This window comes from Panthera uncia, assembly GCF_023721935.1.
Source record: "Panthera uncia isolate 11264 chromosome E2 unlocalized genomic scaffold, Puncia_PCG_1.0 HiC_scaffold_20, whole genome shotgun sequence".
In the NCBI taxonomy this organism is placed as follows: domain Eukaryota; kingdom Metazoa; phylum Chordata; class Mammalia; order Carnivora; family Felidae; genus Panthera; species Panthera uncia.
In genome coordinates, this window is record NW_026057589.1 from 10,551,736 (window position 1) to 10,623,824 (window position 72,089).

The following is a 72,089-nucleotide window of genomic DNA, read 5'->3' on the forward strand; positions in this document are numbered from 1 at the left end:
TTCCTTCCCTCCTCATTAATGAATTTCCAGTCTTTCATCAAAAAACAAAAACAAAAAAACAAACACAAAAAAGGACCTGACAGAGGACATGGTTAAGTGGCTGGCGCGCATGGCGATGCCGGCTTTAAAGAGAGTAGACGGCCATTTACTGATCGCAAGGAGGGGTTGACATCTTTGGTTAGTATGCTAATTTCGTCTCCTGCATTTAACATTCAGATCAGGTCTGTACAGGCCCTCCAGAGCAGCAGAGTCCGGGGATGGGTGGCTGTCTGCCTTGCAGCATTGAGCATTCTCGGCATGAATTGCATAAATGCCCAAACACTGTCTGCTCCGACTTTATTCTCTTTTCCTCCCTCTCCGAGAGAGACACAGACACAGAGCCACACACATGCAAGCACACACTACATGTAATGCCATCCCACTCACACACACACACACAGTATAGACACAGGTCTCTATGAATGCTGAAGAAATGCAACGCAAGGTGCCCAAGTCATCCACGACTGGCTTAATTCCTCCTCCTCTGGGTTTCCAAGGCACACTTCTGCAGGATATATTTCTCCTACTCAAGAAACTTGCAATGTATGGGGGAGTCCGAATTTAGAAAGCAACATGGAGAATAAAATCCCAGTCAGAAGGGGGACATCTTATCTATTGACCTTCCAGTCTCAGAAATCCTTTCAATAAAAAAAAAGCCCCAATTCCATTCAGGTGAAAGAGAACCAGATAGCTCAGTTAAATGAACACCCAGAAATAAAAGAAGATCCAGCTCATTTTATTCCTCGGGGTCTCCACTTTGTCATTTGTGTTTGGAACCCTGTATTAAGAAAAGTCCTATTCATGACTGGTTTTGGACTCACCATGCCACAGCTGGGTGACAACAGAAGAGGAACCCCAAACTAGCTCCCGCATGGTGGTTCAAATGGCAAAAGACAATCACCTGGCACCATCGCCAGAAGCCCAGTCTACGGAAAACCAAATCTCCTCAACCTCCTTTTTCCAGGATATTTTTGTAACATTGCAGCAGCTTCCTGGAGACAAACAGAGAATCGGCAGCTCCTATTATCAGAAGGCACATTTAGGGGTTGCTTTTAATAAACCGAAGCAATTTTGAGCATGCAGGAGCTCCAATTAAAAGGAAAGGACAGGTTGGTTTTTACTGTTTTGTTTTCTTAAAGTATGACATAACTGTGTAACCTGGAATGCTGTGGTTCCTTCCTCTGGACACCCTGGTGGTCCCTGGTCCTGTCCCCTGGTGCCCACACAGGATTTCACGTTGGCTGAGGAACACCAGGCAATTCCTGTCCGAGCCTCCGACAGGAGCAAGGGGTGTTTCCTCTGAGCTGCAGACTTGATTTGCCTCGATTTTTTTTTTTTTTTTTTTTTGGCTCTGGTCCAAGATGTTTTCCTGTCATCATTTCACTGTCTTTTCCAGTAATCCCTTTTTTAAACATTGCCAACAATTAGTCGATTTATCTCCTCCACCACCACCACCACCACCACCACCATCACCACCACCCCCACCTCCATATCCAGGCAAACACACACTCCACTAAGCCCCATCACTGTCTTGTTTCGCCTTCAAGTATAAGAAATTACAGCTTCTCATTAGCTGGAGAGCACGTTTGGAACGGCTTTGTGTTTACTCACTTAGCAAGTGATGCTGGCCTTTTTAATTATTCTCCCTCCGCGTGCCATCAGAGAGCGGCAAGCTGTTCCAGTCGAACCAAGCGACTGCATATCCTCCACAAGGCAGTTGGAAGTAATCGTGTTTTACCTCGCTGCTGCTGCTTTCTTCCTGTCCTTGTCAGCAAGCCAAGGAATCCCCCCAAAGCTCTTACGTAGGAGATACCAAAACTGTGAGTCACTTCTCACTCCCAGAGCCGAGGGAGTCCGCTGCACGGTGCACGGAGCAGCAGACCACGATGGGGGCTTCCTCCAAGCCACCGAGATCCCTGGAACCAGGTGCCCATCATCACTTGGTTTTTCTTGCTGTTGCTCCCTCTTTCTCTTCCACCCTTGTCCACTCCTTCATTTCCCAGTGCCTTCCTCGTTTCCTCTTCCTTTCTGTGTCGCCGACAGCCGCAGACCCAGCAAGAGCTGGGTCCCTCTCGCCTTCTGTTTTTTTTTTTTTTTTTCCCCTGCAGCAGGCTTTGGCTGCTACCTCTGCGAGCCGGATCACCAAAGACACACGACTCACTCACAATGAATAATCAATACAGATATTGATCTGCGGAAAATGTTTGTAAATTCCTGAAAGGGAATCAGGAGCAGGGGGCAGGGAGGCTCGTGGGGGACGACGCTGGAGGGCTCGTGGCGGTAGGCAGCAGAACTTCATTTGGATCCCAAGTCTTGCCGGCTCCGAGGTGACGGTACCGGAATGCGTGCGGTCGAGGGTGTGCGCGTGTGAGTGCGCGTGTGACGAGGGTGTTGTGCATTCTCCTTTCTCTACAGCTGCTTTCCCCAAAGAATCAAGAGCCAAATGGTCGGGAGCCCCCGTCAGTGCCATGTCTTGGCTGCGGGCCAGCACTGTTTTGTTTTCATTATCACACGCTACTTTGCAATTTGCATAAATACAGGGTTATTTTTTATCGTGTCGCCCAAAAGATAGGGAAAAAAAATAGAAGTCTTTGTTGTGTGCAAGAGGGGCTTGCCGCCTACTCATCATGGCTAAGGATTTAGTGTATGTAGAGGGCTCCAGAAGAAATGCGGCCAAAGAAGTGGAAATCACAGAAAAGAAGGCAGGAGAGACAAAAAGAGGACTTTAAAGAGAGAACTGCAGGCCACTCAGCTTGGTGGAACCAAATATTAGGGATACGTTTTCCTCTGTGGAGAAGGGCTAGAGCCTTAGACAAGCAAAGAAGAGAAAAAGATCACCAAGGTCTAACCGGTGCCCTGGAGTCGGGAGGTTTCCCTCTGTCAGCTGCAACCAGCTATTTATTCTCGGTGGGAATGGTAAGAAGGACATTGAACACAAACTTGCCTTTTCCTGCCCTCATGCAAAACCTAGAAAGAGTGGGGGCAGAGGAAGCGTCCCCTCCCTCCCTCCGCTCTGCGCCATTGGGTTTTCAGCAGGCGAGCAGTTCTGGACCCTGGGCTTTTATCCGCCCCTTCCCCTTTGACTCCATCCTTCCGTCCTTCACCTGAGCTTCCTGAATTGCACTTGTCCTAGTACGGAATGGAATTTGCACCCTCCCCTTGGCTTTCTCACCTTCAGGAAAGTGAGCCCAGGGGCATCTTACTCTAGACAATATGCTTTGGGTGACTTTCTCCTGCCTGCGCCCAGTCCTGGCTGTTGAGATGAGGCCTCCTGAAGTGATGCCCCCACGTGGAAGCCAGGCACGCTCACGTGTCCCAGGGAGTGACACCTCATTGCTGAAAAAGCTTCGAGCTTTCTCAGGCCATTGGATGTCCCCCTTTGATGTCCTCTTTCATCTGTCCCCCCACTCACTCTGGTGGTGGTTTTTTTTTGGTTTTTTTGTTTGTTTGTTTGTTTGTGTTTTTTTGATTCAGTAGTAAAATCTCTTTGGGGTCGTTCTCCTCTTTTCTCCCATTGCTCCGTCTTCTGCTGGCCTGGTGACAGAAGGGATGCGTCACCTTTGAGATAGCCATCTACAGTGAGACCTCCGAAGAGGATTCAATTCCAGCACCCCCTGTCCAGAAAGGAGCTGTGCGCTTTATCAGCCAGCAGCAGCAGCAGGAGAAGGAATACGGATTTTTTTTTTTTATCCCCTTTCTGGCTTCTGATTAGCTCCAGCAATCCAATTAGCAGAGGAATTTATATCACTCGGGCTGAGGTGCCCCTACTCATCACGGCAGCTCAAGCCCACTCATAAATTCTGCGGATACTACATCCTCCTATGACATGGATTAATTACAACATCAGACCTTCCTGAGTAGGTCGACCAGTGAAGGTATATGTGAATATCAGAAGTGAAAAAGAGGCAAAAAGGCAGGACTTTTTGTGCATCACCAAGGATGCATGAAGGCTGTCCTGTGCACCCACCACTCTGTGCATCCCTCACTGTTCTAGTGTGTGTCAAAGAGGCTGAGTGGGCCAGAATCAAGCATTACGCAGGAGTGGCTACATCATGGCACACCCATGTGTTTTCTCCTTATAACTAAGACATTTATTGTGAAACTTTGGGACTCCTAGAGACTGACTCACTTCCTCCTTCTAGCCTATACTTCCCCCAACACAGTTAAATTATTTAAAATAGCTCCATGAAGAGAAATGTCATTATCTTCATTGGTATTCCATTCCAGTTGGGTGCAATTGTGATATTGTTGTACCCTTCTATCTATCTACAACTTCATTCCAAATTTATCTTTACGTTCATCAATCTCAAGCATCTACCTCTCCATTCACCTAACTATATTCATTTATATATCAACTCTTTATTCTGCTTCCCAGCATTCTGTTCATCCATGTGCATCTAGCTATCCATTTTCTAACCAGGTATTGATCTATGAATATCTTTCTATTATCTGTCATCTACTTGCCTATCCTTTGTGTTTCTATTAATTCATTCATCTGTATTATCCATCTGTTTTTCCATCTATTCATTAATCTATTCGTGTATCTATCCATTCAATCATCTATCATTTGCTTATCAGTTGCCTTTTACTTTGTGCCTTTTGTTGCCTATGATCTTAACAGAATCCCAGACTCACATTCTCAATCATTTTTCAGGTAAATAATGCCCAATTTCCTAATGAAGTCTATAAATGCCATACACTTGGTTATCTGTTCTCTGGTTTAAAAGTCCTATAAACTAAAGAAGTTCATAAAATGGCATGATTTTAAATGAGTTAAAAACTGCCAAGAAAATATTTTTTCCTGGATTCCTGGGGTATTTTCTTTGCTTAATACAAGTATGCATTTCTCCTCCCTTTTAAACCATGGCTTTAAAAGAGGGAAATTTCAGATAATGTGTTACACATAAATCTTATTCAGGATGTTGTGTCTAACACTGAGAGAACTCCTTGCAAAGGATCTAATTCAACCAAAGCTAACTTGAGATTATTTTTATCATAAAGCAAAACATATACTAAACCCTAACATGGTAATGTGGTCATACATATGTGGATTTATCTTATATCCAGGTCGGTGGTCGAGTAGCAATTTGGGAACTAAAAATAGATATTTTTTTTCCTCATTACTTTTATTCAGAATACATTCAGGTTTTGGCCAAAACTTGAGATTCAACATCATCTCAGAATGACCCTTCATTTATTAGCATCCAAAATAATGGGTCATGTGAAGCATTATTGGGTTGGGGAGAAACATTAATGGATGAATCTCATTTCTCTTTGGGACAGAAACTACAGTTTGTTGCTGTGAGTGAGGACTGAGGCATTTGATGGGCTTTTCTCTGTATTTCCAGGGAATCCCTTCCCAAAAACCAGCCCAGGTCAGAATCCTAAGGGCAATGTCTCTGACCCTAGACATCTATAATAATCTGTTAGTTTGCTGCCAGTATTATCAGTTAAGTATCCAAGTTTTGCTTTTTTTTAACTAAATTGAACTGTATTAATGTAGATAAAGCTAATAAAGACCTCAACAGTTCTGGAGTTGCACTCCTCAAGGAGCAGGCAAGGCCCCAAGCCATGTGTCCTCCAAAAAAACGAGGGGGATGAAAACCCCTTCATTCTTCTTCTCATGTTATTTCCATTTATTCCATTGCCATAGCTTTCTGGATCCTGTCATAATCAGCAATGAGGTTACATGATATCACGTTCGAGTCATGGCTTTTTTGTCATGCTAACCAGGCCCGACTTCTCCATTAGTCTCAGTAGACAGGCTACAACACTTTCAGGGGCCCACAGTGTTTTAATTTCTTTTAAAATCATTAAAATGGTAAAAATTTTGGTTAAGGAAAATGTGGGGGTGGGGGGTTAGGTATTTTTTATTTTTAAGTAATCTCTACAGCCAACCTGGGGCTTTAACTCACAACCCTGAGATCAAGAGTTGCATGCTTTCCTGACTGAGCCAGCCAGGTGCCCCAGTCAAAGAAAATGCTTTAAAATCTAATGTTAATGTATTTATATTAATGTCAGTGCAGTCATAAAACATAAGTTTGAATAATTTTTTAGGGAGGAAGGAGTCCAGGAAGGCAAAAGCACCATAGCTAATGAAAGCTACACATGATGTGGCTTTGACATTTACCAGACTTCTTATAACAGTTGTGCTCAAACTAGTGTGGTGGTTAAGGACCTGCTCAGGAGCCAGACTGCCTGGGTTCAAATCCTGGTGGTATCACTTTCTCTAAAGTCATGCACTTCTTTGAGTCTCTCCTTAGCTGTGAAATGGAGACAACGGTATCACCTAGTGCATAGGAATGCTGTGAAAATTAAATGAGATTGTGCATGGAGCCTGCACGTAATAAGGGCTCAATAAAATTTGTTATGTTAACTGTTATTATTGTTTTGGTTTTGATGTCTGTGCTTTAATTATCCGCCTCTCTGTAATCCAGCAACTCTGACTAAATCAGTTCCTTTTATTTAAAAAAAAAAAAATTGTATTATCTTCTAGTCCCCATGGACAGAAGAAAAAGATGATAAATGAAGTTTTCTTCCTACTCCAGAAATTGGGAAATTTTCTCTCTTGGAAGTAGTAAATTCCGTACTGTCTACCTGGAGCCAGGTCTTTATTCTGTATTATAAAACTCTTCTAATAAATCAGCGTCATCTCTCTTGATCGGAGATTTGATTCTTTCCTAACCTAAAACAATTCCTGCAAAAATCTTATTAAGAACCACAGGTTAAAAAGAATATTGTCAAAACTTTCTCTCTCCTTTTTTTCTCTTTACTTTATTATCCCCTCATTTTTTTTGTCATTTAACTCCAATTATGAGATGCTAAGTGCTTTTGGAAATTTCATTGTTAATATCTTCTTACAGTGCTATTAACGTAAATCAAGTTTAATAGTGTCCCAGAAAGTGTAAAAGCAATCAAAAATTCAGTACTCACGAATCATTCTGTAATTTCAGCATAAAATGTTAATAGAAATAATATCCAATACCATAAAATATCGGTAAATTCAACTTTAAATATATGTGATGAATTACTTCTCCATTCTATAGCATTCGTGGAATATTCTAGTATGAAGTACTTAATTGGCCAAGCCATACCTCAGTCATGTTAAGGCTGCCAGAAGTCCCCTCCTCTCCTTTTCCTCTTACTAGCCAATCCTGGCAGAATGGACAGCTCAGTGACAGGCATTTCTTTATCCCAGACATGCTGAGTTATTTGGCTATCAGGAAAAATGACTCAGGATCAGGGTGGAAAGTACAGTCAGCTTGAAGGAAGTCAAATTAATGAGAACAAGATATTTCGGTTCAGTTCTAAGAATATTGATCAGCAGCTGCAAGGCCTTAGCTCCATGTAATCAGCAAAGATGGTTAAGATAGAAGCCCTGTCCTTGGGGAGCTCACATCTTATGAGCTAGGCCAAGGCCAAGACACATACAACATACAACATTTCTGGCCCAGCTGTGAAAACAATTATCATGTAGGAAGGTTCTGATGGACCAGCAGTTTGTTGGTAAATTGTAAAAGTGGGCTATATATATATAATATATATATATATATATATATATATCATATATATATACCACATATATATATGATATATATATATGGTATACTTTAAGAACTTTAAATTTAAAATGCCCTACATCTTTTTGCATGAACCACCACCATATTCCTTTTCTACATTTTCTAGTCTTTGAAGTGAAGGGAGAATATAAGGCACCCAAGAGGCCATCAGAGTGCAGAATCCATCAGTTATACCTGTCCTACATACACGGCAATTTTTAGCAACTCACCTGTGTGTTTTCACAGAGTTAGTTTAGCTGTCATAGAAACAACTCTTTTCACCCATATACCTCTTGCTTATATTTTATTTAATTAAATTATGAATTTCATAAGCAAGAATGACTTCCATGAAGAGGCTGGGGGCAAACACAATTGACTCTTAGGAAGGATACAATTCAGCTGGTGGGGCTAGGACTGCTCAGATGCTCCAGGTAATAGATTATTATCTGGGACCACATGGAGTGCTGTGGGCATCTGTCAGTGGGGCTTCCAAAGGGAATGGAGAGTGACTGTCAGTTCAGTTAGTTAGTGAAGTGGATATTGCTTCAGGAGTTTCTACTCCTGAAACAGAAAGGTGAGCCCAGAGACAAAGAATGCAATGCTGGGTCAGAACAAAGACCCATGTTGAGCCAGCATTCAATCTGTGCTAGGATTATATGATGTATAACACAGGGTTAATGGGTCCATCTGACATCAGGGAGTCAAGTTAGGATTTTAAATACTTATAATTGAATAGTTTGCTGTGTCTCCGACCTCCAGACATGTATTCAAATCTCCTTAAATTTATAGCTTCATTTATAGCCTGTAAGAATATTCCAAAAAAACAAGTCTCATATATTTATTCTCTATTGTAAACAGTCATATTTCTCTATTTGTCCTAAAGGAAGCTTTCCTTAAATCAATGCTTCCTTCAAATGTGGAATGCATATCCACAGTGATGTAAAAGACCGTGTTTGGAAGTACACTAACAATTTTAGCATTTATGCATATATAAAAATATAACCACATAATCTCATGTTTTCATGGATATTGTCTCAGGATAAGGCTAAATCCACATAAGTAAAATTGTAAGTCTCTGAAAGAAAAATATGAAGTCACAATGAAGGTGGTACAGGAATAGGACAGAATCATGAAGGTGACAAGGCCAATAATTGAAGTTTAGGAAAGCCATCTTAATCTTTAAGAAAGATCTCTAAGTTCAAGTATTCTACAATTCAGCCCCTCACATTTGGGCTTCCATGCACAGGCTTGCATTTTAAAGATGCCTGAGAGACCTCTTTGCAGTGAAAAGTTCTCGGTGGCTGTTGTAGCATGGAGTCCTTTTCCTTACAAATAAGACTGTTGGCTGCAGTTCTACAAAAGCTCTTCTTTCTTCACAAGCCACACCTAGAGATAAAATACAACACACTTAGAAACAACACTTGAGGACTACTGCTTGTTTGAGTTGACTTGTCTTGCTTAGGTGAGGTCGACCTGCTCTCCACAAGTCTGTCCTTGGAAATTTCCATGTCAAGAAAATTGATACAACCACAGAGAAGCGCCCTCGAAACTCAATATGTGGCTGATTTGAACAAGACAAATGTCTGAGTATTTCATATACATGTTGTGCTGCTAAATCTACTTTTTATTTTGCATTTTCTTACATGGTAAGGGAAAGCAATACTTTAAAGCCATGTATTTTCAACATGCTTTTTTACATTGTCAATCTTAGTGTATGACATTCATATGAGAAGAGATTATTCTAACACCTGGGAAATATCTGTTCATCTTTAGAAAATAATTATAACCATCAGTGATGACTTCAGGGTTAGAGAAGTATAAGAAAAAGATGTGAGAGGCTTCTGGGAAACAATGAGACATGTAGGGGAGAAAAAGGTTTATCACTGAGTTTTGTACAATAAAGAAAATTTTTTAAAAACCTGAAAATCCAATGATAAGGGTTATATTAAATAAAATATAGTCTATCCATACAATGATACACTGCATAGCCGTGTTGTGAAGAAATATTTAAAGACATAGAACATATATACAAGACATTAATACGTGATTTTTAAGTTAAAAAATAGCATAGATAGGATATCCCAATTTTATTTTTCAATCTATTAAAAGATGCAACTTAAGATGAAAATGTAGAAAATGTATATTCATATGTGAGCAATCTATAAAAAGAAAATAAATACTTATATATAAAGGTGTATAAAATATAGACTTCAAGATTGTAACTATGAAAAGAAGTATTATATTTTTTTGTATTTTTTCGTATTTTTTGTATTTTATATATTTTTTTGTATTTTCCAAATTTTCTATGATGGCCACATATCTTTTATGTGAAAAAATCATAGATAGAGATATAGATATATAAATAAAAATATATATTACTAGGCAAGACCAGATAGCAACCTGATATACAGAATTACTTTTATTTATGAGGCATTTGGCCTTAATGCCACAAATTTTGTAATCCTAGAAGCATGTTTATCTAGTAAACCCTGTTTTCCATTATGATCATGGCCATGGGTTGGGATGTTGTGATTAGTCAAATCTTCTTAGAAGTATCCCACATGGAGTACCAGTTTTCAGAGAATTCAAATATAAATACGGCAAAACTAGGCAATATAAAAAATAATTTAATCATTCTGAGTTGATTCAGAAGGAATCTCATAATCCCTTAGTGCTCCAATATTCTTTTCATTTGAAACATCAATGACCTCTGAGCAGTGGAAGCACAGAGGTGAGAGTTAATAGATGTGTCCAGTTCAGTGCCCCACTCAGCATCTCCCTGAAGACTTTTCTGGCTTGTCCATCACGCTGATGGCTCTCTCTCTCTCTGAGTTCTTGGGTTTTTATTGTATACCTCATCCTGTGGTATTCTGTCAGTTCCTTGCCTGCTTCTGGTCTCCCAAATCCTCATCCTTGACTCCCCAAGGCCCCATATCCTGACCAAGAAGTAAAGCATAGCCTCAAGCTCACTCTTCTAGGGAGGTCAGAATTAAGTCAAGTCCAAGACCTCTGACACAGTGGCTCAGTTACAACAATGGTGTTCTTCTATGCTTCCTTGTCCCTAACAAATTCCAAGGTGCAGTGGCCGTGGGGATCAACCCTTGAGTTCCTGTATTAGTTCATTTGGGTGGCTATAACAAAAATACCATAGACTGAGTGGCTTGTTTTTCACAGTTCTGGAGACTGGGAAGTCTAAGATCAAAGTACTAGCAGATTCAGTGTCTGCTTGGGGCCTACTTCCTGGTTCATAGGTGGCCCTCTTCTCACTGTGTCCTCACTCTGAGATCTCTTTTATAAAGGCACTAATGCCACTCATGAGGGTTCTACCCTCATGACCTAACACCTTCCCAAAGCTCAGTAACCAACACACTGGGGATTAAGTTTCAGCATATAAATTTGGGGAAGACACAAACATTTAGTCTATAGCAATTACCTTGCTGTTGGAACAGTGCTCCTTCCTAGGGCTAAAGCCTTGCTCCATATAGGATATGCTCATCAATTCCCTGGGACAGTCTTGTTCCATACACACACCCTCCTTCACATACACAAGCACATCCATTCACAGTGTTCCACCAAAAAGGGTACAGGGACTTTGCTATCTACAGAGCATCCTTTCAAAAATTAGAAGATAAAGACAATTCTTAGAAGACAGACAAATAAAACTAAGAATGAAACCCCTCTGGGGAAACACAGGTGCACAGTCCCTTTATTTGGCAAGCAAAGCGCAGGGCACATACATTTCAGCTCCCAGTCGCTCCCTTGGGTAGGTGCCTTTGTGTAGCACAAACACTGCACCATAAACAGCAGCATTGAGGGATTCCACAATCAAAACATTTCGGAAAATACTATATAGTGTGTCTGACCTCTTGGAGGTTCAGGATGCACATGGTTATATTTAAAGGCTCTTCAAAGATCTGTATACCAAGACCCATTTAACTTCTTTTAACCTAACCTTTGGCTGCATTTCTCAGACTTGTCAGTGAAGTCCACTCTTTTTTTAAATGGTTTACAGTTCACCTAGCTTTCCCCCAAATATATTTTCCAAAGAAAATCTTAACCCATTTTCCTGAGACTTTACTGACCAGAGAAAGCAGCCTTCAGTCTCTCACCAACGTGGACTCCTGGATAGGACCAGTCCAGAAGCAGCCATCACAGTACTTCCTACTCTGTCTTGTGGGACACTCCCTTTATTTCAGGCTCCCTTATCACTAACCATTTGTCAAAACAGTGATAGAAAATTGTAATATCTCTCAGACAAATGATCTCACAGGTCCAGCAGGGCCTTAGCTGTCAACTGGATATGTCTTGGGTTCCTGTTCTGTCCCAGTCAGCAGATTTCACCCAGGCTTAACTCGTTCTTGGTTCCACAGTATGACCCATTCAGAGACCGCCTACATTATCCCCTAATTATATCATATAACTCTTTCATCATTTCCGGTGTACTCAACCAGAACTCTTGGAGGCAAGGACATGAACTTATCAAGCAATATTGATTTAGTGCCACAAGTACAGTACATGTTGACAGACTACTAAGAGTAAAATATGTTAATAACATGACTTGTTAAAAACTACAGCAACAATAACTTTAGAGCTGCGTGTTGTTTATATGAATTTCTGTCATCATGAAAAGAAACTAAAATCAGATCCGAGAATCCAAATGTCCATCAACAGATGAATGCAAAAACAAAATCGGTATATCCATGCAATGGAATCGTATTCAACTATAAAAAGGTATGAAATACTGATACATGCTACAACAAGGATGAAACTTGAAGATATTATTATGTTAAGTAGAAGAAGCCAGACACAAATCACACAGAATGTGTGATTCTGTTTTTTATTAAATAACCAGAAAAGGGAAATCCATACGTACAGAATGTGGATTTGTGGTTGCTAGGGGGATGAGGAAAAGGGAAGTGACTGCTAATAGGTTCAGGGCTTCCATTTGGGGATGAGGGATGATGAAAAAGTTCTGAAACTAGATGGTGGAGATGGTGGCACAACCTTGTGCATATGACCTAATGCTGCTCTGTTGTCCAATTTAGAATGGTTAAGATGATAGATTTTATGTTATGTGTTTTACCCACAGTAAAATACTGTGAAGATGCTTAAAGGAATTAGTTGGGTCATTCCCTGGAGCCAATTCATTACTATTCTCCATAATCCTCACCCTTAAAGTTTCATTGGATAGGTTAATCACTGCATCTCTATTGTAAGATTTTAAGATTGCAATTCTTTTGAATCGTGCAAGGCCAAAGCATACAGAGTAGTTTCCTTTTTCTTATTTATGGTAATGACATGGTTATGACACATTACAGAATTTTCTAGTGTGCTATCTCTAGCTTCCTAATGTGCATAAAGATTTTTTGGGGGAGAGAGAGAGCATGAATGGGGGAGAGGGGCAGAGGGAGAGGGGGAGAGAGAGAGAGAGAGAGAGAGAGAGAGAGAATCTCAAGCAGGCTCCAAGCCCAGCATGGAACCCCACACAGGGCTTGATCCCATGACCCTGGGATCATGACCTAAGCCAAATCACAAGTTAGATGCTCAAGTGACTGAGGCACCAAGGTGCCCTGCTAATGTGTATAAATCTAGATCAGACCACACTGTATTATACTCCATTCTGGATACCCCATTGTGCAAAGTGAGTGATTCCAAAACTGCACTAAATATGGCATAACAGGAGGGTTAGAGTTGGGGTGTGGGGGGAAAGATGGAGTGACATAAATGCTCTCCATCTCAGAATATAACTGGAGGAAACCATCACTCCTGTATGCTGGAAAAGGCTCATGGACAATATAAACCCCATAATAAAAATATAAATCACCAATTAATCTTTTTTTTTAATCTTGGCATCTATAGATTAAAAGAAATTGAATTTTTTAAGGTTAACTGCAAAGCCACCAGCAGGGGGAAGTATACAAAGGGATGTCAGGACTGCCTTGGGGCCCCAAAATGTCCTGGGCTCCTCTGTAAACAGGGGGGTTTCTTTTGTGCCTTCAGTAGAAAAAATAGCCCTATTGTGAGGCTGTGAGAGAAACAACCTTTAATCCTTGCAAAGCCCAATAATATTATGTATATTGACTAAAACCCTGTAGAGTGGGCCTGACGGGGGTTTTTTCATTACCACGGTACATTGTAACCTAGCTACCTTTGAAAAGTAACCAACATCGAGAGGCACTTGACATTTGCAAAGTATTATGGGTGTCCTCTCTATGTCCTCTCAAGTTCCCAAATTTACAATGGTCTTAATTTAAAAGTTAAGCCAGGGGATCAATTGCTTAGTGTAGGGCCAGGCTGCCCTTTTTAAAACAAAACAAAAAATACCAAACCCCTGTGGGCCAGTGTGACCTGACTTCCTCATGTGGTTCAGATTTTGGTGGGTTGCACGTTGTCTTGTATTTAATTTTGAAGGAAGATGTCTGAAACCCAACCGGACGGTCATGTTCCACTCCTCCAGGTGTTGCTGAGACGTATGAAAGCAGCAGCAGCTGGTAATGAGTTGGTGAAAATGAAAAAGGAACATAAGTAGCTTCTTTAGCAAATCCCCTGGAAATGACACAGAGCCTTGAGGATCGATAGCATCGATCTATCCCAGGACTACAGCCCTGCTCCATCTGACTCGTCTGCAACAGTCAGTCCAGGGAAAACAGCAACATTATTATGGTCAAAACTGTGACCAAATCAACTGGGAAAATCAAACCCCAGCCTGCTTTCAGCTCCCTCTATTTGGGCAATGGCTATGGGTCAACATTAGAGCAAGGATCAGGCTGAAATCCCAAGGGAGAACTTAAGTGGGCCATGGCCTTGCTTTCAGAACATATCTTTATGACCTTCAGTGATATTTGCACCATTGTCTGTCTCCTACTGAAACCCAGATCATTGTGTAAACCTAGACTCCTGAACTAGGAGTCTAAGTTACTTTCTTAAAAATGTTCAGACAACAGCTGAGTCTATTGTAAACAAATGGTCTATTGATGTTTCCTATCAAAACCAGGCAGGTTGTAATCATTACTAAGTAAATTCAATTTGTTTACCAGAAGCTATTGCTGGCACTACAAAGATGAATGGGATGACTCTTGACTCTGGAGTTCAGTTTTCCCAGGGAAATAGATATAATACGACTGACATCCAGTAGAACAAGTGCTATTGTAGCAGACAATGGACGTGCTCTAGAAGCCCAAAGGAGGGGAGCCAATCAGTTCAGGAAGGTTTTGCAGAGAGACTGACCGTCAGGGTTCAGCTGGATTGGGAGAGGCCTTGAGGGGCATGGTAAAGAATTTGGACTTGCCCTATAAGCATCAAGGAGCCATGAAGCAAAAGGCTCAGGTGGCAATTGTAGGAGTCAGCTATTGCCACAACACTGCTGTGTAACAAACCTTCCCAAAACAGGGCATCTTAAAACAGCAAATTTATATTTTTCCCTTGTGTAGGCTGGCTTTGGCTCTGCTGTGCTTGTCTGGGGTCAGCTGAGTTTGGCTCCAGAGTGTGAGATGGGTTCATGTCAGCTCCAAGTGTTTTGTTATTCTTCTCCAACCACTTCCTATCCAGGGCACTTTATTCCCAGGCAGATTAACAGAGCTAAGAGCAGGAGCAGAAAGACAGGTGCAGTGTCTCTTGAGGTCTCAATCCAGAGCTAGCATGCTCCCACGCACATACACACACACACTCCAGTAGCCAAATCAAATCACATCGTTGAGCCTCACAGCAATTCAGTGAGGAAACATACTCCACTTTTAGCGCGAGGAACTGCAAAGTCACAAGGCAAAGGGTGTAGATGTACTGTTCTCATACACAGAGGTCAGGAAGACTTGCAAACAGTGATTCCTTCCACCATACCAGGAAGAGGACAAGCTAGGGGTGGAGAACCATAGGCAGCTTATGATATGTTGAATATGGTCCATGTAAAACAGAAGGAAACAATTCACTGAGTGACACAGAGAACTTTTCTGAAACTACAGAGTCCAACCAAGTTGGCCTCACCCATATATTTAGAACAGGGAGAAAACTCTAGCTAGAACATTATTAAATGGTTGGTTGAAACATTTAGAAATTCCCGGTTGAATTATAGTCTTGGCAGCAGCTGCCTTCCAGATCCATCTGGTTTGAATTGGCAAAACTGCAGCTGTGCTTGTTGGTAAGGGTGAGCCTTTCTTTTGAGGAATGGGCCTGCATGGAAGGGGTGGAGAAAGGGAAGAGAAGGATGAAGCTGTTGTCATGAAAAATGGGTAGAGAGAACAGAACAGCTACTACTGTTTTGCTTTGCAGGATGGAAGTGGCCTGTGGTTCTGGACTGGAGGACAGATTCTTGCAGGATTACTGGGTCCCCTCTGCTCCTCTTGAGCTGTCATACCCAGGAGATGCTGTCACATCACATACTTGGGTTATGAATTGATTGTTTTGCTTTTATGGGGCTGGTATAATTAGTTTCACATTTTTAATTTATAGCATCAGCTAAGCTTTTTAATCCGTTATTTATGGCAAAGAACTAAGAACTAAATTGCCTCCTGCCCCCCTTGCAGAAACCATTTCAGTCCCACAGTTTGGTATCAGTTGTTTGGCTAAGACATGCAGCCTCCTTAAAGGAAAACTTTTCTCACAGAGAAGTTGTTGTGGCTTCTTTGCATTTCTTCATATTTGAGTCCTGGAAACCCTGAAATTTAAAAAAAAGTCTCAAATGTTTAAATGGAGTAATGTTTCGCTAAAGCTCTGCTTTAGGAGAAAGTAAAGCTGGCAGGGTTGAGAAACTCATGCCAGAAAAGTTCTATTGAAAGAAAAGCTCTTGTGTTGGGTCTCATTTTCTGTCTTTGGCGGGCCCTATGCAGTACTCAGGTATATCGTTACTTTTCTGAAACAAGGAAGGAACCTTGAGCCTATGAGAAGTGAACTCAAAGAGCTGGGGTCTGTGAGAAGAAATCTGTGCTGTGAACCGAGGGTCTCGGAGATTAGGTGAGTGAGGGACAGAGCAGCCTGGTAGACTCAGAAAGCATCCTGATCTACTAGGAGTTCATTAAATAGTGCTCCCAGGACATCTGATCTGGTTTGGGAGAGTACCTGGGAGGTTTGAGTTGTGTTGGTGGCCACATCATCAGTCGCTTAAAAAAAATCACAGTCACACTATGGATCTGGAAATACCAGATACCCCATAGCTCACACTTTGCATGGTTGCTTGAGATGGCACTGGGGAGCATGGACCATATCCAGAATGGTAGCCCCCGTAGTAGCTTGAGCTATAAGCTACAGTTTAGGCTTCGATCCCGACTTTGATCCTTTGCCCAAGCCCATTTGGGCTACAGTGTTGAAGGGTTAAAGATGAAGGAGGAGACACGCACCAGGAGCAGCTCCTACAGGACAAAGGAGGCATTGATGCTGAGCTGGGGTCCTCCCCCTGCCTGTGCTCCCATCTAGGCCGCGGGGTCTCAGTGTTTACTGAATGTTAAATAAATACCAATTGAATCGTATGTTTAATGAGGTGTATCAAACATGTAATAAGATACATATCTATTAAACAGTTGTGAAATCTCAGTAAATATGTTCTTAATAATAAAGGGTGCAGATGGCTTGCAGATTGGACCGAAGAACAAAGACTAAAGGAGCTTATGGAAGGAATAGGGGAGCCACCTTCTGAAAACTGAGAAGACAGCTGATTTTCAGCCAGAATTTGATACATGTATCTGTGCTCAACTAGAGCAAAAATGGGACCCAGGCCCATTAAGGAGGAGACTATCAACTTTGAAACCCAAAGACTAGGAGAAATAGCAACTAAAATTAAAGACAGAGAAATTCTTTCTCACAAAAATGTCACCAATGTTTGAAATATACCTTCAGGTTTTAACGATACAAGATTCTCAGTGTCACACATTTACCCTTTGGACATCCCCAGACTTCAGGGCCTAGCCACATATTAGAAAGCAAAAGAGTCACATGATATGTAGGTAAAGGATTATTAACTTGTTTTTCTTTCCCTAAAGTGTGGTAATTATCATATTATATTGCAATATGCTAGTGAAGTTACATCAGCAAACTCCTTTGAAAACCGATCTCTTTCTCCTTGCACACACAGGTCAGGCTAAGAGCCTGGGTAAGCATGATTGTTTGCCAAATAGTTGGTGCCTCAAGCAGAGGGGAGAGCCGGGGAAGGCAAACTTTGCAGCAGTGGGGTATCCTAGAGAGAATTCTGAATGAAACACAAAGCTCATGACCACGCTTTCCAACCTTTCTCAAGTCCTTGCTCACCACTCAGCAGACTAGACTAATCGAAGGCTGGTTCCTATCAGCCCAGGAGCTCTGATCCCTCGGTCCTTTGCCATACCATCCTGAGGGCAAAATGAATCACTTTCTCAACACAGTGTAGAAAATTATGCCCCACACCAAACAGAGACACTAGAGCTTCCAAGTGTAGCATTCTGTCCTTCAGATCAGAAGCCACCCCGGATCTGAAAAAGTCAGAAAGTGTGCTGATGTATATACCAGGATAACAATAATTAACATTTTTATTGCTTCCCATGGATTTGGCATTGTTCTAAGTGCTTACATTTACTAACTTAAATGGCACATTAACTATGAGCTAGATATTATCATCACCTCCACATAAGAAATGAAGAAATTGAAGGACACGAAAGGAAAGTCACTTCCCTAAGGTCCCCTAGCTGGTGAGTAGTGGTACTGAGGCAGCTACTTTGGCTGGAGAGGGCATATTTGTAACTCCCACACTGTATCAGCACTTTCCAAGACTTTTTGAGTCATGGATCACATAGAAAAGACCTTTGATGGATATATTGAGGTAAATACTGGAGACCACTCACAGCCCCAGGCATAGAGTTGGGCCAAATATAGAGTGGGCTGAGTGGTTCCACATCCCACACTGGAACCCTCTTGCACTATACCCATATGCCACAGCACACCAGTTAGGAAGTTCTGCTCTGCAGAGCTAGCTAGAATGTTCAGAGCAGTCTTATTTAAAGCAGCAGACAAATGCCTCCCAACAAGGCCATCTGTAGACTTGGTGCCTGATGAAAATGGGCAAAGTCCATATGCTCACGTACTAGGGAGACTTGGTAAAGTTTGATAGAGAGGTATATTTGCTGGCCTGGGGAGATGTTCATAATACATTATGGTAAAAAGAAAATCAAGTGACGAAATAGTATATAGAGTTTGACCTCATTTTAATGTCTTAAGAAAGGACATACATACATATAGATATGTATGTATAGATATCTATATCTATATATCTATTTATCCTTTTTCCATAATAAACACAAATAACTGGAAAGTTTTGGGGTTTTTTTTCTTTTTTAAGAGAAGCCACCTGTTTAAGTCCTACAGAAGAATTACTAGCGTGTAGGTTCCATTTCAGTCTAAACATAGTTTCTCCCAGATCAGTGATTTTAAACCTTCCATTGTCGTTTTGGCAGAATTTTTTTCGCAATAAAATCTTACTCTTAGCCTCAATATATAAAAAGACAAACCAAATAGAGCTTCTCTGATTGAAGCCAGGTGTGAGGCCTAGAGCCCACCATGCACTTACCCCCGTCCCTGCCCCACCGCCCCATTTTCAGTCAGGCCTTGTCTACCAAATGATGCCCTTGACCGCTCCAGGAAAATCATGGTAGCCTGAAAAAGTGTGCTTTGAAGAAATGTCTATATGAATCATCAAAATAATAACTGAGAAAAATAATAGAAAACTGGATTATTTGGGGCACCTGAGTGGCTCAGTCAGTTGAGCATCCAACTTCAGCTCAGGTCATGATCCCTCGGTTCATGGGTTCGAGCCCCGCATCAGGCTCTGTGCTGACAGCTCATAGCCTGGAGCCTGCTTTGAATTCTGTGTCTCACTCTCTCTCTACCCCTCCCCCTCTTGCACTCTGTCTGTCAGTCTCTCTCAAAAATAAATAAAAATTTTAAAAAAGAAGAAGATTCTTTGGGACTTAAATTTAAACGCATAGACTCTATTTTCTCACAGCTTGCTTTCATGATGCTTACCTGCCTCTTAAAGGGACAAATCAGTTGCACTTGGTGGAAAATTATTTTAAAGAAAACTAGGCTGTTGTTTTTTTAATACACTATGGTTCCCAACAACCAATATTTGTGGCTGAAAATAATGACAGGGTGCAACAGAATAGAAGCGAGCCACAACACTACCCTGATGTAGACTTTGAATCAAAATCAGGGACTGATGACCTCATCTTGTTTTTCTCTAGAATAGGCCCAACAGTCAACCAAAGAGAGAACTTTTGCTTATGTTTATTATTCATTCTCAAGAAGAAAGTTGAATAGATCCATAATGTGTAAGAATTGGGTCCGTTATCATTCAATCATTGGAGAGCTATAGTTTGGTTAACCTTGCCTCACAAGTGTTTAGGAAATCAAAATAGTATTTGAAATAAAATATTTCCCAAAGAGAAGCCTAGATGGTCCTATCTCTTTCCTCTTTCCATGGTTTTCATTGTGTGCCGTTTCTGTTGTTCCTCAATGTAAGTAAGAGTAGCCTCGTGACTCTTAGAAAGGATTAATTGTGACACTATAAGTTCAACTCTACTGAGCTGAGTTGAAATCTTATTCTGTATGCTACAGGTTATTAGGGTTAGCTGAAAGAATGTGCATTTATTTACTGAAGGTACTTTATAAATCAATACCTTGTTTTTGAATTCAGGTCAATAGGAATAACTCTGAAACACAACCAACAACTACAGCAACCCTAAAACAGCACTTTCAACTTATTGATTTTTAGAAAAGTATCTTTTCCTGGCATTATTCACACACCCTTGATAAGCAACTCAATGCAATCAAAAAATTTAATGGATTTTTTACCCCCAAAATATATATTTATATATTTTTCAACATGACTTTAAACTGCAGCCAGTTGGGTTTTTTGAAAACGGTAAGTTTGGGAGAGACATGAAAGATGGAGTTAGCATTTATTCCTTCCCATTTGCACAGAGAGGCATTTTGCTGATTCAGTGTTTGAGCACAGCTAACCAGATCCAACAGCTACTTACCATTTAATTTCATTCAGTCTTTTGGAGATTTTAGATATTTCTCTAATTTTGCTGAGGAAATTTTATTTCTTCTCATGCACCAGTATTTATCAAGCAGCTTAACCAGGCATGGTCTTGACCTGGGGCACTTCAAAAAGCAGATGTAGCCAGAACAATTCTTTCCTTCCTTCCAGGCGGAGTATTCTTAATCCAGGATGTCCATAGACATCAGGGTGTTAGTAACTCACAAAGCTATTTACAAACCTGTGTGTGTGTGTGAGTGTGTGTGTATGTACATGCGTCTACATGCTCCTTTCTTGGAGAAGGGAGAACATGCACATGGTTCCTGGAGGAACCATGACCCTGAAATGGTCATGAGTCATTGCTCTAGAGCAGCAGTTCTCAAAGTGTGGTCTGGGAACCCCTGGGTTTCCTGTGGTCTCTGAGGTCAAATTATTTACATATGAATAGAAAGACATTGTCTTTTTCATGCTCATTCTCTCACAAATGTGCAGTGGAGCTTTCCGAAAGCTACATCACCATCACGTAGTATATTGCAACCGATTGAACTCAGAAGCAGATCTGAGAATCTAGCTGTCTTCTCTTAAGACTAGACACTAGAGATTTACAAAATGTGATACAATGACACTCCTCTCACCAAATTATTTTGGTTTGGGAAATATAGTTATTTTTATAAAGGTACGTGATTTGTGTTAACATGTAATGGGTGTATTATTTTATTTTTAAATGAGTCTACTTTAAAAAAATTTTTTTAATGTGAATTATTCTTGAGAGAGACAGAGTGTGAGCAGGGGAGGGGCAGAGAGAGAGAGAGACACAGAATCCAAAGCAGCCTCCGCCGAGCTGTCTGTCATAGGACTCTAATTGTCTGTTGTGGGACTCTAACTCGGGAATGGGAAGATCATGACCTGAGCCAAAGTGGGACGCTTAACCGACTAAGCCACCCAGGAGCCCTAAAATGAGTCCATTTTTAAAAAATGTTTCCATTTCCATCTTTCACATATCCATTCCAGGCAAACAAAAGTTCTTTGACATCCTTACTAATTTTTAAGATTGTAAATAGGGCCTGAGACCAAAAAAGTTTGAGGATCACTGCTTTTGAAGATTGGGGGCTTTCTCTATGCAACACTAGCCAGCAAAAGTAAAAATAACCCTACAGTCTGATAGTTAATTTTACAAGTGGACAGTTTGTGCTGTTCCTTGCATGTTGGGTTGAACCAATGTTTGACCATTATATGCTTACAAAAAATGGTAATTTCATTTGGTAAATCTAAGAAAAAGGGGATATTTTTATTTTATTGTCACTTTGGCTTTGCAGATTTGTCTGGGCAACATTTATCTGCACACCTTTATCCAGGTTCCTTTTGTAAGCTAATGTTTTTTTTTCTAAGTACTTTCTTCAAATTTTCATTATAAAAGTAACATATGACTTAGGAAAAGTACAGAAAAGTAGTAGAAAGGACAACCCTAATCCACCATCCAGAAATAGCTTCCTGGGGAGCTATCTTCCCAATATATTTCTTCCACTTAGTTATCAAGGTATGTTTCACCGAAATAAGAGCATGTGGTATTCTTTCAGTCGTGAGTCCTATGTTTATCATTTAACACTGTTACATTGACATTCCCTGTTTAGTTTAAATCTCATCACTAAAAATGTATTATTTTTTCTGATTATAAAAAATTAACATGCTAATCTTTTTCATTTTTGAAAAACGTAGAAAATTGTGAGGAATTAAATCATTCTATGTAACACCATCCAGAATAATCACACTTATGATTTTGGTGTATTTTTCTCTGTTTGCACATATTATTTTTCACTCTTTCTATCATATTGTTTACGTGGTTTTATATTCTGTTTTTCATACAATGAATGGTTTTTTGTGTCAGCAGAAAACTTGTCGTAAACAGTTTCTTTATGGAATAAATTCTATCATATGATGTAACATTATCTACTAACTATCCCACTTTTTTTTTATAATGTTGGCACTTTTTCACAGAAATAAGGCCTCTGTGAACACTTTTGGGCAGACATAAATCTTCTTTCTACTGGAGACTTTTTCACTTTGTTTCTCAAAAATGGAATCAGCCCAACTCAGAGGTTTCTGTCGCACAAGCATGTCACTGGTGGTGTTAAAGCACAGGATGTAGTGGAGATAGTGTTCTAGAGAAAAAGGGCAGGTTCTCCAATTCTGTAGGACAGATTCCTAGAAATTGAACTATTGAGCCAGAAGATGAGAATATACATTTGGCTTTTTCCTTGCCAAATTTTTTTCTAAAAAGTTGTCCCAATTTACATTTCCATCTGCCATGTTGGAGTGGCTGTGTTACTTAGTCATGCCAGAACTAGGTTTTCTCTGTGTCCCTTTCCTCTGCCCACCCCTATCTTCCCCTCCCCTTTACTTTTCTCCCCTCCCCTCTCCTCTGTCTTCCAAAGGAAATAAGCAGGAAAAAATGCTCTCTTAGTTTGCATGACTCTGATCTTTAGTGATGCAGAAATTGTTTTCCAAATATTATTTGCTATCCACTGTGAGTCACTTTCATTTTCAAGGTGGCTAACTAGCACCAGAGTCAAACCTTAATAGTTCTAGTCTACAGTTATAAAATGAGTGAAGCCAACTGGTCCACAGGGCACTGCACTCATTCTTTTGGCTTCATTACTACCTAGTTGCTAACCAAATGAACTAACCATCCACTGTTGGAAATATTCCTTGCTAGAAATACAAAATGTTGAAACCACAAGTAACCTTCTCATTATACCCTACACTGGTCAATATCCCTTGCAGTCTAATTTAGGGCCCTATAATTTAAGAGGAAAGTGAATAACTTATACTTCAAAAAAGAGCAGTAACAGAAGAATAAACTTGAAACTGGCCTTATTTAACTGGGAAACAAGTGTTTAGAAAGGTCTGCAAATCATCTAGTACCTCCCTATCTCTTTCTTTTGGGTTAAAGGTTCTTAAATGATCTCAACTGGCTTTCTCTGTATCTGTGTATCAACATTTTTGAGGTAGTAAGTGTGACAAGACAGAAGTATGTCTAATTCTCTTTTTACAATTTTGCACAAATAGATCCTTTCTAAGCATTCTGGTTGGTTGTATATTGAGATGGTGGCCATGTGTAGAGGGAAAAGAGGAAGGTGGGAGAATCGTTCTAAATATATTTAATAGAAAAAATACCAAATACATAATAATATGGGAGAGGACTTCAGATTCCAGTAAGAATTTATGAATGGTAAACCTTGAGAAATCCTACTAAGGTATAACCAAACTATGATCTAGATAGGAAAGGCAATTGTGAACTATAAGCTTCCCTAGGAATATAAAGGAATCAAAATAGAAGGGGAAACACCCTAAAATAAATGTCTAGAAACAGAAGATTCCCTGTTTTCCTGAGTACTGTGAACCAGATCTCTTTATTAATTATCCCCCAGCCCTGACCAGTATGAATAGTGGTTCATAATGATAACCTGGGGGCGAGGGGGTGGGGGCAGAGCAAGATCTTGAAGTAACCTCTGACTTACCAAAGAACTACTAAATTAAATGTATTTTTTGTAGTCTAATTCAAAATTGGCAATCCCTGTGTGGTGTATATGATAATTCCATATTAACCCAATGTTTTAGTTAACCAGAGCAATATTTGAGTAATCCATTTCCCCACAACAGTGAAAAGTTGATGTTAGTTTTCAAGATGGACGAATCAATTGCATCTCTATTGTACATTGCTCAAGGAATTTATATGAGCACAGCTGAATATCAGTTGTTTTCTTGCTCTGTGATAAAAGTCCATTTTTAAAACCCCAAATTGCAATTTGTCAAAGTCCATTTGCCAGTTCTTTAACAATTTCAGCCAAATTGTAAATTGTATAACTGTCTGCATCATTTGCATACATAATCACGTTAGAGTGATGGTATAATCTAGGCACATCATTTACGGGAAGAGGGAACAATAGCAGCCAGCTTCCAATTCTTGGGATACTCAGAGTAATTTATTACATGGCTGATGTTTTCTTTCTAATTTCCACCAAATGATCTCTTCTAGAATGATGAGCACTAAGGATGGCTGTCCCTTGTGTATTATCTTTACTGCTTTTCTAATCTTGAATTGAGAGCCAAGATGAGCACCATGTTACATGTCTGCTTCATTCACACACACACACACACACACACACACACACACACACACAGTAATTTCAGTCCAAATAATATCACAAGAGTTCAATGAAACAGCCTCCTCAAATGATGCCCCTGTGTTAAATTAATTTAATCTCTGGGTCTAGTTATTGAGTATTCTTTTCTGTGCATTGACAATTTGCCAATTGCATGCTTCCTATTTTTAATCAATCTTGCAGATAATTTACCAGCCAACTAAATCGTTTTACTGGCCTATCACACTTCTCTACCCGACAGAGAGCAAAAGTAAATACAATCCCTCTTGTGTTGCACCATTGGAAATTTATGATGACCCCAGGCAAGTAGCTTTCTGCAAGACTAATTTATGTATAGTCACATCTGTCACTGTGGCACTTGGACACATCTTAGCCTTTTTTTATTAGTTATTCCTGGTAACAACCCAGTGAGATCACAAGGTAGGTTAGATACAACCTATCTTAAGCGGCCCCTGAAATTGCATTAGAAGCCCACATCTCAAGACTCAGCCCTCAAGACAGGAGTATGGTCCAGACCATAGTTTAGGGTAACCATGAGTCCTAAGACTCAGAATCTCTGCCAGGCTGAAACTCATTCTTCTGCTTATTCATTTCTTCCTCCACAATAAATTCTACAACCCAGAGAGAAAATGACTTTCCCAGGGTCATAAAACAATTTAGTAGTAGTAAGATTAGGTTCCCTTGTAAGTTAATGATGAACACAGACTCAGATCTGGATTCGAATCCTGACTCAGCCACTTACTAATAGCGTGACTTTGGGCAGGTTGCCTGGCTTCTCTTGCAACACTGTCGCCTTCCTTAAAATGAGGAAAGCAATGCCTACCCTGTAGGGGTTATTGGGAATGTTGAAGTAATAACAGCTCCCCGTCTAAGTGTTTCTGGGCTAAGCTATTTATACTTCCTACTGTGTTTAATCTGCACTGCTGCCTTGTAAGGGGTGCAGGGGTATCTCTGTATAGAGCTCCTGATACAGGATCTATACTCATTATTGTTAGGATACCATATGGTAAAGAACACCACCTTGGTTGTCTTTCTTTCCTGTCTGAAAACCTGCTGTTTATTTACTGAAAACATCTTAGAATCCAGAAAGGAATTTTTTTGATTCAAGTTGCAAAATCACAGGTTAATGGAATTTAGAATAATTTTGGCTTAAAATACTCAAGTGCGGGCAGAGAGCAATTGATGAAACTCTCTGGTAACTCTCAGAACAAATCCATATAATCTCAGCTTTCATATATAAGCATGAGACTCAGCATATCCAGCTCTCTTCCCAGTTACAGACTCATAGTTGTCACTGCCTCCAGTGCGAGTCAAGCTCATAACTATGGAGCAGTGTTGAATGGTGGTTTTATACACACAAGGCTCTTAGAACAGCATGTGTCCTACAGTAAGAGCTCAGTTAGTGTTAGCTAGTATTATGACTGTGAGAATTCCCCTACCCCTAACCCATCCCACCAATTATGTTTGATGGATCAGATTGTTTAGTATCCAAAGCTAGGAAGATTGTCCTATCCACTTTGAGATTTGTTTGACTGATGTTTACTTTTTTATGGCCTAATGATACCATAAGCCTTTCCATAGATATTTATGGGACAGAAACACATGTGCACGCACTATGAGCAAGGCATCTTTAGAGACAGAAAAATGAAGAAGACATGAATCTTGACCTCAAAGAGCTTACATTCTGTTGAAGGAGAGGTGGGGAGCCTACTCATAAAGCAAGTCAAACTGTGGGATTGTTTACAAATAATGTATATAAAGTGCAATAGAATGAGAAGGATCATATAAAGAAGTAGCATGAGAGTAGAACCCTGAGGGATTAAGTCACCCTTCTTTCCTTTCGGCCATCTATCCACTCTTCCTACCAAAAGCCAGGCACTAAGTGATAGGAATACACGATCAATGCACATATGATCTCCAACGTCAAGGCCATTCTAGGCATAAGGAAGAGATACACTCATAGGTCAGTGGCAACTGGACAGTGGGATAGTTGCTCATAAAGTAGCTACAAAGGGCCTATAGGAACCCAGAGAAGGGTCTTCTAAATTGAATGAGAGATCAGAGAAGGCTTTCAGGAGGAGGTGATGCTTGAGCCAAATTTGGAATAGCTTGGGGAGATCAAGAAGACAGTAAAAGATGAGAAAGAAAAAGAAAAAAAAACAGGCTAGGTCAAGGCATGGAGGCAAGAAAAAGGATGGAGCTTTATGGCACCCCAGATAGTTCAGAATGCACAAGAGAGTGGGGAATAAAAGCACAGTAAGGTAGGTGGGATGGCTGGGACTCTGATGGGGCCAGAGGAGAGCAAAGAAGATAGCCACTCCAGGCAGAGGGGCCAGCATAATCAAAGGCACAAAGATGTAAGAGCGAGTTACATGAAAGGCAACAAGTGGTGTAGTGTGGCTGGAAGAGAGAGGAGTCTGGAAAGGTAAAATGGGGCAAAGTCCATCTTCCTCCTGTGGAATTCCTATCTGGCTCCCTCAGCACCATCTGGTCGACCCAGTTCTCAGTGACACAGTATAGCCATTCTGCCTCCGGCAACTCTAACATCTTCCCCTGCCTTACTGATGGTTTTATGAGTTGGATTTTGATTCTGGGCCAAACTGGCCATATGGCTGAGCTGCCTTAGTACAGAAACCCTTTCAGCCATTTGCCCTGGGTACCGTTCATATTTTCTTCTCAGGCTTCAGATTTCTTTTCCATGTGGCTTTTGATTGGCTTCACATTTTGGCCAAGAGTTAGCATCAGAAAAAAATGGTTAGGAAATAAATACCTAAGAGATAGTTGGTTCAAAATGAAGGTGTTCTTTTAATAGTGTTCATGCTAGAAAATCTCTAGGGCTCAGCAGTGTTGGGTCTAGCCCAGATTTTGGCCACATCTATGAATTCTAACAAGGCTGGCATTCTTACACATCATCCTTAGGTAAAGAGTGGGTGTTGGGCTGCAGCAGCTGTAAAGTGAATAATTGTGAATGTAAATCTTTGCATTCACGTATCTTTTTTTAGAAGATGATTATGTGAGCCACAGAAAAAGAAGGTTCCTCCCTCTGATTTATGTTCTTGGTGTTTTCTTGGAGTTTTGTCAATCTGTAGAGAAGAGGCTGATCATTTTTAGATTGCACTGAATTCCTCAAAACTACTGGTATGCCCTATGTGCCTTTCCTTTTTTTTATTATAGAGTCAGTGTTAATAGCTGATGGCAATTTTTTTCCTAATAAATTTAGCCCAATAAATGCATACTGTGCCCCCAGGTCTTTGTTTGGTATTGTAGATGTCAGTGAAACCCAGTGACTTTCCTGCACGAGATTTCGTATAATTCAGGATTACCTAAAACAAAACAAAACAAAAATATTAAATCTTCCTCTTCTTCATTATTTTTAAGGATCTTTCAACATCTCTTTTCTTGATCTAGAAGAGCCTTTCTCAGACCAAGTTTCAGGATCAAGTCTAAGATGCTTTAGTAGCATTTTCTTCTCAGCTGGACAATGAAATCATTAAATTCCTTTGAATTCAGTGAACCTGCCTGAACATTCCAGGTTTATTTCAGAGCAAAAAGAAATCCATTTTGGAACATGAAGGTCTTTCATAGACAAAATTTCCCTGATTAATCAAGCTCTTTGAGTTGAAACTAACTGGGATAGGGGGCTTCAGGCTTAGCTGAATTCAAGGGCTCAACCAGTAACATCTGTCTTACTGCCCCACTCTATTCACATCTGCTTTGGTTCTGCTTGCCTTATTTCCCACTGGGCTATTTGAATGTGGTAGCCCCTTGCAGCCCCAGTCTCACGTCCTACTCATATAACCACCCCAAGGGCAAAAGCTCTAGCAAAAGTCCTGGTTTTGGCTCTCACTGTCTCAGCATGGGTCCTTGACCCATGGACAGGGTGGTGTGGCATCCAGCAGGTCAGCTTTGGGTCAGCCTGAAGTCAGGGGGATGGGTCAGTCCTACCCAACCAAATAGACTGAGAGCAGAGTAAGGTCCCTCCTCAACAAGGAAATTTAGAGTGAATGCTCCAAAAGAAAAGGAAGAGAGACAGAGCAAGCAGTAACCACTTCAATACACCCTCAGTATACCTAGCAATCACCTCAGTACACCCTAGCATATTGGAAAATCAGGTGGTAAAAGTCAGGTGAAGGACATAAAACTAAATCTAAAAGTAATAACAACAACAACAACAACAACAACAACATAATTGGTGAAGACAATTAAAAATGAAAATATGTCCTCAAAGATTTGGGGTTTTTCTTCAAATACCTTTTATTTAATTATATGATTGCATTATCCCCACTGATTTAAACTACAAGTGGCTCAGATGATTCCTAAATGCACTTTAAGTTTAAAAAAAAATGCAGGGAGGGGGAGCGGCTGGCTCAGAAGAGTATATGAATCTTGATCTTAGGATTGTGAGTCCCACCTTGGGTGTAGGGATTACTTAAAATTGTTTTAAAAAATACATAATTCTATGAACTGGTTAGGTTGATTAGTTCACTGTTTTGGAACCATCTAGGGAAGGCTTTTGGGTCATACAGTTAGGTAAACTACATGATACTGTGTAAACAGTCTGACACCAGGTTTTTTCAGGCTGTGGTTTCCTCACAAGGCCAATCTATGATACACTCCTTCAGGGGATTCTTTATTTAATATAATTTTGTAGATGAAGCAAAGGCAGAATTCAGCCCTATATTTGGATGACACTGCCATTTTTATATGATTATTAAATAATAATATATTTTCCTTCAAGTGGATAAGCACATTCTCACTATGACTCTAAATACATAAAATAGAAATTCATGAAGGAATTTTATGGGTAAAATGGAAAGTATTCCCTAGAAATATATAATAATATAGTTGAATAATTTTTTAATTATAGATTTTTAAAAGCAAAATAATAAAGTCCAACTTTGAGACTAGAAATTCTGTAAATTTGATGTGATTTACTCCTCTGGATCAAAATTATGCTTTCCTGAAGAAAAAAAAAAAGAACTTTTAGTTTATTACCCCCTCTATAACACTGGTGTGTTTTACCCAAACAAAAACTCTCCAGAAAATACTTATCATTTTATTCTATATTTTCCAGCATGCTCACATTTTCTTTTAGTTGCATTTTTTCCCATGTGGAACTTCAATCACAACAAAAGGCAAAAATATATTTCACAAATTGACAAGAGTGGTGATTTTTTTTTAAAAAAAGGATCATAATAAACCCAGCTTCATCAGCTTTAGGGTTATTTCCAAAGCCTTTAAAAAAAAAAAAAAAACTAAGTACTGCCAATCTACAAAACACTATTTCATTTCTGAAATAAAAGTTGCATGGAATCCAGTGGCTCATCAAGAAGGCAACAACAGTCAGTTTGGAGTTAGCATTGTTCATCCTCTCATTGTAGCATCTGAACTATTGTGAGGCTATGTTTCCATCTACTATGACCTCCCAAAGGTACTTGTTTCAGCGATGAGACTCACCAATCTTTCATTATTCCAGAAAAGATAGTAGCCGACTGTATCTCTCTAGTGGACTTGGTGATCTTACCTTGAGGTGTTAAGAATCGCTAAGGGCTAGAAGGACTTGTGTAAATTACAGCCATGCAGAGAGGTGTTGAAAAATCAATAAGTAATGAAATAGTACTGGAGTGAAGTAGCCAAGAGAGCAATGGGTGGGAAACTCCCAAGGATGCAGTTTCATTTTGTCAAAAGGTAAAAGAAGATGTTCTGATGTATTTCTATAAAACAGGCTTCCTTGGAAATGAGACGCTATTGGCATAGAATGCAGGAGAATCATTCCAATGTGCCACAAAACACAATGGACTATGGACTTCTTGGTACAACAGTTTGATTTAGGCAACCATGAATTTTATTCTAGTAAAGCAATAAATATGGCATTTTCTTCATCAGTTTGGGTGTTTGCTCTGTCCCAAGTTTTCTGTCCCCTGGATACTCAAGTGTACCCCATTTCTTCTCTTCTACAAGAGACCATCCATATTGCCTTCATAAATCATTTTCATCGTTTCTGATCCTGCATTAGCAATGTTCCCCAAGAACATGATAGTGTGGTTGCCCACTCATTCACAGATGGCTCTAGATAGATACAGTCTGGAGGCTGAAAAGCTCTTCTAAGCCTAGTAGCCAAAGGGCTTTGTTTTGAATGAAACATTTGTATGGTTGAGAATCCCTGAACTGATATTTAAATCTCCTGGTTTCTTTTTTATTATCATTATTATTTGAAATGACATGTATCTGTGTTTTTATCTTGATGATCTGTTTTGAGATAGTAGAGCTAATTTTTATAAAAAGAAGATCATGGGGTATTTAAATATATGAAAAAGTAGGTGCGGGGCACCTGGGTGGCTCAGTCAGTTGAGCATCCAACTTCGGCTCAGGTCATGATCTTGTGGTTCATGAGTTCAAGCCCCACATTGGGCTCGCTGACCCTGTGAGCACACAGCCTGCTTCAGATCCTCTGTCCCTCTCTCTCTGCCCCTCCCCGACTTGTGTTCTCTCAAAAATAAACGAAACATTTTTTTTTTTGAAAAAGAAAATTAAAAGTAGGTGGGAGAGAGAGAGAGAGAGAGAGAGGTCTAATTCAGTCAAAATTGTTTGGGAGAACCTGCTTCTCTTATGCTTCTGGATGCAAGTCTCCTTCGTCTCCGCCCTTCCCAATGGTGATAATGTCCTTCACTCCTTACATGTCCATCAGGTATATAAACGAAACTATCTACAGAAAAGGACCAGCCAGCCATCAGTTGAATCTGGAGGTATAGATCAAGGAAAAGGTAACCATAAAGATGCCACCCAAGAACTGATTGAAACAATGGGATTACACATGTTGTTTATCTGTCTTTTTATACACATATAGCCTCTGGCCTTTGTTTATCAATAGACCAATGAAAACTGGAAAATGTCTTCAAGCTCTCATTTGGGTCAGTTGGTGTCACTCCAGCAACAGGAGTTGAAACTTAAAAAAAAAAAAAAAAAGATACTAGGATGGAAGAGAAGAAAATAACCACGGGTGTTTGAATAATTAAAAGACTTGTAGTCTTGATAATAATACTGTGACTAGAGTCTTAAAACACCAAATAAAATATTCTACTTATCTATTTTCCCTTTACCAACACCCAAATATATCTGACCACTGACAAGCAGAATCTTTTATATCTGATGAAACAGGGCAATAACTATAAAGTGAAAAGCAGTGAGATGTGAGCCAACTGCCAGCCTATTCCTGTCCCTTTTATGATATGTTGAATATATTTCCTAGTAAGTAATGAACTCGTTTTAATTATTATTTTTATTCTAAGGCTGTGTCTACCTTTATTATGTAGCATTGGAAATGAAGACCTAGATCGCATTTAATAGAAATACGTACGATTCAGGTCCCAGAAAAGCACTTTCTCTCTGAAATAGCCAGATAGTGAGTAAGTGGTTTGAGTAGCTTGAGTTATTTGGTAATTTGACTTTCCCCTTCTCCTTACAGGAACATAGAGAATCAAATTGCATTCCTTGTAGCCATCATACACTACCACTTCTAGATGAGGGTAGCACGATGACAAATCCAACAGACAGTAGACAAGTATTTGTATCACCATAACCATTTTTGCTTGCCTGTCCTCTACTTGATGTACTCCTAGTAAATCCCTGCTAGTCATGCTCCCATATCATGGACATAGCAATACCCATCCCCTCCAACAATTCATCCGTTGATGCCATTATCCATTGTTTATGACATTGCAACCGCAGTAATGAATTGATATGTCTTGATCTTTGAAATGCTCAGACAGGAGGCCACACATTATAAGAAAAAACAATGTCATGACAACTCTCTTCAGCAGGGGTTAGAAATGGATATTGTGCAGGAAAATGCATTAAAGTTGACGAGGGTTTTGTTTAACATGATGGTTTTAAAGACGTAAACAATTATGATGGGCAATAACTCCTTCAATCAGAAGATTGTGGAAAAGCCCTACGTAGGTCAGGGTGCTGGTGTGATTCCAAGTCGTGCTACCACCACGAAACACTAGGGGTCACCATATTAATACCAGTGTCCTGGCTCCATTGCCCTCCAGAGAGCCTACCATCCCAGAGCAGTAGGCTCCCTGTTTATTCAAGGAATGTTCCTCAGTGCCTATCTTCATGACGTGTGACCATTTGCAGTTATTTCAAGCACCACTAAAATAATGGGGTAGAGTCCTCTCTAAGCCTCTTTCTGGTGAATGACATTTTTTTAAGGGCCACCTAAGAGCATCAATCCATTATTTTGGGCTAGATGTAATTATAAGGGGTGCACAGGCCAATTAACCAAATATAGAACATTTTCATTCAAGAGCTACACAGTATGCCAATTCAAATGTTCTGCTAAAGCCTGAGTCTCTCAAACCAAGACAACACTTTTTCACTAGCCAGGGTTGGGGCTTCTGATGAGTGTTGGCTAAAAAAATGAATGTCTCTCTCTTCCTTTGTTCCTCATCTCTTCATGTTTTCAATCCCCAATTCAGAAATTATTTTCCAAAGAAGAAATTTAAGCGGTTGTCCTATAAGCTACAGATAGGCTATTATTACCAGGCTGTACTACAGCCCTTAGAATCCTAACGGGAAACTGCTGGCCCAGGTCCATAGGGGGCCCCAACCCCCAATAGTGACATGATTCTACTTACTCCTATTTCAGTTTTAAGGATAATCCTACCCACCCCACCACCATAAGCAGGAAGCTTTAGCTATCTCATTTGGGGTAAAGCTTCTGAAGGCTAGGATTAAAGCAGTTGAAGAGCTGTGAACAGCATTTAAACCACAAAAATAATATTGCAAGGGAAACGGATGGCAGTTGATAATAATGGTAAGATCACAGCCTAGCTAAAGTGCACTTTCAAAGTCGCAATTAATTTCAAAGTTTCGGGGATTCTTACACATTCCCTTTGTATCTCTTCCATTTATTTACTGAGTTCCTAACATGTGGAGGCATGTATTAGGGGAGAGGGGAGATACAAATATATAAGTGTGCAAAGAAGGTAACTAGTGGTTACTGTTTTCTTTTCCTTGTCCTCACCATTTGTGCAAATGCCTTACCCCAATATATCCCTTCTGTACTCGGCACTTGTCTCCTACCCGGTTCAGTCTTGGTCTCTTGCCTTCTTCTGTATTTCCTACCATTCCAGACTCCCCATCACTTACCTTCACCCTTCCTTTTTTCTCTCTAGCCCATTTAATTGGACATAATGGTAAAGAAACTGAAATGTATTTTGTAGTATGTACTTACCTTCCTCAGGCTTAATTTTTAAGGCAGGCATTTCTTTCTCTAAGAAAAGAAAATATTGATATTACTTTGATTTTTGTATGTCACCTTCAGCCAATTCTTTTCTGTGGGTTATCAGACCTTGATAGAAAAAAAAGGGGGTTCCCCCTTTCTTCCCCTGGGACAACTATGGTTTAGTGGGAAAGCGGTTTCAGATATTTCTTTGTAGCAAATTTTGCAAGGCAATGGTACAGAAGTAGAGGAATAAATCAAAAGCGTACAAAAGGTATTTGTTAAGTAGGTATTTTGGGAGACTTGAAATATGCTTCTGTCTAACCTGAAAATTAAACTCTTGTGGGTCCAGCCCATAATTCCTACAAAATGACAACGAAGTCGTCCAGGGTATAATCATATCGAAGGGTGTATTTGCCATTATTTGTTTTTTAATTTAAGTTCTTCCAAATTCTAGCCTATAAACACGGTACATAAGAGAGTTCTTTAACTAGAAATAAGGAAGTTTTCATTGTTAACTAAGAGGTTCACAACTTTAACCTTTCATCTCTCCAGAATTGGAAATTCTTAACAAAGTGACCCTTGGTTATTTGCAGCTGCCAAATAGTAGGAATAAAGGGAGAGAGAGAATTTCTCCAACACTCTCTCAGAGCAGTGTACATTGGGCTGAGACAAAAATGGCCATGGTATGCATCAAAGACATAGGCATAGTACTAAAGAAAGAGATTGTGCAAATTATGTAGTTTGGGTTCATTTATAGCATACATTTTGTTTCCTTTTTGGATCTCAAGTTGATGGTAACCATGATAAAATTTTCTGATCAGGGATTCTTATTCTTAACTAGAGCCAAAGCTATACCTGGATGTTCCTGATACCATAATAAATGTTATCATAATAAAAATATAATAAAAACAGAGTCCCTAACCAAAGGTCAATGAGCCCCAGCAATTCCAGTAATCCCATGGATGGTTTGAAACCCCTGAAAAGCATATGTGAAATTTGGGGCATGCGTGAACTTCTCTGCAGACAGAGTCTATATGTTTATCATTTTCTCAGTCAAGCTATGCCCCCCCCCAGGAGTTTAAGAACCCATTGGACATGAATGTCTTAATTCAGAGAGGTCTCTCCTGAGTCAAGAATCTCAGGGTCAGGCTTTATCACCGCATGGTCTAGAAAAATTCAAGTAATGATAATAGTGCTGTTGACACTGATGTGGGTATTATCTAGTTGTATCCATGGGACAACACGAGCTTAGGATCCTCCTACACCACCATCTTCCCCAGAAGTCAAGTTATCAATAATAATAATGCTCTTAATATTTACTGAGTGTTTATCCTGTAGCCAAGCATTGTTCTAAGGACATTATGTATATACATGTAACCTTTCTCACAAGGGAACTATTATGATCCCCATTTTATGGTTGAGGACGCTAAAACACAGAGAAGTAGGCAGTTTGCCCAAGGATACAAGGTTGGAAAGTGGCAGAGTTAAGACATAACCAGAGTCTTGCCCCATAGTACATGGGCTTAAACAACTGCTTTAGCCACTATGCTCTAAAGCGTCTTGCCTCAGGGCCACTTCCAGTCAGGGGCCGTCCCTTTCAAAACAAAATGGAACTGAGAGTCTAAGGAAATGTGACAACTAAAAAAAATGAGTAAGAAAATAAAGCCTAACTTCCCTTACCCGACTCCTCATTTCCAGGGTATTAGCAATTCAGGGGAATTGTCAAGGGAAATGCCAAGGTGCTCGTGGGTGCTAAAGAGGGCTCCGAGGGTAGCAGGCAGGGGACTGGAGCCCAAGGGAGTTGGTTGGTCCTCAACCTTGAGACCTGTAGTGCCTCACACTCGAATAGTACTTTCCAATTGACAGTCCACAGCCCCTTCTCTCCTTTCTTTTAATGTTCCCTGCAAGGAAGACAGAGTGGAGATTTTTAACAGACTAAAAAACTGAACCCCAAAAAGGTTGTAGCTTCCCTTGGGCCATGGGACTAAGTTATAGCAGAGTTCTGTGTAGGACCCAAGTCTCTGGACCTTCGGTCCAATTCTCTGTCCACTGCTCTTTGCTGCCTGGCCTGTCAGTGTCACCTGGTACTGAAGAATGAAACACCCCAACAGGCAAGAATTCCATGTGCACCCAACTCCACTGAAGTGGACACCTTATTTTTTGAGTTTTTTTAGAGTGCACATGTTTGTGGGCACATAGTAGGCCCTGAAGCAATGCAAAGCACATTACTTCCATTATCTCATTTAATCCTCAAAACAGCCCAGTGAGGTGACTGTTATTTCCCCAGTTTCACAGGCAGGGAAACTGAGGCATGGTAGCACAGCTAGTACATTATAAAACCTGGATGTGGGACCCAGACACACGTTGCATTCCCCATCGGAGGCTCTGCACCGCTGGGCCATGCTACCATCCAAGGAGACAGGAAAAAGCAGAGGAGGAGGAAATGAACAGCCTATTTTGTATGATGAGCAATGCTTTCTACCTTCTCCGAGGACAGCGCAAACGGAAATCTGTTTCAAGCACTAGCACATGAGGTTAAAATTAAAGAGGACAATTACGAGCGATTAGTCACTGGAGTGGGGCTCCATGGGCGTCTTCAAAAATAGGATCAGCTCTCACTCACTTGGCCCTGGCACAGAGGAGCCATCAGAGAAGTCCTTGCTAGGCCGTGATTCTGTGATTAACTCTTTTAAAGGAGCCAGACCGCTGAAGCTCATTAGAAACAATGGCCCCATTTCTCAGGGGCTGTCGAGTCAAGCAGGTCCCGAGGAAATTTCTTTGGCACCCAGGGATCATGAAATTAACACCAGAGGCGCTGGCACTGGATCACTCTCCTCTGTTGAGACCTCAGGAAGGGAGCAGTCACTCAACCTTTTTGTTCTGAAAACCCAGGAAGCCCGGGCGGCCCATGGTTTGGGTTTCAGCCCCTCTGAATGCATCATTTCAAACGGCTGTGCTTCCTAAATTTGAATTCATCCCGAGGTCCCAGGAGAAGCATCCTGAATGGACACACAGGGTCGGGGAGGTCTTTGAAAGGCCCGTGGGGCAAAGTGTTTGGGAGGGAGACCCTGAGCTGGGAGGGAAGGCAACAAGTGAGGCTTCCGTGCCCATGCTAGGGCGGAAGGGGCCCTTCTGTCTCCGGATCCCCCTGGAATAAGGAGAATGTCCTCACCGGGGACCTTCAGGAGTTTGCATGGGCTGCCTGTCACGGACAGCCTGCCAGCGTGACTACACTTCTGCCAGCAATGCTTCCACAGGGGAGGCCCAGAGGGCCGCATCTTTGATGTGCTCAGTGGGTAAAATTCGTCTTTGTGGAACCTTCCCTCAGCTTCCAGCATTATGTCTACTACCGAGTGTCTTCACAGTGCAAAGGAGGCCTGGCTGTACCATGGCTACAAGCCAGAGCGGCCATAAGGCTCCCTCCAGAGCTAGCTGGAACCCCCAGGGCAGCACAGCTCAGGTCCCCGGCTCCAGCCCCCAGAGAATTTGGCTTTCTCCTCCAGCAGTAAAAAATGTGTATCTCGAGGGTTCTTACTGAAAGAGCTGTGGGTAAGACGGAGCCAGAGAACAGACTGACTTATGGCTACTGTAGAAGAAAAGACGAGAAACTGGGGGGGGGGGGGGGGGGGGGAAGGGGGGGGGGGGGGGGGGAGGGGGGGGAGTTTTTTGTGTTCTTTCTTTCTTTCTCTTTCTCTCTTTCTCTCTTTCTCTCTTTCTTTCTTTCCTGCAGCACTGTCTCCTTTGGAGATCTAAAATCTGCAAGTGTTACGTCAAAGCTTTCTCCAAATGACTTGATGAGGGTTTTGTGTTGTTGGGTTGCCGCACTCCCGGGACTCATTGGGATGGCAGGATAAAAATTAATTAGAGGCTGTTTGGAGGGGGCTTTGCAAGACAGCCTGAGGCTACGCTTCAGTCTGGTTGTTAGAAGCAATATCATCACCGCCTCCTCGCCCAGTGAACAGACCTGCGCCAGGGCGGCCGGGGGGAGCCACGGAACGTTCAACACAGACATCAGAGCCAAGCCTTCCTCCCAGAGAGATTACTTACCACAAACCAGTGGATCTACCTGCTGACAACCTCAGAAATATGTCTTGTTTCATTTTCAGATTTTTAAGAGGGGTTACATATGAAGCTTACAGAATCCTGATGAAACAGCTCCAGGAGGAGGAGGTGCCCGCTGGTCCACACCTCTAAAAATGACATTCAGGCCAGGCAGAGCCACCGAACAGACACAAGGAAGGCAAGATCCTTTCCAGGTGTGGATTGGCCTCCTTTTAGGGGGTGGCAAACAGAAAGGGGGACTCTAGAAGTTGGCGCATTTCCATACAACCAAGGCTGATGGAAGATTATTTCAAATTCAGGCAGTTTACAGGAAAAATAACCCAAGATCTCTTTGCTCTTCCGGTCTTTATCTTTCTCCCTTTGCTTCCTTTGCCCTGCAGTCCTCACACCGCCTCTCCTCTCTCATCCACATGTAATCCTCCTCTACCTGAAGTACTGGATCCATGAGTGACCTTGAAGTTTGAATAATTGGGAACTGGCTCCTCAAATCCAGATAAAGTAGTTCAAAGCACGAGATCGGTCCTGGTATTTCATCAGCCACAAGTAGCTTTTCTGGCTGTACATTTCACTGGAAATGGAATGCAAAACGAGTGGATGCCTGGGTTCCCCTCTTGAGAGCACTTTTAACCATCGTGAAAAATCCTCGGCACTTCATATATGTAGTTTATCTCCAGACCAATGTAAAAATGTTAGCTAGTTAGTCCTTAAAACATTTCCTGGGATGCAAGCAGTAATTTAGGACCCTGTTTTATGGATGGAAAAACTGAGATTGTTTGTATTTCCCATGTCCAGAAAAAAAGCAATCTATGTGTGAGCTCAAAGAAAATATGGAAACTCCTAGAGCCCTTCCCTCTCCCTAAACTTAGCTGTGTCTATTTTATTGCCTATAATTGCTTCCTTGCATCATGTTGAGGGGTGGGGGTGGGATAGGCCAATGGGAACAATTACCCAAAGAAAAATAGCAAGTTTCTCCCCTAAACAGCCATTTCCAAAATGCATTCACCAGCTGCATAATATGAAAGTGCACCATCCCACAGCATTTTAGCAATCTCGTGCTTTCAAAGTTGCCTCCTTTTGGGTGAGTCTTACTCTATGGTCCTCACAATAAGGGTCAATCACGGCACTTACCACATCTCCAGAGGAAACAAGGAGACTTCTTCCTAGCAAGGCTCACTGCTGAATCTGAACACTTGGCTTATATCAGAGGAGATGCAAGACAGCGGTGAGCCAGACTAACATTGCTTCCATGCCCCAATTCCTTCCTCTTATACATAACCAGATAGACAAGAGCCAGTCCCCAGTGCACAGGGACAATAGTAGCTGGTTAGTGAGCTGGGGTGGGGGGAGCCCCAAGCCACCCCTTGCCTGTTTGTGCTCTGCCAGAGGGAAGCAAAAGGAGAAATGTGAGGGCTGCATTCAGAAACCAGGTACCTACTAAAGTGAAGGTCAAGGAGTATGGCTACATAAAGCCAAATCCTCTCCACTAAGTGCTTTCAAAACTAACCAGTCTGCCTGAAAATCAATCTGCCGCTTTATAAGCAGCCAGCATATTTAGAACCATGGAAATTAAAGATGGAAAAGACCTATTAAGTCTTCTAGATCATTCCCTAGGGCCCGGTACAGGGCTCATTCCCTGTAGTATATTTGTTAGCGCTATGTCAGGCCTAATTTCAAGTGTCTCAAGCAATGAACATGAAGGAGGCAGAGACAGAGGTGTCTGCCCACCGCAGTGAACAATGATCATGTGATTAGAGTTCTCCCAGCTGCTCACTGGCCTTTGGCATGCCCGGAAAGGGTTTGGATTCCCCAGGGCTTGGCCCAGAAGAAAGCAGCAGCCTCTAGAAAGTAGAGACATTTAGAGAACTTCTCTACCTCTTGTGTTTAAGCAGAATAACAGTACCTTTTGGAAGCATCCAGGCACCAGCCTCTCTGTAAATAAATTGCCACAAAGGAAGAATAGAGAATCCAGGTATACCAAGACTGTTTTTTTTTTTTTAAATGAAATAAGTCCTACCCCTAAGGTATCCAACCTTCCCTCTCACAAGTTTTAGTCTGGGTTGGTCAGTAGTCAAATAAATCACATTTGCAACTGGTGGCAAAATGGAGGAAATATTTTCAGAGATGCCAGGACTTTATTCTAGAACATTTAGGGCCAAGTGATATGAAAATAAGACAGCCTCACAATTGTACAGTCAAGGTTTTTCTGAGAAAACCATTTCTCTTTTTATCTCTGTTCCCAGCTAGAGAGAAGCAAGTGAAAATCACAGTTTCAGGTGGGAGAATCTTTAAATGACCATACACAGAAGTCAACACTCATAGAATCCAGACAACAATGCACACAATGTTCTTTTTACTTGTCGGTTTTGAAATGATGGAGAAAGTCCCTTTAGATATTCATGTTAAAATTTCCACCCCTTTTCTATGACGTGAGTGAAGTGAAGAGTGGGTCACTCACTGGCCCAGTGCAGAAACCATGTGGTAATTCTCCTATACCGAAGATCATGAAAATATTACCATTTCACATTTCTGGGAACAAGATCATCCAAAGAGGCTCTCCTGCCCCATTTCTGCTGTAAAAGAAGAGCTCCATTTTCTTTACCGGATACTTGAAGCAAAACTGAACTTTTAAAGGCCTGAAATTTGACTCATAAGCCAGCGGCTCATTCACTTCTGAAGTGCCCCCCCACCTTCCCCCTCCCCCCTCCCAGCCACCACCACACACAGCCCTTTTTCCTCCAAAACATTATCTCATCTCAGCATTGCAGCTTTTTTAAGTTCAATGTCAATAGCTAGTTAGGAGAGGGCAGGCGGGTCAGGGCTTAGGACTCCGAACGGTCCTTGACGTTTCTCTGCAGACTGATCTGCTGTTTGCATCAGCCCAATAAAAAAAAGAAAGAAAGAAAGAAAAAAAAACCTCTTTACTATCTGAGAAAAGATCAGAACAGGAAAATGTCAGTTTGAGAGCTGACAGAATTCTGATAAGAATGAACTGGAAATGAGAGAAAGAATGGAAGAAATGCTGTCACTCTAAGAAGTTTTTAATTTAATGTTTTTAGACAAATATGTTCCCCACTGAGTGTGTATGTGTTTTTCACGCATAACCCTTCCATCCCTCCACCTCTTTTCCAAATGTTCTTCTCGAGAGAAAGCCTGTCTATTTTGACTTGATTTGATTTGATTTTTACGGTCTTTCCACAACCTTTCAAAGATCTGGAAGGGTCAACCTTTCTGGCCTGAAAGCTGTGAGCACATTCACTCCCACAGAATTTCTTCTAAGCCCTGGGATAGTTTCCACTTTCAGAAGTACCCATACATATTTTTAGAGTTAGAGAGATAATTTAAATTCTCAAGCTTAATTGAACCGACAGAATGCAGAATGGAGCTGCTACCCCATGGAAGCACTTTCCAAGTGTGACGACCTCAGAGTTCAAATTTAATACCTACATAATAAAGGCTTGAAGATAATATAATGGGCATTGTTTCTGTTGCCCCATTTTTTTTAAACTTGTGTAGTAACTTTATTATTAGAGGAAATGGCTGGTGTTTTTAAATACAGGCTACATGAAACCTTAAGAAGTGACCCCCATTAAAAGATATATTTTTCATCAACACAAGGCCAAGTCTTTGATGCATAAAACACTTGGTAAGAGTTAAGTGTTCTTCTGAATGAAAAAAGAAAAGTTTGCTGGAAACCAAGGAGTCGCCTAGTTTACCAACAAAACACTTCTTGAGCATTCCACTCTCTGCCTGGCGTTCTGTGGGGCATCTTGTATCATCTCAGTTAAACCCGTGGTAACTCCATGAGGTAGATCGTACTATCCGCGCTTTCCAGTTGAGGAGAATGAGGCTAACAGTGGGTAGATTTGCCCAAGGTCACACAGAAACGGTGTGATCAACTCAAGGTGCATACTTGGTATGTATGGGACATGCCCTGTATTTAATGAGTTTGTCCTGTGTCTTTACTCATTTTGTCAGGATGCCTTATATGTCCTGTATTCAGCTATGTTTAATAAGTTGCAAACGTTCATTAGAGCTACTTTTTCAAATTTAACTAGGCGTTCTGTAGTTTTATTTGCTAAATCTGGCACCCCTAACATCTGGGTCCCATGATTCCAAATCCAGAAGTTTCCCCCTTCTTTCACACAAAAGGAATTTTTTTATTTTTCTGGGCACTCAATGAAACAAGTGATATATACACTAAGTGTGATGTATAGTAGTTAAGAGTGTGGACTCTTGAGTCAGTCAGATTGGGTTCAAATCCTTGCTCTGCCACTTGCAAGCTGTGTGACCTTGGGCAAGTTTCTCAACCTCCCTGAGCCTCAGGTTGTCTATTGGTAAAGCAAGGACAAGAGTAGTGCCAGCCAGTGTGGAGATTTAAAAAGAGAATGCATGTAATAAAATAATTAACTTAGTTTTTGGCACATGGCAGGCGTTCAAGAAATATTAGCAATCAACTATGCCCTCAAAGTCATTCTACTATGGCCCTTTTAAAGCATAGCTCTGTTCATCCCCTTGCTTTAAAATGTCCACTCATGGCCAAAATGAACAAATCAGGAGACTATAGATGCTGGAGAGGATGTAGAGAAACGGGAACCTTCTTGCACTGTTGGTGGGAATGCAAATTGGTGCAGCCACTCTGGAAAACAGTGTGGAGGTTCCTCAGAAAATTAAAAATAGACCTACCCTATGACCCAGCAATAGCACTGCTAGGAATTTACCCAAGGGATACAGGAGTGCTGATGCATAGGGGCACTTGTACCCCAATGTTTATAGCAGCACTTACAACTATAGCCAAATTATGGAAAGAGCCTAAATGTCCATCAACTGATGAATGGATAAAGAAATTGTGGTTTATATACACCAGGGGTACTACGTGGCAATGAGAAAGAATGAAATATGGCCCTTTGTAGCAACGTGGATGGAACTGGAGAGTGTGAAACTTAACAGAAATCCATGGGGGAGGGGAAGGAAAAAAAAAAGAGGTTAGAGTGGGAGACAGCCAAAGCATAAGAGACTCTTAAAAACTGAGAACAAACTGAGGGTTGATGGAGGGTGGGAGGGAGTGGAGGGTAGGTGATGGGTATTGAGGAGGGCACCTTTTGGGATGAGCACTGGGTGTTGTATGGAAACCAATTTGACAATAAATTTCATATATTGAAAAAAAAACATAAAAAGCAATAAAAAATACATAAAAGACTTGAATAAGCAAAAAATAAAAATAAAAAATAAAATGTTCACTCATATAAACAGTACAAATTCCTTAACTTAGAAATACTTTATGTATACTGGCCCCACCAAACTTGCCAGTCCTATTTCCGACTTCCACACGTAGGAGAGAGTCAACTGTCAGGGTAACTTGTTGAATATAACTCTGAATTTGATTAAGGAAACAATTACATTTTCAGCTTTAAGTGTGAATTCTTTTTCTGCCAAATAGGATTCAACACATTGAATCCTGGGGCCTCCTTGTCTATATATAGGTGGATTTCGGTTTTGGTTTTTTGGTTTTTTATAAAAATCTTTTAATGTTTATTTATTTTTGAGAGAGAGAGAGAGACAGAGAGACAGAGCACAAACAGGGGAGGGACAGAGAGAGAGGGAGACACAGAATCTGAAGCAGGGTTTAGGCTCTAAGCTGTCAGCACAGAGCCCAACGCAGGGCTCCAACTCACCAACTGGGAGATCATGACCTGAGCCAAAATTGGAGGCTTAACCGACTGAGCCACCCAGGTACCCGAATTTCAGTTTTGAATTAAAGATGCCAGCTAGCTTAAGATATTCTAGGATACTCTGAGCAAGAACGCCACATTGAAGTGGCCAGAATGTTGGAGAGGCTGCCTGTAGGAAGACTTTTGTCAGGAAAAGACTCCAGGTTTTGCTCTTCACCGCTCTCCAAGCTTACCATGAGCCCCACCCTCTGACCACGCCCATTGGAGATGAACCCCTTTTTGAATCACAACGCCTCCTGGCTTAGAAGTAACCAGGCCATAAACAGCAAGGAGGAATTTTACTGGCCCATCCCCAGCTTGCTATTTTATTGTCTGACATTTCCTCTACCCTCTCCTGAAATTGACAAAAGTATCTCCTACAAAACCTCCGTTTGGTTTTCCAGGTTTAGATTTATGTTATCTGTGAAGGCTTGGTCTGTAGCTGCATTATCTCCTCTCCCCGCTCCCTCCCCCTCTCCGCAGTGCTGTGTCTGGGTCCCTCTGTGTTCTTGTAACTGTGAAATAGCAAGCGTCAGCCACTGTCTCACCTGGGACACTGTCTGACTGTTCCATTGCTGACCCGGGAGACACTGAGAAACACCCAGTCCCTGGTGGCACCGCTGTGCACATGGCAAACCCTAGGACCCTAGGACGTGGGATCAGGTGGGAGGTTAAGTCAGAAAGGAGGGTGGAAACAACCGGAGAGGTCCCACCTTCCCCTGTGAGAGAAAAGAAGCAGTAGGCCAAAAGCTTGCCTTAGTGAAAACGAAGGATACAAAACAGGCCTCTTTATAGACACATGACCTGCATCCCTGAGGCCCTGCTCTTTACGGATTCATGCACTGGCATAAGTTCTAAATTGCTGCCAGTTTCACAACTGTTTTTAATTTAAAGGCCTCCAGGCCACGATATTCCAGGGCAAAGAGAGATTTTTCGGCAAGCAGAGCAGAAGAACGAGATCAGAGCGCCCCCACGGTTTGCAACAGCCGACTTCACCTCCTCCAGCTTGGGAAATCGTAGTTAATTTCTCCCCATCTCCAAAACGTACTTCCATTTGGAGATGAGCACACAGGCTGGAAACCATTCAGAGGAGGCTCACAGGGGCAGAGCAATCAAGCGCAGCAACTATAAACATGACTTCCTTTAGGAAAAAAAAAAGAAAAGAAAAAGCATATCTCAGAGTCTTCCAGAACTTAAGACAGTGTGTGACGTCTGAACTGTAACATCAGCCATCTCTGGAAGCTGATGGAAAGAGATGGGCTCAGTGACACCCCCGGACAAGGAGTTCACTCAGGCAGGGAATACTTGACAAATCCCTTCAGGGAGGAAAAAACAAAGGAACACTCACCTCACTTTATAGTAACCTAGTTGCGAAAGAACAGGAGAGTGAGCCAGGATAATTATACAGGCATTTTATTATCCACTGCTGCCTTTTAAAAGGCCAAGTATGAACTTCTAAATGCTCTGTTGGGATCTTCTCCACCTTTCTTCCCCCCAGCTCTAAGGAAAAGGCCAGAAGAATCAGGGCCTTGTCCAGCCTGTTCTGGACCTTTGTTCCATTTAACTAAATCTCTTCCCTCTGCAGGGACAATTAGAAAAGAGTGCCCCACTTGATACACAAGAGCCCATAGGCTGCATGCTTGAATTACCAACTGCTCCTTTGTATGTTCCTTCTCCCTCCAGGTGGACACCCCCTGTATCAGGGCACATGGCAGGACAGCTTGGCAGGTAGAGTGTCAGTTGGTTTCAGCCAACAGTTGCCCCTCAGTGGGGCACCTTGACAAAATCCACAAGACACTCAATCATGCATGCTGGCCCTAATGGGAATTATACCCCCAACATGCTTCCATCATTTATTCTCATTGTATAGATGATCATCTCCCTCCTCCCAATCATCAAAGACTATTTATCCCAGAACATTTTTTGCCCAATTCCCTTTTGAGTGATGACTGTATAGTCACAGCCAAGGGCACAAAAGGCAAAGAATGGAAATTGGATTAGACGGGCAAAATTCAACTTCAAGACCATTCGTAGATAATGGAGCCACTGGTGTTGTTAAAGAGCCCCCACGCAGGCGTCCCCTATCCATCATATATAAACCTTGTACTGCTGCTTATCAGAGCGGAGTGATTTGGGGAGATGGTCATGCTCCCACAGGCAGAGCTGGAAAAAAAGAAATTCACAGGGCTCTGGAAACTAAACCGCAATCTTGCTTTCAAGCCCTCCTTACACAAACTGCTTCAAGCATTCCCAAAGGTATGTCTCTTATTGAAGAACACTATATAAAGAAGCACAGTGACATTGACCATGCACTACACCTAGAGAGACCAGGATGGCAGAGCAAAGCTTTGAATCCCCCAGGGAACACCAACATTGGCACTCCAGAAAGGGTAGGCAAGATGGGTCCTCATAGAAATCTTCCTGGCAACAGTTACCAGCCACCAACTTCCTGTGGAAGTGGGCTTCATGCCCACTCATATCTCCTGTGTCTTCCTTTCAGCATCTGTGACCTCAGGACCTCTGCTGAAAAACAGGGCACTCAGACAAGATGTTCTGGATCCTTCTAGTGAGTCTAGACCAAACTTGAGAGTGAAAGCAAAAAAGAAGAAGAAATAAGAATGAAATAAGAGGATCCTTAGTGAATGGATCTAAGTACTGAATCTCCTCCCAACATGCCTTTAAATTTTCCGTACAAATATTTGGATCTGTGCAGAGCAAGTCTGATTTCGTAGAGAAACTTGCTCTCTCAATGACCCCTGGGTCCAAGAGTTGGCTGGAAACAGAAATGACTGGCCAAAGCCTGGATGGATTCAGCTGGGCTCAGTCCCTGAAGGCTTTGTTCTTCAATCTGTTTATACAGTTTCCCGTAGGAGTCTGTAATTTTAATCAGTAAATATCTCCCTTGATTTATCACCTTCTATTGACATAGTGGTAATTCAAGCAGTGGAACTAAAGCTGGGCCTGCTGTGTGTTTTTTCCCCTCATTGTGCCCGGCCTCTGTTTGATTTTTCTCAGTCCTCTTAGGTAATTGGTCCGCCTCTGACACTCTCTGTATGACCGGCTGTGGTCAGGGGTCAGTGGGCTCCCCCTTCCAAAGAGCAGAATGTTCTAACCAATCACGATTCAGCCCCATCTTGAGTTTGCTAAAACCAGAGCAGACAAACCACAGACTGATAGGACCCAGTGGATTTCATTTTAAAAGTAGAAATCCAAGATGCTCATAAAGAACACTGTTATTCTCTCTAGCTCCAGAGACAGTTTGGAGACTTAATCCGCTGATTTAGTATCTCTGAGTTGAGGAGGGAGATACTCCTTCTCCAACCTTTTGGCACTGCCAATTTCCACATTAGCAGAGTGATCCTTCTGTAAATATGGAGTTAGGTAAGGCCTGGTACTCAGTTCTACTGTTTATTAATGTGTTTATTTATTTAGTATTTATACTGGTAAGTTGGTAAAATTCTTTGGGCACCCAGTATCCTGATTTCAGTATAACACGTAACCAAAAATGATCTCCTTAATGGCCAAGATAAAGAAATGAGGCCTTGATAGTTATAGAACTAGGTGGATTCAAAGCTAGCTTGATATGCTCCAAGGGTCTGTGCTATGCTGTTTGTGTTTTCAGGTGGCCCAGGACTAAAATGAAGGGCTTGATGTTGAAGGACAGGGTTTAGATTTCCAAAAGATCTCCATGAACCGAATTGATGGGGTGAAACTTTGGAGGATAGAATCAATGTAAAGTTTTGAATTTTGGTTCCCAAAATTAAATGCCAATGCAGCAAAAAGGGGCAATCTGTTTGATCATAAGTTTTGTGAGAGTATGTTAGAAGTTTTGGAGTCCACAGGCTCAGTAAATTCTGTGTGTCCCATGGCTACCAAAAGTACTAATGAAATCTTAGGTTGTGTTAGTATGAGAATGGTTCCCTCTAATCATCATCTCATTAGACTTGACTTTCACTGAAGTTTTTCATCTTTTTATTCCCTATAATAACTAGAACAGTGCCTCATATCACAGAAGCTTATTTAAGTATCATTTGGATGGATGGGTGAATGGGTAGATGGAAGGATGGATGGATGCGTGACAGACAAACAAACAAACAGATGGATGGATGGATAACAAGGGAGGAAACTGACCTATTAGTGAATACATATGTAAAATCGTGTCCAGTTTTGAATGCCATGTTTAAGGATGGACATGAATAAAATGGAATGTATCAAGAGAAGAATGTCCAGATAGTGAGGGATTTGAGAATCATGGCATAGGGGAAAGAGTTAAGAAATTGATACATTTAATCTGAAATCGGAGGAGGTAAAGGAATCTTTGGGGGAAGGAGCACTGGGTAAGGGGAGAGAAATATTCAGAAATATTCAGAATTTTGGAAATTCATATGTATGAGAGGGATTAAAATACCATACATTGCCTCAGAGAATAAAGCTAGAAGCACATGGTGGAAGCTACAGAAAGGTAGATTTCAGCTTAGAACCAGGAAGACATCTTTCATTTAGAAGGAGTTTTGGTGCCAACAGGGAAATGGTCTGATTCTACTGATGTGTCTTTCTCTTTCTCACTTAAGGCTGACTACCATAGACAGCCCCCATCTGGAGCAACTCCTTCACTATGATGCCTCCACAACTAATTGTCAACAGTCCTTTCTCAGAGCTTTATTTAATAGTGATTTGTATTAAACTTAGTTTATACGTCTGTCTCCTCCACTAAGTTATAAATTCTTTGAGAACAAGACTGTTGCCTTTCATATTCTTTATACATAATAGACACCCAATCAACATTTACTTCATTTGTTGAGTTAAATAGAACTTGGCAGCCTCTGATTCAAGACTAACACCACAAACTTCATTTGGTTTAGTCTGAGATCTGTGGAAGCACAGAGACTCTGGAATGGTAATAGAGCAGTGCTGGCTCTCCTCCAAGGTTCTGCGTATTTGGGAGAAGATCTCATCTGTGAATCTACTCTTCCCATCTTTAAAGTAAGGAGACCTGTAAATTCTAGAAAATTTATTTCAGTCAAACTCATTTATCTACTACCCATCCAAACATATATAAACCAGTAAGTCTTTTGCATAGGGTAAAAGAGATCTTTACCTTCTTCTTCTTAAAGCAGTTAATAGCTGTTCGTTCTTTTCCTAATAACTCAAATCACTGAATAGTTTAGTCTGGGGGATATGCATATTTCACCTTCACAACACATTAATGAGACAGGGTGCCTCAACAGAGTGCTGATAGACTTGCTTTCATAACTCAGTCACAGTGATGGTACAAATTTGGGTGAGGCCAAGAATGAAATGATGAAGGCAGTTGTCCTTATGCTTATTCTCTTGGTTAAGAAGAAAAGCTCTGATGCAAGCCCTGTGCTCTTTCTCAGGATTACATCATTGCCTTCATATTGTGTTAGATTCCAGGGTGGGGCTAGACCAGCACTTCCATGAGAAGACCTTTCTTGAAGCTTAGCCCTTATCAAGCCTACAGTCCATCACACTGCCACATTCTTTCCCAGCATTCTGGTGAATGGTAAAGTAAAATGATTTCCAGAGAAGTAATTAGCAAAGTGCACAGAAGCTTAAGCCGGGGGGGGGGGGGGAGACAGGCTATCAATCAATAAATAATAAAAAATTCAGTCGAGGGCATTTTCCATCGTGGTGTTCTTGGTTATGAGAGAGAGCAAGAGAGAGATATTCATGAGGACAGGTCAGGTTACCTCTTCCTACCTCATGTTCCACTGCTTCTGTATAATACAACATATATACATAATGAGTGGTGATAAGGATCAAAAATGGGAACTATAATTTCACCTCCACCTGGTTTACTACTATCATTTTGGGCTTTCAGGTAGGACTGTAAGATACCTGCTCTTGGGTATTTGTGGAGTAATTGCTCAGACATTGATCTCTTAATGGTAGATGATGAGTTAATTCATCCCAAACTCTTCTAACTTGGCAGATAAGGAGTTATTAGTCATCAAACTCACTCTAAGCATTATATATTCTATTATTTATCATTTACATATAAATGAAAGCATGAGCCTTTCACAGAAGCTGGCTTACAAGCACAAGAAAAGAGTGGCGTGCTGGTAGAAGCATGGGGCAGCCCCCGGGTGATTCAGAGGATTTTCAGTGCCAAGAGACCAGGGTCAATACCGGCAAGAGGATGAGAGAATAAATAAATAAATACAGGATTTGGAGAGGAGAGGTGACCCAGGAGATATGGTGGGTTGGATATTAGAAGAGGAAAGGAGAAGAAAGGAGCGCCATTCATTCATTTATGCATTCATTCCACAGCTGTTTCTTGTGCTAGATGAGGAAATACAGTCACAACCCTGCCCTCAGGTGAACAAATAACACGTAATTGCCAGTTGGAAAAAGTGCTAGGAAGGAAACAAATAGAATGTTACAGGACAAAATAATGGGATTGGGGTTAAAAGAATGGGAACCTATTTGAATAGACTGGTCAGAGAAGATCTCTAAGGAGTTCACATTTAAACTCAAATTTCAAGGATAAGAAAGAACCAGCCATACAAAGAAAAAGGCAAGTGACAGAGGCTTTTGTGAAGGCCTTGAAGCAAGGAAGTCCTTCGCAAATTCAAAGAAGTAAACTCTAAATGGCACTTGGATTTATTGAGCACCTATCATGGTCAGACCCTGGTCCAGGTGCTTTATGTGTGTGAAAGCATTTACTCTTCACAGCCCTACAAGTAGGTATTATTGTTATCTCCACTCTACTGGGGAGGAAAATGAGGCTAGTGTTTCTGCGGTGTAAAGGACCAAGGAGGGGATGGCTCAACAGCAAGTCAGAAAAGTAGTCAGGGGTCAGTAGGGTTTCCAGCAGACACATGCGATCCATCTAATTGGGGCTTTTAAAGCATCCTCTGGGGGCACCTGGATGGCTCAGTCGGCTAAGCATCTGACTGTTGGTTTCAACTCCAGGTCATGATCTCACAGGTTCGTGAGTTTAAACCCTACATGGGAATCTGTGGTGACAGCACGGAGCCTCCTTGGGATTGTCTCTTCCCTATCTCTCTGCCCTTCCGCTGCTCGGCTTTCTCTCTCTCTCTCTCTCTCTCTCTCTCTCTCTCACAAATAAATAAACATTAAAAAAAATTTAAATGATCCCTCTGGCCTCTCATTGATGAGTGGATGAAAGGGAGCAAGACAGGACATGGAGAGACCACTTAGAAGGCGTTTCGGGCTCCAGGCAAGAGTAGATGTGGCTGTGCCAGGAGGGTGGCAGAGGAGATGGTGGGAAGTGCATTCGAGGCATGTTTTGGCTGCATTGAGATTTGAGAGGCAGCCAAACAATGAGGACACAGTAAGAAAACACATGGACTCAAACCTAATACCAGCTGCCTTCTGCTATGAAAGAGAGGGAACGGAGAGTTGAGAAATAGACTCCTTGAAACTGGAAGATTTTCAGGCCCCGAACCAGGATCCTGCCTCGCTGTCAGTATAAGACTTAAACACCCATTGCCTGCATGTTGTGGTTTGGCTGCCCTAATTTCTCTCATGTTTTTTTGTTAAGTGGATACACACACATACACACATCCCTCTGGATCCACTGAGCACTGAGAAATAGCCAACAAGCGAGGCTTCCTTCTGGTACCAGAGAAGTCTCCTGTCAGAGGAGGAGAGACCTGCTCTCCAGAAACTGCAGTTAGAAAGAAAGAAAAAAGAAGGAAAAAAAAGAAGACTAAAACGTGTAGACAGCTCACCTGGGGGAAACAGGTCGCTCTAACCCCAAGCCAATCATTAACTCTGCCCAAGGCCGTCAGGACACTCACACGCTGGGGAATTTTAGGAGCCTGGAAACTGAGAGCAAAGTTTATTTTCAGAACAAGGCCTGAAAGAAGGAAGCAGAGGATAAACAGAGACCAAATGTTTTAATTATTTGAAATGGTTTCCACCCCAACACCGTTCCGCAAATCTTAAAAGAACAAAGGTTGGGGAGGACCGATAGGGAGCACTTTCCTTCAGCTCCCTGCCGTGCTGGCTGCAGCAGCCCCATGCCCTCCCTGCCATGACATGTCTTTCATGGCAGTGGCCACGGATACCTGTGGCTGTTTCGTGACCTTGGCCAGAGCTGGGCGTCAAAGCCTGGTGAGTTTTCTGGGCAGCCATCTGGAACCGTCCTCGGCTTCAGAACAGTAGCCATTCTCCAGGGACTGCCTCTGAGTTTCGTGTGATACAGTTCTTCATCTGGGTTTTATAGAGAACAGGGGTCTTGACCCCGCAATGGGAGAGAGCACAGCCCCGTTAGCAAACTGTCCGGGGAAAACTTGAAGAACGAACGTGAGGAAAGGGAAACCAGAAGGCTGAGGGGTGCAGCTCTTCCTTCAGGGGCGAGTCTCCAGCAGGCTCCCTGGGTATGGCTTCGGACAAGAAACCCAACTCCAGATACCTCAGGAAGAGTGAGAGGAGAGGACAAAGGTGTTGGGAAAAATAATGGCTGATATGATAAAATGTGAGTGGATACGACAGGCCGTGGCCCATCGAAGATCTCAGGAAACACAGCTCGGAAAAAGTACAAAAGTCCTTCAGTGTGAGGTAATGAGGCGCGTCTAATTATATTTAAGAAAGAAACAGCAAGAAATGCTTTCAAAGCCTTCCCCCTCTTTCTTCCCTCACGAGCGAGTCCAAATCCCAAACGGAGAGACACCGTTATTTCAGAGAGAGTGAGGAATTTCCGAGAGCATCACGGGAAACAAGGTTGTGCTTTTCCCAGAACTGAGAAAAAACTATCACACAAACCCTTCCCCACCCCTCTTTTCCCCTCCCCAAAAAGCTCCCATCAGGAAACAGCAGGGGGAGGAAGAAAAAAAAAAACACCAAAAAACACACAGGCAGCCCCACCATGAGAAATCAAGGCAGTTGAAATGACATTTGACACCACCAGGCCACAGCTGAAGAACAAGGGAAAAGTTTTAGGGTGACTGTCACTGACCCATAGTCTCTCACTCCTAACCTTGCTCTCCAACATATGTTTCTCATTTCCTTGCTTATAGCTGGTCCAAGCTAATGATATGTGTTTTGGCCGGGATCCCGTGCTTGGCACACAGCCGGTCTGTTCTCATTGTCCGGGCTACTTACAGAAACCTCTTTCTCTGTCTCTTTCTCTCTCTCAAAAAACCGGCTTTAAAGAACAGTAAATATGCAAAACAGCCCCCGCACTCTATACAGCTACCATCTTGAACACGGCCCCCTCTACCCTAACACACCCCATAATAAAGGCCTGAAGAGACTGCCCACGGGTGAGGGGTACGTTCAACACAAAAGCAGTGGAAATTCAAACAAATTGGCCCATTAGAGTCTCACACGGCTATAAATACAGCTCGGCTCGGGCTATTTTGAGGGATGGTGGCATGGGAAAGTTCCGCCTGGAATCTTGAGTTTGTCAGAGGAGACGGATCTCTCCCAAGACATGGGAAGAAGACGAAGCGCTCAGCAGACGGGGAGGAAGGAGGGCATCAGTTCTGGTCAGTTCCAGGGCAAGGTTAGCAGTGGACGAGGAGACACATCCAGGCCTCGCCCCTGTTCTCCAGCGCCTTGGAGGCCTTGCCTTTGGAGGTTTGGGCTCTGATGTCACTCAGAGCGTCCATAACCTCTAAAAAAGCTGAACATGCCCTTTTGCTCCTCAGAGGTCAATGGACCATTTCACTCTTCCTGAAAGACCAGGCAGGCGAGGGGAGGAGGGGTGGGAACGAGAGAGCAGCCTAGCCAGTCTGGGCAGGCCCCAGGCCGCAACCAGCATCTCCAGCTGACCACAAGGGAATCCTGAGGAGGCCATTTTTTTGCTGGTCAGACCCAAAATGTGGCACCCCGTACACATATACTATGAAATTAGGGCAGAGTTGCGTGGATTTTAGGAACCTGCGACCCATACGTGTTAGCAAAATATGCCGGCCGAGAATACATATGCAAATATCAAAAGCTGGTTCACATTTCCCCAGTGGGTGTGTCAACAGATGGCAATTAACTGCTAACGGTTAGGAAGGAGTAAATACAAAATATGCATACATTTCTGCCTTGGGTACCGGCCCACTTTTGGGGAACACAGATCCCTCACCTTGCAGTCTGTTAGGTCTGCTGTACCTTCCTTATTTTAGTAGACCCCGTATCCACTTCTGTTCAGAAAGCATACCCAAGCCAACTTTGGATTTTCCCATTTAGTTGATAAGACTGAGCAACTGCTGTATACCGAGCCCTGCCAGAGGCATGGGGTCACACAGCCACAGCCCCGACCTCTTGGATTTTCAGCCTGGTGGATGTATTTGATCTGTCCCTGACCGTAGTCTTCTTAAAACTATCCCAGTTTGCCCAGGACAGCCCAGTTTATATCTGTTGTCCCTGTGTAATTATTAATAGCGCTACTTTTCACTCGCCAAGTGTCCCAGTTTGGATGATAAATCATATGGTTATCTACAGTCCCTTTTTAAAAATCGCTTTTTTTGGTATGAAATCTAATACACAGAGGGAAAAGTGCAAAAATATAGCATCCTCTATTTTCAAGGCTCTTTGGAACTTGCAAAAGTCAAGAGAGGGTTCCCAAATTATCAAAAAAATGGCTTCAGCAGATTAAATTTTAATTAGTTCAAGAACGGGCTCCACTGCATTCTGGGCTTGAATCCTTGCCACGTGCTGAACTTGGTTGTGTCATTACAGACATTGTCTGCTCTGGATTTTCCATGTTGCATCTGAAACCTCAAAGTGACTGCCACCATGCATGGGGACAGCTGGGGCACATGAGGGCACTTGTCCTTGTACAGCCCAGAAAGGAAGAGCCAATTCAGGTTACCATGACAGCGCTCTTTCCTGAAAATCTCTGACTGACACTTCCTGGGGAGACAGGAAGTAAGGACAGGAAGACACCGAGGTCACTCTCTTCCCATGTCCAGCACTCCCACCTCCCAGACTTGCCTGATATTTGACCTTTTCTAGCTCAGTCTTTCTTCTCCCATTCCCATCAGCAAAGCTATCCTGACAGAGAAAGCAGCCCACTGCTTCTGTGCCTTTCCTCCCACCAGCCAGTAGAACCCCAAAATCGTTTGATCATAAGCTACATAGAAGTAACTAGATGCCTCAGAAAGTTACACAGTCGATTCCAGAATTAAAAATTTTTAAATATTATGGATGATCTTTACTTTTGTAATCAATGTTATGACATTAATAAGCATTCACCAAATGTTCTTGCATACCAACTGTGTGCTGGGCCTTGTGCTAGAGATTGGGTGTAGGATATTGAACAAAATGGACATGGTCTCTGCCATCATGGAGCTCACAGTGTCTTGAGGGAGAAAGAATTAAAGGGATAATCCCCCAATAAATACATAACCACAGATTGTAGTAAGTACTACAGAGGAAAAGCACAGAGTATAAGAGAAAGCACAAGGGGACCCAACTTACATTTGAGTGAATCAGGAAAAGCTGCCCTCCCCTCCCCATAAGGCAACTTTCTTCTAGGACTTGATTAATGAATAGGAAGTAGGTGAAGAAGTCCATTTATATCAAACCCCTGAGTCACCACAGTATTGAGCCTGACCTTTATGTTTTACTGAAATAGGTCATTTCAAGATCAGGAGACTTTTGCAGGTATGTCTTCCAAACCTACAGATTTATAACCTGCATCACAAATAATACAAGGAGGTAATAATATCTCACTTCTAGGTTATTAGTTAATTGTGTGTAAAGCTCCCAGTGCAGTATTTGAAATGCTCAGAGCATGGCATTCATCTCCCTGGAACTATTTTAGCAAATGGAGGGTCTCTTGTGTCTGAATCCCCAACACCTACCATGATTCAAAGTAGATTTATGTATTAAGTGCTCAATATACATTGAATGAAGGGAGGGATCAATGAACAAATGAGTTAACTTTTATAGGATGTCTTCTGTGGACCAGGCACTGAGCTGGATATTTTCACAAAGACTCTCCAATCTCAACATCATAATGTTATTGCATCTTTCTCGAGACTAGGATTCTAATGTGCTGACCTAAACAATAGCTCTGAAAATAATTATACAATATAACCCTAATGAAGTTTGGAGAAGCAGAGAAGGGAGAAAATGCTTTTCAGGAGCATTCTGAAATAGCAAAGGAAGATGCAAGGCAACGAAATGAAAAGGTACAAGTGCTCCAAAGAGTCACAGAAGTGAGACGAGAAGGAGGCTCTAATAGAGAAGGATGCGAGGCAGAATGGGCAGCATTGCTAAAACCCGCAGAGCAGTCTGAGTGAACTCCTGAAACAGTCTGTGGAATGTTTTGTAGGTGGATATGATGCGGTTGGAGTCTGTTGTCCTTGGGACAAGTGGTAAATACACCCCCAAAGGTCTGGGCAGGGAACTGCATTTGGAGAGAATGAAGCAAAGCGAATTTGGGCTCAGTGGAACATTTAAGTGCAGAGAAACTTCAGAAACAATATAGTGACAAGGCTGGTGCTTATGAGGCAGGTGGTCATAGGGCCGTTTTCTGAAACAAAGGTAATGAAAGAAAGTGTGAACTCCAAAGTAGCTCCAAATCTCGCTGGTTTAAGAATGGACATTGGGTAAGGGAGAAAACTGAACAGATAATTTTATGTTTTAAGGGGTTCCTCCAGTCTAAAAGAGGCAAGTCTGACTTTGAATGATTGATACTAAAGCAAGTTTAAACACAGGTAGGAGTTTATGTTATCAAAGATGGCAATGAGAAGCATAGACTCATGTTAGGATCAGAAAGCTCTACATTGAAAAACCATCCACATTAAACTGGGGATGAATTGAAAAGGGAAATGTCTGAAAAGGTTCAAGGCAGTTGGAAAAAACCCAGAGGCAAAAATGATTGCCCCTTGTAGTGAGCTGTGCTGTTCCAGAGGTTTTTCTGCAGAAATGGACTCAGGTTTAAACTTGGTGCTCTGTTCGGTTGAATCCCTCCAACTCCCCGAGATGGTGACAAGTTCCATAATTGTCCCAGCTTTATTGTTTTTCCTCCACAAACCTATTTGTGAAAGTGCCATAAAATCGTTCTACCCAAAGCTCTCAGTTTCAGGAAATATGATATACAGCATATCAGAGGAAATTAATATTTTTTTCTCATTTCACCGCATCTTGGCCCAAGTTCAGCACTGCAATGGTTAAAATATCAGCACATTTCACTGGTCTTGGGTTACTCATAAACATTCAGCAAAGCAATTTCACTCAATCGCACATATTAACTGCTTAAGTTCTTCTCTCTGAGGATGTGGACTGTTATTTTATGCCAAAAGTCCTGTAATTAAGTTTGACATAAGCGCATGGATTAAATATGTGGTTGGGCGGGGGGCGAGGAATGGAAGGTTTTCTGCCCTCGCATTCTTGCCATATGGAGACTGTAACCAAATAATGTGCAAAAATTTTTAAGAGAATTTCCAATCTTATTACCCACTGTTGTTTATCAGGTAAGTCACAAGGCCAGTACACTTACAAAACCAGTTTTTCTTTTCCCCAATTTAGCAATAAGAACAACAACACAACAGTATTCTTAAAGCAGCCTCCCAGCCCTTCATAGTATAGTCTTTATAAGGCAGAGAACAGAACAGCTACTAAAAAGCCCCTCCATTGGGCAAGCAACTGAGGCTGTCATTTGGAGCTAATTTATCAGACTGATCTAATTCAGGGATATATTTTCAATGCTGAAACCATGATGAGGGTGCTATGCATTACATTGCTTTGTCGATTATGTGACGGTGAGAGACATTTAGACGCACTTTATCCCAAGAGTATTTTTATCATGTCCAGATTCTCCCTGTCTGAAGGGTCCTCAGGTGACTCTGAAAAGGCCTGAATCACGGGAGCAGCATAATAACAAATTTACTTTCAATTTCTGGCCATATTCATGAAGGTTTCTTGTGGTTTGAGAGAGGAATGCTCTTGTTCCTCCTTTCCTAAAAACAGCTGAAAATAGCTTTCTCAAATGTTTGAAAGAGAAAACATCCTCCTTGAATTTTCCCCAAATCAGAGGGAACACACGGGAGATTAACCCTAAAAAGGAAGTTAGGCAGCAGGCTGCCACCCACCTTCCCTCCTGTTGAACTTGCCTCCCAATGCTCGTGACCAATTCTGGATCTTTCCTTTCATTGGTTTAACTGAGTTCACCACGTTCTTGGTGGCTTGGTCCAGCTATAACTTCTTTAAAGCATCAAAATGCATTACCCAAATCACTGCCATGCTCAAGCTCTTTATACTTTGCCATCACTCTGAAAAATTGTAACCATTCCCAGCTACCTTCTGCTTTGTCTTCATAACACAGCTCTGAATCTTTTCCTTTTGGGGTGCCACTATCTAAGCTTCTGATAACATCAGAAACCCCATAAATCTCCATGTTGTGTTCACTTCTAGACTGGGCTTCTGACCATTTGAGCATATCCATTTTTATTCTATAATAGGTGGCTCAAGCTGAGAACAGCATTGAGATAAAGCCTTGATATTTGCTACACAGGAGTGAGAATAATTTACTTAGGTTCAATGCAACCCTCCGTATTCCCTGTAATTTGGGGGAATATCTGCCACATCATTCAAAAGCCCATCCCAAGCCCTTCAGGGATGTTCTTGTTTCTTAGTTTATCATCCTCATTTTATAACTTATATTTCTGCTCATCAAATTACATAAGCCTGTTACTAGGTCCACAGCCTTAATGTATTCCAGGCACTCTGAATTGTACTGTACTCTTCTGTTTTATCCCCCAATCTCATACAAAATATAATTACCTTCAACTCTACTATCCATGTCATTGTTGGAAATTGTCTGGTTCTCTTAAATGGCTTTCACTTTTTCTTTGATATCTGAGGTAGTTCTTTTTATTCTCAAACCTTAATCTCTGGAGGAGCCAGTTCACAAGACTTGTCCAGGAGTGCTAATGAAATTCATACCTGTGTCCCGGAGCTTGGCTGCTTTGGTCACGAGGGGTGAGGAGAAAAGACCTGGTGAATTGCCACTCCCTGAGCCAAGTCCAGTGACTCAAAATTAATGGGACTGACCCAGGGCCACTGTGAGAGAGGTGGATGCATTCCACTTTCTAACAATGCCTGTTTGCATTTTCTATGGACCCAAGTCTGTCATTTTCTCCTGTCACTGCCTGATTCCTTCACAACAACTCCAGAAAGAAGGGAAAGCCAGGCAAGGATGCAAGACTAGGCACCAGGTGGAGTGTGGCTGGGGTTGCATACAGCTGATTTAAGTGGGATGCATGTGGTGTGTTAAGAATCCGAGAACCCTAGCATAGTTGTGCAGCCCTTCTCAGAGGCCTGTTGAAAACTTTCTGCACTTGAGCCTTTCTCATCTTTCTCCCCAAGTAAGAATTTATCTCCATTTTTCCTCTGAGATGCTATCATGTTTTGCCTCCAGGCTGGGTTAACTCCAGCGTGGACCATGTGTTCCTCCTGTGCTCCCTCTTCCTTCTGACATGCCTGCGGGACTAAGAACCTGTTAGGAATTTTTGAAGTCTGTGCTCCCAGCTCTCTAAAGCTACTATAGCCCTGTTGAAAAAGATCCCTGCTTCATGCATCATGTTTTTTGGTTCCAGTCTTCTTGAGCATGATTCCAAATTACATACCCTTATGCTTGTCCATGAGTACCAGAATGCAACAGTGCAGTGAATAAGAATGGACGCTCTGAAGCCAGACCACCTGGGGTCAAATCCCAGTTCTGACATTTATTAGCTGTCTGACCTCAAGCATTTTAACTTAACCATCATGACTCATTTGCCTTATGTATATCATAGGGAATAATAGAATGCTCCTCTTGGGGTCATTGTGGGGACTAAACACATAAAGGGTTAACGAGAGTGCTTGGCCCATGGCAAGCCTTCAGTAGGTGTTGGCTATATTCCAAATACTCTAAACAATATCAACTACATTATTTTTGGTTTGAGATGAACTGGTCCTTCAAAGATCTAAGGTGCTCTCAAGGGGGTGAATGAGCACATCCTTGTCTTCATGTTGTACTTCACTTGGCAGCACTTAAACATAGCCTTACGTCAAAACTCACAGTCAACCCATGACTCAACCTCTCACAGCCTACTGTTACTTGAGGACATGGAGGCTCAGGAAATGGAATCATCGGTGCAAAAGTTAATAAAAATTTCATTCCAAAGCTCTTATTGTTCCTTCTGTTGCATATAGACACAAATTACAGATTTCTCATGTGGACTCCCCATAAAAGCCAGAACCTTGCTAGAGTTTCAGGATGAACTGGCAACTCTGCAACCTCCAGCAAGACCTCCAACCCACCTCCTGACCCTCTGCTGCCAAACTGGGGTGATTCACCACCATGCCTACCTCACAAGACTGTTGCAAGCAAGAGAGTGAAAACATTTGGAAATGCAATAATCATTATCACGAAATAGTTTCTAATGAATAATCTATCTTAAAATCAATAACACTTTTAAAAGAAGTTTGTTTTTTATTTATTTATTTGTTTATATTTATATAGAATATTGCAAAATGCCCTTGCAGTACTCCATTTTTCCCATCTCATTGTCCAAGTTAGTTACACTAATTCAAATGCCCAAATTAAGCCTAACTTCCTCTAAAAAGTCATCCTGCACATGGGCACATGAAGGCAATGTTAAATTTCCACTCTTGACTATTAGTTCATTTACTACCGTCCTTTTCACTTGCTTTGGTACTTAATTATCTATTCCAGGAATCAAGGGGCTTTTCTATAAAGGTCTGGATAGTAAATCTTTTAGGCTTTGTGGTCCATACAGTCTCTGTCACAACCATAACTTAGCTCTGTTATTGCAGCACAACTGCATGATACACAATATGCAGTTGAATGGACATGGCTGTGTTCCAATAAAACTTTATTTATAAAAATAGGTGTTACCCATGTACGATAATTTCCAACTCCTAATTGGTAGCTTGAGTTTGTTATTGAACATCTTTATTTGTGCCTTTTCAGTCTACCCAACTGGATTATCAGGACCTCAAGGATAAGAGTCTTTATAAGGTGTTCATAATGCCCTACTTCCCACTTCTCCTGAGCCCAGCGCCTGGTTCAGTACATACTTGTTGGATTAAACTATCTCATGGGAAAATTATATGTATTGTGAGTAAATTAACTCAGGCAACCAAGCCATGCTGAATGCCCTGAAGAGTTAAATCAGGGAAAAGAGAAGTGTTGTCCCTATGGAATGAGAGACAGCCATCTGCATGTGAAATACATGAGTGTAAGAGAAACGTTACCCACTGATCACTGTTAAATCCTGAGGGAAAAGCTTTGGAAAACACCTGAAGACCACATGTTCCTGGAATTTGAGCTCTGTGCATGAATAATGTCATAGGAGACCCAGAATATGAGTAGCCTGACTCTTTCCTAAGGACATAGTTATAACTCTGAATTCACAGATGACCACCATTCTTTAGAGGTAACCCTCTTATTACTATCCTTGAATTTACAATAATTTCCCTGTTGTTTCCCATTTAGATTCATCCTAAAACAAGTATTTTCATTTGTGGAAATTTGATACTCCAGGGGCAGGTAGAATAGTGGTTAAAGAGAGCAGGGTCTGGAGTTACACTAATTCAAATCTGTGAAATGGGAATTTTGTGAGGGTTAAATGAGGCCACGACTATGAAGAACTTGTATAGGGCTCAGGACTTAGTAAATACTCAGTAATTATTTGCATCTAGTAGTAGCAGTAGTAGTGGCAGTCAACATCACAGAAGTAAAAGATACTTCTTTAAACATACAACTACCATATGGACTAAGATTTCCACTCCTAAGTACATCCAAGAGAAATGAAGACCTGTATCTACAGTGAAAATCTATATACACAGAAACTTGTACATGAATGTCCATAGCAGCATTATTCATAATAGCCAAAGAGTGGAAACCACCCAAACGTGCAACAACTGTCAAGTGGGTAAACAAAATGTGGTATATCCATATAATGGAACATTATTCAGCCAGTAAAATAAAACAGTGAAGCACTGATGTATACTACACCATGGATGACCCTTGAAAACATTATGCTAAGTGAAAGAAACAAGTCACAAAAGACCACATAGTGTATGAGTCCATGTATATGAAGTGTCCAGAATAGGCAAATACATAGAGACAGGAAGTAGATCAGTGGTTGCCAGGGGAGAAGTGCAGGGTAGGGGAGAGTGAGGAGTGACTATTAATAGGAATGGAGTTTCTTTGGGGATGGTGAAAATGTTCCAAAAATAAAGAATGGTTATTGTTGCACAACTCTGTGAAATACTAAAACCACTTTAAAAGGGTAAATTTTATGTTATGTAAATTATATCTCAAAGAAGCTATTTTTTCAAGACATTTCCTTTTTTAAAACGTCAGTTGACTTAGCTATCCTCATCAAAAATTAATCTGTAATGTATACCTTTTTCCCCTTGATATAAGCTAGAAGTTTATAGTTTAAGAATTCTACACACAGAAAAATATGTCATGTGCAGATATATCTTAAAAGTAGATCATTTATTAAGTTTGTATGCCCATGATGTTTAAATGTACTTACCAAGGGTATATATACATAACCTTCATTTATAAACTCCAGTTAGTTGTAAGAATCACTCAGAGTCAATAACTATGTGTTGAGGGCCTACTGTGTGCTACACATTAACTTGGATATAGGGACATAGGAAAGAATCCTGGGATCGTGAAGCTTATGGTTCAGCTTACGGTTCTTTGCATATCACACCAGCAAGATGATTTCATCATGCTCCACTTTCCTGTAGTTTATATCATAAGAACAACTGCATTTTTTCTAAATATTAATCATATTATCATCTTAAATCTGCCTTTTCAAACCCTTCTCCCCAGAGGCAGACTACCCCCATCCCCTGTCGAAAATCATCATTCTAAATCCTAGAAGTTACAATAAGTTCATAATCCCTAAGTTTTACATAAAGAAAGGAGTCTACCAGACCATGTATGGATTGCATTTTCTCACTTGAGGACCTATAGTAAAAGAGGGATTCTCAAACTTTTATGAACATCAGAAGCCCCTGGGAAGCTAGTTTACCATGCAGATTCCTGGTTCTTAGCAGCAGAAAGGCAAATTCAGTAGCTTTGAGGAAGAGCCTAGGAGACAGAATATTTAACAATCAACCAAGTCACTCAGATGCAAGAATTCATGAATGACACTCTGAGAAATATTACACTCAAAGGTTGGAAACCAATGCATTGCCAGATGTGTTTCACACACCAACCTTAAACACACACTGCCTAGGCACTTTGGGAGATACAAAGACATAGTGTCTCCCACATGGAGGACACAATCAAGTCTGGAAGAGCTGAGAGACACAAGCATGATAACTGACTATGTGCTGGACATGATCAATAACAAATGAGTGACTGAGACCTCAGGGCTGTAAGAATTCAGAAGAACAAAACTGCTATATGGGCCCAGGTGGTTGGAGAACTTTTTGGAGGAGAGAGTTTACTTAGGCCTAACCTTAACAGGTAACTGTAATTGTAAAGAAGTAAATGGAAGAATCTGGTGCAGACAATGATGGAAATTTGTCTCAGAGGAGTTTGCTAGAGTGTATTACATGACAAATAAAAAGAAGCCCAGTGGTAAAGTAGAGTAAGATCAAATTCTGGAAGGCCCTAAATGCCTTGCCAAGGGAGTGGGATTTTACCCACAGAGTGTAGGGACCCACTTTTGAACAGGAGAGTGGCAAGCTGAGGTCAGTGCTATAAAAGGATTAATCCAATAAAAAGTTACTGAGAGCATTTCTGGAATGAAATGACACATAAATAAAACGATAGCATGATAGAAGTATAATCCAGAATGGATTTGAACAAGAGAAGACTAGAGATAAGAGAATGATTTGAGGTCTAGGATTCATCCCCCAAAAGAATAAGCATGCCATACCAGAATTCCTATTTTACTTAAAAGGGAAAAGCAATACTGATATTGTTTCTTTCTAACTCTCACAAAAAGAGATATGCTAACTCAAAAGAGACAATTAGGCAGTGAGATTATGAGAGTGGTAATGAGGGACATGGAGATGGACGAAGGGATTTGACCAGCCTCGGAAATAGAAAACAATGACCGTATGGTGAGGGAGAAAAGGGCATGGAAAACCACATCTCTAAGCCCTCCTTGGAGTTCTCATCCTTAGGACCTTGCTCATGAGAGCTAGAATGAGCAGCATTGCTTCCTAGGAAACTGGTCCACAAACGCATGAGAAGCGACCTTAAAAATGAATACAATGACTACTCAGGAAAACTTGATAAAACTCCCAATCAGAAAGGGAGAGCTGTCATTGTGTAATAGTTAATAATCGTAAGTCCAAACAATGCCTTATATTTAAGGAACTGTGTCTCTTATAATAAAGCTTAAAGGAGAAAAAAGCAAGGCCCTTGGTTATGGTCTGTTACACAGCGTTTGCCATGTAACAAACCATCCCAAAACTTAGTAGCTTAAAACAGTAAATCATTTCTTACGATTCTGTGGATAGACTAGACAGTGCACCTGGTCTGAGTTGATTTGACTGCAAGGGATCAACAAGAAGGGCCTCACACTCATGGTGCTGGACTCCATGTCACCCGAGTGACTCCCTCACCCAACAACAGACTAACTCGGGTTCCTTCACATGGTGGCCTCGGGATTGCAAAGGGCAGCAAGAGAACCAGCCTCAGTGTTCAAGCATTTTTCAAGCCTCTTTTGCTATTGCCTCACTGGCCAAAGAAAGTCACCCAGCTAGACCACAATCTGGGAAGGCACTGCTCAAGAGCACAGATAAAAGGAAGGGGCAATTTTTACTACCGTAGCAACGTATGTCTAAAATACCATGCATCTCTAAAGAAAGTGGCAACTGTCTACTTAATCTTACCCGGAGGATCTGGAAGGGTAAGGGTCGATGTTGGGCTTATGCTGCACTTGTCCGAATGTACATATTTGAACTATTGTGAAACAAATTTATGGATATATATATATTACTGATTTTTACAGTTTTAAAAAAGGGGGAGAAAGAGAAAGTAAAGGAGGAGGAGGGAAGGAAAGAAAGAAGGAAAGAAGGAGAGAAAGAAGGATGGATTATAGGGAGGGAGGGAGGGAGGAAGGGAGGGAGGAAAGAGAAAGATATCTTTCTTGGCATATCCAATTTCATTACTCTGCATTGGCAGATTGCTACCAATCCTGTAAAGATCCTAAACTATCTGGTTGTCATTACGTGTCTTGTAAAATAGCTTCCTATCTCCTGAACTTCTGCGTGGGTCAGATTTCCGCTTCTGCAGAGGCACTCAGCAATGTATGTCCAGGACCCTTTCAGGGAACAGAAGCCCAAATTTCCATTCCACAGCGTGGTAATGCTTGAACTGCTGGCCCAGCCTCAGAAAGACCGAAGATGTAGGCCAGCAACGCCCCATTCTTAGGACATAATTAATGCGCTGTTAATTTTTTTTTCATCAACAAAGGATTACCAAAATACCGCATGATTTCCTTCAAGAATGTGACCCTCCCTTTCCTGTCTCATTTTTCTTTTCCTGGATCTGAACGTGGTTTCCATTGGCTTCACGAAAACAGTTATTTCTGTTCATTTTCCTCAACTTGTCTCAGTTCCTTGATCTTAAGAAGTCCAGAAATGCTGAAGCCAACTATCAGTAGAAATTTAAGGGGCTGCTTCTCCCACTCCGAGCTCTTCTCTAGAATGCTTCTCCCCCTTGTGAGGCCAGTGGCTTCCTCTACGTCGTCCCACAGCAAACCTCATGGTGTTATAAAAAGCCAACTAACTAAATAATGCCATAGGAATCTTAATGACTAGGGTTATTTGGCCAACAACATTACACAGTTTTTTCCTCTCAGAATGCAAGCATTTAAAATTACAAATATCCCATCCAATTCAAATTTAATTACCAGTGTTCAAGTTTTAAGAACTTTCTTGTTTTCAATTATGTATAATTGGAAATAATGAGCTACCACTAAAAGATGGGTCATTCCACTCCTTTTTTAAGGAGGAAGCAGGAAAGTGGCATCATTGTCATCTCTTCCTGATAAAATTTTTATTGTTGACTGGCCATTTCTTTACCAAACTTCCCTAAATCTCCCAGGTCAATATCTCCACATTGATCATCAACCAAGAATGAAAACCGGTGATGAGCCCTCATGTCTGACTTGGCCATAGAGACTGTAGTTTCCAGGACAAAAGCCCATGTCTGAGAGCTGAGCCAATGTAAGCTTTGACAATGGCAGAGGGCATTTTAAGGAAGAACTGTCATGGCAAACCTGGGACATAACAGTCACCATTAGCCCAAACGAACTTGGAGTTACTCTGCATTATCTGCTGGGTGAGGAAAGGAAATTGGGGATGTGAGGGAGACCATGTAGCACCATTAGGCTTCTGAGCGATCCCACTCATGACTTGTCTTCCTTTCTATGAAAGGCTAGACTTTAGAGTCAGGCGCATATGGCCTTGTTTTAGAAATGTGGCTTCTCAGTTTCTAAGGCTAAGGAGCAAAGACTTCCATCAAGAGAGACCTACCTGTTTGGGGACCATCTCCTTGAACTAATGATGGATTCATGGCAGCAGTTCTCTGAAAATCCATTTCAGTATGCTTTGCAATCTAGTCCATTGTCTCTAATGATCATCTTTTAAAAAGAAAAAGAAGGGCGCCTGGGTGGCTCAGTTAGTTAAGCCTCCAACTCTTGATTTTGGCTCAGGTCATGATCTCGCGGTTTGTGAGTTCAAGCCCCACATCGGGCTCTATGCTGACAGCTCAGAGCCTGCTTGGGATTCTCTGTCACCCTGTCTCTCTGCCCCTCGCTGCTCCTGCGTGCTCGCTCTCTCTCTCTCTCTCTCTCTCTCTCTCAAAAATAAATAAATAAACATTTTTTTAAAGAAAAGAAAAAATCCCCCAGTTTTCTTTTAGTACCACCAAAGTCACTTCTCTAAATTGGAACTACCTACCTACCTATCAAGTAGTTCCTATAATGAACCTGACTTTTGCATTACCAGAAAAGAAAGTTTTAGATATGTATGTGTATACACGTATATACAAATGTCCATATACATATGTATGTATGTATGTGTGTATGTATGTATAAACATATCTAAAGTGTGTGTGTATTGTTTTATCACTAGTGTCTATTTGGAATGGGCTGCATCTTGTCACTACTGGCAGTTGTGTTTACATGGAAGGTTTGAGGGATTGGGGTGAGGACTTTATTTTCACTCAGCTTTCTCTTTGGAAACAAGAGTCCTTGTGTCTGGGAGATGCTCCTGGTTTTATGCAGTAACAACATACCTTCTATTGACCACTAAAGCCTAAAGCCCCAGTGATTATTTACCCTCCCTTAAATGTGTGGTATTTTGACTCTCAAGCAATTTGAACTGTCTTCAAGGGTATACGTGCCACCTGAAAAAAAAATTCCTAGTTTATCTTTATGCTGGAATTGTGTTCATGCTTCTTTATTTCCACAATCTTACTTCTCACTATCTTTTTTTTTTAATGGACTTCACTACTCACTTGTCCCCCATTCTTCACCCATCTTTAGTATTATGAGGTTTTCTGAAGATTGAGCATTTCGGATCTGACTCATGCTTTTTCCCCAGAACGTATTCCTGTTTACCAAAATCTCAGATTGCCATGGTAACTATCAGGAGTCCCTAAAATGTATGTTGCCTTTTCTTTACTCAACTTATGGCAGAGTCACTGCAAATGGTCACAAAGATTACATAAGAATTACATCCATGGCTGAGAAAAGAGCCGTCCACCCTCACGTCACTAATTTCTTTCCATTATAGTGTGTCTTGGAGGAGATTGAATGGCAGACCTAGGAGGATAATAAACTGTCAGTACAGGTTCTTCTTGTTGTTTCACAGACAGGGAGTGACTGTCCAGTGGATGTGTGTGCCCAGTCATTGGTGCAGGTCAGAGAAGAGGAAACGTTGAAAAACGGAACAGGAAACAGATGGGAGATGTGATCTCTCCAAGCTCCCCAAATTCTGAAAAACCTCAGAACAGCCTGGTTGCTTGAAGATTAGGAAAAAAGTGAGATCTATGCATTTACCAAAGAGAGGCCAGCAGAAGCAGGCACAGCAGGGAGTCCTGTCACATGGACACCAAATCCAACTGGCTGCAGTTCACCGTGCCAAGGGGAAGTGAGAAAGCTTGCTATTACTGAGTTAATTTGGGCCAAGAGGTGGGAAGAAGGCTTATACTCTTGCAAGGATAGCCTCAACCCTAGCTTCATGTTGACAGCTGAAATCTCTGTAATCATGTGATTTGGAGTTAAGAATATTTCTTTCTTTACCAAGAATTGAGGGGAAGGGTGAGTGCCTGGGTGGCTCAGTCCATTAAGCATCTGGCTCTTGATTTTGGCTCAGGTCATGATCTTGCAGTTCTGTGGGTTCGGGCCCCGCACTGGAGTCTGCTCTGGAAGTGCAGAGCCTGCTTGGGATTCTCTCTCTCTCCCCCCCTCTCTGCCCCTCCCCCACTCACGTGCTCTCTGTCCCTCTCAAAATAAATAAATAAACTTAAAAAAAAAAGAATTAAGAGGTATTTAGTAAAAATTAAGCCTGGAGGCGCACCTGGCTGATTCAGTTGGAAGGGCATGACATTCTTGATCTCAGGATCGTGGGCTCAGGCCACACATCAGGTGTAGAGATTACTAAAAATAAATAAATAAACCTAAAAATTTTTTAAAAATTAAGCCTGTAATCATGGCCAGAGGAAAGGGACTCAGTCTTCTACATCTGTAGCCTTCAGGTCTCATGTCAGGGAAAAGAGAGAGCAGACAGAGTCTGGAATAAAAATGGGCTGGGATCATTTAATGTGACCCCAACACAGAGACATCAAAGAATCTAAATTACGTCACTGAAATTCATCCCAAGGTGCAATTATTTGTCCAAAAATGATTCCAATGCCTGAGTTCAGAGCTCTGCGAGAAACTGCTGTGGGGATTGTTTCCCCAGCGAAACGAACATCCAGACTAGAAGTTTCCTTTTCTTTGCTGGTCTGGGAAGTGGGGTGTGGGGGGAGGGGAAGTGATGGCTCCCCAACAGCCAGCAAGTTGAACCTGCATCCTGAGGAGATGCTCAAATCTGACAATCCCGTTGACCTCCTCCTAACAAAGCCTGATAGCAACACCATCCAAAAATCCCAGACACCCCTCCCCCTTCCAGAACAGTGCATTTCGCTTGTGACCTTGCACAGCCTGTGGTCAGGAAAGAGCCTTTGAACACATCTCCAGCGCTGCTGCGATTAGAAGGTCTTTGATTACTCAGCTCAGCTGGTCCTCCCTTCTCTGTATTTCCCTTCTCCCCTCCCTCAGCCCCTTGCCCCATAGCCCAGGCAGTTTTTTTTTTAAAGCAACCCATTTTTTTCTCTCTTTTCATTTTCCTATAGCATCCTAAACCTCAAGATGTGGTTAACACTAATCCTGATTTATTTAGGGTTTATCTGCATTATTAATTCCAATCGTGAAAAAAAAAAAGTGTTCCAGGCCCTGGTTTGTATACAAAGTTTGGGTGTTTGTGAAAGGAACCACAGCGATCCCTGGGAAACATATTTCCTTTAGCTATCTTTTAAATCCAAACAACTTTCTTTTCTAGTTTGGAAATATTTCTTGAGATGGGTCCCATCCTTAGCAATTTAATTTATTATTATTTCCCCCCACCCCAGTCGATATCCTTTGAAGCTGCTTCCTACATTAATCTGGACTTAATATGGATTTAAACATGTACAATGGAAAATAATTTGGGTTAAAAAAATAATCTCCCTTGATAAAGCTAGAAAACCCCCACAACTGTCACCATCTCTGACAGCCCAGAATAGAATGAGGTTCTTGAATATGCATATGGAAGAAAAGGAAAAGCAAGTCTAACAGGGTGTATGTTATTTTTTATGTTTGTCAGCTGTTATGACTGGACTGGAGTTGAGTGATATCCAGGGTCTTGACTTGTTGTTTGAACGAATTCATCATCACTTGGAACATATGAACAGTTCCTTGGTGCCCAGGATATACTAAAAATACCTTCCTTCGGACTGAAAGCTGTCTGTCAGAGGTGGCAGCCTGCATCCATCACTCACAGAAGGGCTGCTCAGTCATGGGTTCCAGTGCCCCATCCACCATTCTTTTCAGTTTTGCATTCTTCAGTTTATTGACTGGTACAACACTGGAAGTGGAAAGTTCCTTTTTCTTTGGGTAGGCCCCCAGCATGGCCAATGCTATCAGGGGAATTCACCCTGGATTTGACTCAAGGGACACATGAGGATTAGAATATTTTCATAGGAATTTAAAAGAATTCAGATCAGAGCTCCAAGTCTGCTTTGTCAGATCTCAGCACTTAAGGCAGACCTGAAAGTGTTTCAATTTCTTGGGGACTTGCAGAATGAGATTAGGCTGACTCCAAGAAGCACCCCCTTTTCCATGGATGGAAAATAATATGGCATAGGTGCCATTACTCATCTTTCCTGTGCCTGTGGCAGAAATCACTAATCAATCCCAACATTTTGCACTGAGCCCCAGGCAGCCCCTGTATCCTTCTCAACACAATGTCTTGGGAGCCACCTGCAGTGGATCTGATTTGGGACACACATCAAAAGCTATTTGCCATTCCTACTGGGCCCTGCACTACTTCAGGAGACTCTGAGCTGATCTCTAGGCTTTAAGCATTCCCTTCAGCCTATCTTGTGCACTGATGCCGGTTCTATTCCTGTTCTAGAGAACATGGGCCCACGGTATGAGGAGCAGTTCCAGAAAGACTATGAAGGCCAATGTGAGGGCATATAAATTCATTGTAGAAATTATAGAAAATGTAGATATACAAAAAAGTATAAAATTAAAATAATTTATAATTCCATTAGGATATACATATTGATGTATATGCTTCTCTTTTTACAACATATTTTTTATTGTAAAAAACATACATACACTTAAAAAGTGAGTGAACTTTATAATTTGTTATAAATTGTACCTTGATAGGCCAATCATCTTTCTATATATTATACATAGAAGAGTATATATTCTTTGCATCTGAACTTGGCATGCATTTTCAGCAAAAAAATGGGTTTCACATTTTATACATCCTATTGAAAAGTCTGTAAACTTTATTATCTGTAAGACTTTAGGTCATAAAACATATAGTTGAACAGTCTTAGGGCATATACCTACATTTCTAGTATTCTAAGGATATCTCAATATGCTGGCCCATTCTTTTTAAAATTTCTTAACAGCTTTATTGAGATATAATTTACATACCAAGCAATTTACCCAAAGTGTACAACTTCATGGTTTGGGGCATATTCACAAGGTTGTGCAAGCCTCATCACCTCCAATGTTAAAGCATTTTCATCACCCCAAAAAGAAATCCTACACCCACTGGCAGTTACTCCCACTCTCGTTTCCCTCCAAGTTCCCTCAGCCCTAGTCAACTGCTAAGCTACTTCCTTTCTCTATGAATTATCTTGTTGTAGACATTTCACATAAAATGGAATCATTCAGTATTTGGATTTTTGTGACTGACTTCTTTCACTTAGCGCATTTTCAAGATCAATCCATATGTTATAACATTCCTTTGTTCCTTTTTATTGCCAAATAATATTCCACTCTATTTGCCCATTCTTTCTAAGAGCTTCTGTTTTGTTTTTGTGGTGTTGCTCTCAGCACTTTACTGAATTGAGTGGCCCTCATATCTCCCATCTGTGCACCCTTTTATTGTTCCATTGATTATTTTTGTAGGATTCTACTAAATTTACAGAGAAATCCAGTTCAATTCAGTCAACAGTACATATTGAGTGTTGAAATATGCAAGGTTCTTTGCCAGAAACTGCTGGGGATAAAAAGACGAATGGACATTCTCTCTACCATTCAAGGGTTTATAATCTAGTTACATCAAATCATGAGAACAAATCATGTCCATGAGTCACTCTGATACCATTAGCTTTTCACTAACATTTTTTTAAGTAGGATCCACGCCCAACATGGAACTCGAACTCATGACCCCAAGATCAAGAGTCACATGCTCTGAGTGAGTCAGCCAGGTGCCTCTCATGTCTGAATTTGCATTATTTTGATGTAGATGTGTAAATGGTTTTCCAGCTTATTTCATGTGTTTTTATATTTATACCATGCTATTATGTAAGCCACCCCAAGATAGGAACTATGTGCTCTATTTCTTTTCTATTATAATAATGTTAATTATTAGTACAACATGTATTATTTACTATGTATTTCTTTTATTTTAGCTGCAAAACAATCCTGTGAGGTAGCCACTGTTATTTTCATTTGCTGATGGGGAAACTGAGGCCAGGATGATAAAGCAACTGGCTAAAGGTCACTCACCTGGTAAGGGTGGTCACTGGACCACATTAGCCCCCAGCTGCATGGAAGGTACTCTTAGCAGCCA